This window comes from Pleurodeles waltl, chromosome 6, assembly GCF_031143425.1.
Source record: "Pleurodeles waltl isolate 20211129_DDA chromosome 6, aPleWal1.hap1.20221129, whole genome shotgun sequence".
Taxonomy (NCBI): domain Eukaryota; kingdom Metazoa; phylum Chordata; class Amphibia; order Caudata; family Salamandridae; genus Pleurodeles; species Pleurodeles waltl.
Genome location: NC_090445.1, coordinates 266,500,209 through 266,572,297, shown reverse-complemented (window position 1 = coordinate 266,572,297; position 72,089 = coordinate 266,500,209).

The following is a 72,089-nucleotide window of genomic DNA, read 5'->3' as shown; positions in this document are numbered from 1 at the left end:
TCTTTTCCACCTGGCTTTGTGTGGCGGTGGTTCCCGCCTCGGATCTGGTGGCGGAATGGTGGTTCATAATTTGATGGGTGGGTTGGGCCTTCCCGACGGCCTATGGGTGGACTCTACCATTGTCAGCGGGACTCCTTTCCTGGTGGTGGGTGGTTCGCGGGATGCGTGTGTTTCGTTTGCTTCATTATTTGGCGGTCCGGCCCGCTCCTCTGTTGGCGGTTTCTACCGCCACCGCCGGCGGAGCGGAACGGACCGCCATGTTCATAATGAGGGCCTTTTTCTACTTTTCAGAAATGTTTAGCTTTCCAGGATCCAGCTCAGTGGGCAGAAGCAAAATGTGAATCACAGAACAATAGACCATGGATGTAGTAATCTGGCTTAAAGCCCCTTTAAGATTAAGTGGGACCTATAATGTTGATGAAAATAAAAATGGGCATAATGTGAAAGGATCTTTCTCCATGAGCCTCGAGGTCGTTGTTTGACTTTCCAGCCTGAGACCCATAACTAGATTGGTGGTCTTGTCAAGGGAAAGTTAGCAATTGTTGTCCAGAATAAATATATAACCCATAAATATGGCCTACTAGCCAAGTAGTAGTGAATGTGTCACCAGTTCTAAGGTTTACTAGGGTAGAGCTATCTGACGCTCTGAAGGTGTAAATACTTCTACTGAGGAAGTGAATACAAGTGTTTGGCAGAGTGAAAGCTCCAATGGTTTACCAAAGGACTCTTGCTCCACAATACTCTAAGGCCCGTATTTATACTTTTTGACGCTAAACTTCGCTAACGCAGTTTAGCGTCAAAATATTTTGCGCCGGCTAACGCCATTCTGAAGCGCCATGCGGGCGCCGTATTTATTGAATGGCGTTAGCCGGCGCAAACAGACCGCCGCTGCCTGGTGTGCGTGGAAAAAAACCACGTACACCAGGCAGCGCCGGCATAGGGAAAAATGGCGTTAGGGCGTCTTAAAAATGGCGCAAGTCAGGTTGACGCAAAAAAAACGTCTTAACCCGATTTGCGCCATTTTAAACGACGCCCAGACGCCATTTACATGACTCCTGTCTTAGTAAAGACAGGAGTCATGCCCCCTTGCCCAATGGCCATGCCCAGGGGACTTCTGTCCCCTGGGCATGGTCATTGGGCATTGTGGCATGTAGGGGGGCAAAAATCAGGCCCCCCTATGCCAAAAAAAAATTAAAAAAAATAAAAAATGTATACTTACCTGAACTTACCTGAATGTCCCTGGGATGGGTCCCTCCATCCTTGGTTGTCCTCCTGGGGTGGGCAAGGGTGGCAGGGGGGGTCCCTGGGGGCATGGGAGGGCAGCTGTGGGCTCATTTTGAGCCCACAGGTCCCTTAACGCCTGCCCTGACCCAGGCGTTAAAAAGTGGCGCAAATGCGGGGTTTTCTGCCCCGCCAACTCCCGGGCGTGATTTTTGCCCGGGAGTATAAATACGACGCATTTGCGTCGCAGTCATTTTTTTGGACGGGAACGCCTACCTTGCATCTCATTAACGCAAGGAAGGCGTTCACGCTAAAAAATGACGCTCTTTACTCATACTTTGGCGCTAGGCGCGTCTAGCGCCAAAGTATAAATATGGCGTTAGTTTTGCGCCGAATTTGCGTCGAAAAAAACGACGCAAATTCGGCGCAAACGGAGTATAAATATGCCCCTAAGAGTCTAAATGATGCCCTTTTTAAGGTTGTTTGGTCTACTTGAGATAAGAGAAACCAACAATCCTGTCCTTACCACTGGATTATCTCCGTATCACCAGTGAGGGGTACATTTACAATATTTTTGAGTGCCTGAAGAAGTAAATTACAGGGCTACCTCAGCAGTGGCAGTACGTTGTCATTTAGTGTCATTGCAAGCTCTTACAAAATCCGCTAAATAAACCAATACATCAGTATTTACATTTGATGATTGTAATGTGCTACTCAAACCAAGGTTTGTCTCACCAAGGTAATAGTAGAGGATACGTTTTTATCCAGAAAGATGTGGTAGCAATGTGAAGAGGTCACAAGAAGGCAACCACGCACCTCTAGGCCACAGTTATACAGCGAGTAACTTAAAAACAACCAAGCAGGAGACCTGAGTTTACTAATAAGTGCTCTGTGAAACAAAGCCCTTAGTTCCAACTCAGTAAAGTGATGGCAGTGTCTCAGTCTATGATCCTCTGGGTTCTGTTCAGGAGTGCTATTCTCCTCCTCGCCCATCTCCATCCACTGCCATGGTGCATCCCATACTGACCACCTCCACCCTTGCCAAGAAACACAATATTATTGTGTTTTAGGGAATCTGATTGATCGTGACTCTTTGGGAGGAATCTATTGAATAACGTATTCTATAAATTCTAATTAAAGAAACACGCCTGGAAATAGTCCTTCAAAATTCATGCAGTGGCTTATACAATGTGGACTTTAAAATCAAGAGAAAACAGGGGATTTCACTTAAAATTATATTGATATACATGAGGAGTTTAAGCGGATGAAACATCAGAGTTGTTGTACTTTCTCTAGTAGTACCTAGTCTAAATGGCTAGTTTGAAAAATGATGTACACAGTCATTGGCAGAATAATACAGACTTCAGTTCAGTTTTGTTCTGCTCTAAAATGTGTTTGCTAATTTCCTAAAAGCACAACCCTTTGTGCACAAGCTCCAGTAATGACAAAGATGTGACAGCAATTTCATGGTAATTGGTTTGAATTGTGCCTGTGTAGATTGTCATCGATTAGGGTCGATCAGCAGCCAGAGGAGAAAGGCACATATGAAATAAAATACCAGGGGAGGAGTCAGCATTTCAATTACTCATTCTGATTTTGGGCAAAGGTGGTGAGATCTTAGCGCCTGTTCAACCTTTTGTCCAGGATTCGCTCAGTAGATTTATCATTGCTGCCACTTTTACTTTCACCCCAAATAACCCCTACCGTTAGTCTTTTCGGCAGTGTTTATGAGGACCCTAATACCTAGGGACTTCTCATGCTGTTTATGTAGAGCTTCTCAGAGGCTTATTTTGGTCTGGCTGAGGAAAGTCTCTGCTTCCATAAGGGCAGTTTCCTGGCGTCACAGTGTAGACGGCTGGACCCTACGTCGGTCCCTTTTCCTGCACAACATATTTTGATAAAGGTGGTCCCCTTGTATCGAGTGAACCAAATATGCCTCTACTTTTTTGGGGAGGTCATAGGAATGAATAAGTAACCACTTCAGTGATCAAAGGGTAGATTATGTAATTTTACTAGGTCCTTACTGTGTTTCCTGATTCCAAACATAAATTGGTCTGCTCTAAGCGCGGACTGCCCACAATTGTTCATCTATACCAAAAATCCCTAAATGCTTTTGGTCTTGATGGGGAGGGAGGATTTTTTTATAACAACCCCTGCTGACCATGATGAACTGCTAGAACAATCGTCTTTGCTTCCAGAGAATGTTTACAACTGGTGTGTCCTGAAGCCTGCTAACCAGGCTTCGGGTTCCTTATACTCCATGAAATAGTGTTCCCTTGTCTTGCAGTCACTCTTAACGTAGGTATCGATGAACACTTTGGTTGATCAATAGGGTGGAACTTCATCTTCTCAAATCTTGGCAAATGAAATAAGTTATGAGACTCACAGCTTGTTACGTATTCCTCCCCATGAAAAATCCATTCATGAAAAATCCATTCAGTGTGGCGTGTGTGCCCAAGAGAAAGAGGCTGAGAGGCATTCACCTTAATAGCCACTTTTCCTAAATTAAATGTCTATTTGCTCTTCACTAGTGACGCCTAATTATATACGTTGGATTAAGAGTAACGATTAGTCTAAATCTCTGAAATAAGAATTATTTTTTGTTCCAAAATATGAGTGGCTGCTATGGTATCCTTTATCCAATGAGTGTGGTTTTATTCCACACGTGGAATGGAGACAGAAATGTATTAAATACTGCAGTTTAGCTTTAATGACTTCAAGTGAATTCCTAGACGATAGATGGGACTAATGGGAGGAAATTAAAGACACTGCTAGAAAACGTCAAATTACTTTTGAAGTGAAACTCACGTTCTGCCTTTGTACAAAAATGCATCCATTGGCCACTGTGAGTTCATCAGCCACTGGGCATGTGCCACTTTTCGTTATTCATGGTAGCTCAAGTGACAGGTTTACATTGAGAAGTAGGGTGTAGTTTTCCATAGCAGACCTATGCCATTTTAGTTTGGGCAGTATTTGACCTTTGGACGTTTATGAGTACGTTAAGATTCGCTAGTGTAGAAGATAAAGGACAGCTTTGCATTTGTTCATTTGTAAATAGCAGGATGTTTAACCTGGGCCTCCTGGTTGAGTTACTGTCAGTTTTGTGTCTCTGGTCTTATGTTGTCTGCATACGGCACTACTGCACGCCCCTAGGGTTTGAAAGTGCAAGGAAGATGAGGGGGCTCTAGGTAGAGGAGCCTGGTGTCCACTAGAAAAGTTTCTTTGTCTACTTGTCTGGAGAAATGTAAGAACATTGGGAAGAGTCTTATACATTTGTGATCAAAAGTATACAATTCGTAGATGGACTAGGATTATAGGAGATAGTCCTGAAGATTTGTAAGCAGCCATGCACTATTCTCAGATGGCATTTTTATTATATACAAAAAATTATTCTTATGGGCGTCCATCGTAAGATTGAATGCCACCCACAGCAAGTATTTAGAAAAAACATTAATATCTTTTCCTTTATCTTTCTTGGGCAAACATGTTTATCATGAAGAACAGACAATCAGAAGTTTCTTCTTTTGATGACATTTCATAGAGCCTCAATTATCAAATATTTTCTGGAATATATTTTATTAATTGGGCCATGCTCATGAAATAATTTACTCCATGCATCTTTGAAACTACCGCACCATATTCAGGCTTCTGGTTTAACCCACTGGACAGGTTTCCCCTACAAAACAGATTTTACATCCATGAGCCCAAAAAAGTCCACAAACACTGAGACTCAAACACTATACTCTGTTACATGCTACAACAACTGATCAGCCTGCCACCATCCAATCCCTCCAGCAAAACACGAAGAGTAGACAATGTTTTTTCAGGACATTACTCGAACCTGTCCTGACCTTCAATTCCCCACCCCAAGGCCCTACTCCAGGTTCTCAACTACCAATTTCTGCCTGCTCAGAACCGGTGGAACATCTCTGTAGTTTTCTCCCCAAACTAAAATACACCAACATACAAAAGGATTTGGTATCTCTGGGTCCTTGTGAACTAATGAATAATTGATTATGTTTGGTGCATCGATACGAGCCAGAATTAGGGTTTCCTGCTATCCAGTATCCCTGCACCAAAAAGGCAAGCTTATAATCATGAATTGTTGGAAATGACCTTTCTGCAGGGTCACCCCCAAACCTTTTGCCTTCCTCCTCCTCTTTTTCTGGCCTCATTTTTTGCTGACTTTAGCACTCTGGGCACTTTACCGCTGCTAATCAGAGCTAAAGTGCATATGCTCTCTCCCTAAAACATAATGACATTGTCTCATACCCAGTTGACATTTAATTTACTTGTAAGTCCCTAGTCAAGTGCAGTACATGTGCCCAGGGCCTGTAAATTGAATGCTACTAGTGGGCTGCAGCACTGGTTATGCCACCCACATAAGTAGCCCCCTAACCATGTCTCAGGCCTGCCCCTGCACTGCCTGTGTGTGTAGTTTCACTGCCACTTCGACTTGGCATTTAAAATTACTTGCCAGGCCTTAAACAGCCCTTTTTCTCCATATATGTCATCCCTAGGGTAGGTCCTAGGTAGCCCATAGGGCAGGGTGCTATGTAGGTAAAAGGCAGGACATGAACATGTGTGTTCTATATGCCTTGGTAGTGTAAAACTCCTAAATACGTTTTACACTGCTGTGAGGGCTGCTCCTTTCATAGGACAGCATTAGGGCTACCCTCATATACTGTTTGAGTGGTAGATCCTGATCTGAAAGGAATAGCCAGATCGTATTTAGTATGGCCAGAATGGTGATACAAAATTCTGCTCAATGGTGAAGTTGAATTTTATATTACTATTTTAGAAATGCTACTTTTTGAAAGTGAGCATTTCATTTCAGTTAAATCCTTCTGTGTCTTCCAATCCACATCTGGCTAGATTTAGTTAACAGCTCCCTTGTGCATTCACTTAGATAACCCCAAACACAGGATGCTCAGTCACACTTGCATACATCTGCATGTTGAAGGGGTCTTCCTGTGCTGGGAGGGTGGAGGGCTTGACACTCACATGTCAAACAACAGTAGCCTGCCCTAACATAAAGGACTGCCACACCCCCTACTGGAACTCGGGCAGACAGGATGGAACTGAAAGGGGACCTTGTGCATTTCTAAGCTTCTCTCTGAAGTCTCCCCCACTTCAAAGGCACACTTGGGTATTTAAGCAGGGTCTCTGACCCTACCAACGTAAAAAATTCTGAGGTAGACACTCAACTTCATCAAGACACTTCCTGGAGAAAAGAACCTGAACCAGAACCTGCAACTTGCCACGAAGAACTGCCTGGCTGCCCAAAGGACTCACCTGACTGCTTTCTGTAAAGGACTGCTGACTTGCTGTTGCCCTGCTGCCTTGCTGCTCTCTGGCTGTGCTGAGAAGTGCTCTCCAAGGGCTTGACTAGAGCTTGCCTCCTGTTCCCTGAAGTCTCAGGACCAAAATGACTTAATTCCTGCAAGAAGAACTCCCTGTGCGTCGGAAATCGATGCACAGCCTGCCAGAAACGAGGCACAGCCTGCATCGTAGTGAAAAATTCACTGCACGCCAAGCCGGAACGACACAGCCTGACTTCGCAACCTGAAGATCAATGACTTCCAGAGAGGAATCAACACAGCGCCTGCGGTGCGGTGGAAATTTCCACGCAAAGCCCACCGGATCGATGCAGCCCCTGTGAAATCGTCCTGCCAGTGCCGGAATTCAACGCATTGACCCCGGGGCATCCGAAAACCCCACAACCCGAAGAGGATCCAAGACCGAGCACCGGAAATCAATGCAAAGCCTTCCCTGCGTGAACAATAAACGACGCCTCACCGTGTGTGGCCTGGGCAATCAACGCACACCTCCATATTTTCCATGCATCTCCTCCTCTGCGGTTCCTTGTGGAGATTTTGAATGCAAACCAGGTACTTTGTGTTAGCAAGAGACATTTATTGCTTTTAAGAGACTAAAGACACTTTATATCATTTCTACAATGATATTTTCAACTAGCATTTTTATCGTTTTGACCTGCATCTCATCAGATAAATATTATATATTTTTCTAAACACTGTGTGGTGTATTTTTGTGGTGTTCTACTGTGTTATTGCATGATTATCGCACAAATAATTTACACTTTGCCTTCTAAGTTAAGCCTAACTGCTCAGTGCCAAGCTACCAGAGGGTGGGCACAGGATAATTTGGACTGTGTGTGACTTACCCCGGCTAGAGGGAGGGTCCTTGCTTGGAAAGGGGGTAACATGACTGCCAACAACAGACCCCATTTCTAACAGGAATGAAGTATTGGCAGGCTCAAGCCCTACTTTAATGTAATTACACTGAATTAATGACCAGCCTTATTGGTTGTGTTGTGTTGTGTTGTGTTAGTAAAGTTTATAAAGTTTTTTTCCCACAGGAAATGTGAGACTTGGTAGCCTTGAGACCGAAAGGCAAAGCATGGTCATTATGCCCCACTGATGCTACAAGATTACTTTGCTTCTTAGAGGATGTTTCGATTTATGTGAATTACCCTTTAGCCCCCAATATTGTTTTTTCTTGGAGCATATTCATCCTCATTGCTCAGTGATCAATGCTCATTGAGGCCAATGGACCTTTGGACCCTGCGACAGGGTGTGGTAGAATGATTCAATTCAATTTCAGTACACACCAATTAAATTAAACAGTTTGACCAATTTGGCCATGTAAGGAAAACTCCGGTCAGTAATAAAGTTAAGAATTTATTACAAACTCAAGCACAAAGTCATGTAAACTACTCTCAAAGCAAAGTTATAAAGATACAGTATCACCAAAGGTTGCCCAAGGTGACAAAATACATTCAGTTGAACTCACATTCCCAAAACTGGGCATTCAATAAGAAAAGCACAACACATCAATAATATCAGCTGAGATACAGAAAGTAAATGCTGCTCAGGTTTAGCAAGCATCACTCAGTTTCAAATCATTAAGATTATAATTTTGGCTGAGCAAAGGGAAAAACCTATCCATGGGCGACACCAGGGGAAGGCTAAGGGGGGTGCTTTATGTACAGCCTGGTGTGCAAGCTTACAGTGCAACATAACATTATGTCTGACGTAGTGTTACACTGCCTCAGGATGGATAACGTTAAAATTATGCCCCCTCTTGATAACATTCCTGCGGATACCCATGACCCTACCATCGCCAAATTAAGGATTAGCATGTGAGGACTGATAACATGCTGTCAAAAGACAAAAAAGGACAAAAAGGGAAAACATGATTTGGAAAAAGGAAATCTTGGGCAAAGTGGTACTAACTAAGGTGGACAAAAGATAGGTAAAAAGGGAAAGCATCAACATATCAGAAGCTCGGTCAAGAGCCATCTTAAAGGGGTTAGAGACTGTTGGACCTAGCCCTTTTTGCAGGGTCATCCTCAAACTTTTTGCCTCCTTCCTCCTATTTTGTCTGACCAGTTTTTGTTGGCTTTAGGACTCTGGGCACTTTACCACTGCTAACCAATGCTAAAGTGCATATGCTCTCTGCGTAAATTGTATTGTTGATTGGTTTATCCCTGATTGGCACATTTGATTTACTAGTAAGTCCTGAGTAAAGTGCACTAGAGGTGTTTATGGCCTGTAAATCAAATGCTACTAGTGGGCCTGCAGCACTGATTGTACCACCCACATGGGTAGTCCTATAAACATGTCTCAAACCTTCCACTACAGTATCTGTGTGTGCAGTCTTGCACTGACAATTCGACCTGGCAAGTGTACCCACTTGACAGGCCCAAACCTTCCCTTTTTAAACATGTAAGGCACCCCTAAGGTAGGCCCTAGGCCCTAGGTAGCCCCATGGGCAGGCTGCAGTGTATGTTACGGATGGGACATGTACTGATGTGTTTTACATGTCCCAACAGTGCAATACTACAAAATTTGTGTTTCACTGTTGCAAGGCCTATCTCTTTCAAAGGTTAAAATGGGGGCTGCCTCTAAATAACTTTGAAGTGCAGTTTCCCTTTAAAAGCATATAGAGATTAGGAGTTTGGTGTCTCTGAACTCACAATTTAAAATTACATATTTTGGTAAAGTTGTTTTTTATATTGTATGTTTGAAAATGCCACTTTTAGAAAGTGGGTATTTTCCTACTTAAACAATTCTGTGATTCTGCCAGCTGGGTATTCCCTGGCTGGGTCAGACTAACAGTTGGGCTGTTTGTAAATCTCGACTAGACAGTGACACAAAGGGAGCTGGGATGTATCCTGCATAGTCTGATGAGTCATCTGGGCTAGATAATTTCCTTTGAAGTTTGTCTACTTCAAAGGCAGAAAGGGTTATAATTAGTGGACCCAAGTCCCCAGATTTTTAGATTACTTCAAGATTTACTTCTGGAACCAAGAAGAACATCTGTTAAGGAGAAGAGCTGGACAGTTGAATGGGGAGTGTTGCCTATTTGCCTGTGACTGTGCTTTGCTTGGTTGGCCTGCAGTTGCTGCTTCAACCTGAAAGAGGACAAAGCCTGGACTTTGAAATATATTCCTGCTTGTGAAGTGTCTCCAAGGGCTTGGACTGAGCTTGCCTCCTGTTTTGAAGTCTCCGGGCCATCATAGACTTCCTCTGCCAGCGTTTGGACTCTCTGCCAAATGTTGCCCTAACCAGTACCTGGGCCCTTGAAAGGTGAAGCTGGTAGAATAAGGACTAAAAATCATGCACAGGGATCCATGCAGGGAAAATTTCAATGCATCACCTGCAACATAGCTGAAAAACGAAACACCACCTGTCTCACGGCTGATTTCAACACATCACCTGCATCGTGGCTGGAGAAATTATGTGACACCCGCTTGTGGCTGCTGAATATGATGCAAACACACTACGCAATGTGGTTTTCCATCACCGTGAATGCAAATTTCTCAAGCATCATCACTGGGCATCGAAATCATCATGAAATTGCCCAGATCTGCTGTGCCTTGTCCGGAAAACACCACATCGCTCACTTGGGGGTGAGGAAAATGATGCATCGCCTACCTGACTGAAGAAGAAATAACGCACAGCTTCACTTGCAAGGAAGGAATCAACGCATGTCTGACTTTTTCGACAAACTCTCACCCGTGCAGCTTTATTTTTAATGCAAACCAGGTACTTTGTGTAAAAACAACATTTCCATTGTTTTCTATGGAGAAAGACTCTTTTTACTCTACAAATTCATATCTTAACTTGTGTATGTTGCAGTTTTGTCATTTTTGTTTTAATCGATTTAGATAAATATTGCCTATTTTTCTTAACTGGTGTGGTGTCCATTTTGTAGTGTTTTTACTGTATTACTGTGTGTATTGGTACAAGAACTTTACACATTGCCTTTGAGATAAGCCTGACTGCCTGTGCCAAGCTACCAAGGGGATGAGCAGGGGTTATCTAAGTGTGTATCTCCATTGCCCTGACTAAAGTGAGGGTCTCTGCTTGGACAGAGTGCAAACTGACCGACAACCAGAGTCCCCATTTCTAACAGGGAGAAAATCTTTAAATCTCTGTGGGTCATCTCAAAGAGACAAGCAGAGAGGAAGATAGATCTCGATGGGGCTCAGCATGCGGGGTTCTTCATCAGCAAAGGTTCTAGTCACAGGGCATCTGGACCCTGCAAAGCATCTGACCAAAGTCCAACTGGTCGACAGTTTATTAAAGATCACAAAAAAAATTGATTTACTTAGAAAAGCAATCTATATTATGCTGAAGGGGCATCATCCAGTAGTAATTGGTCACCCAACTCTAGGTCGCAACATTTACTTCCATTTCCAGGTCTGGTCATGGGAACCTCATCTGTCCATGTAGTTTCACACATGATTGAAACATTTGTATAATTTATTAGTCTATCTATTCAGGATGTTCAGATTCCAAGGACACTGTTACAACGTCTCTCTATGATAAACCATAGAGTCTATGAACAAAGCTAGTCTACTCATGGGAACAAAGTCTGAAAGAAAGCTCATGTTATGAAAAAATGAATCAGCATTTCCTGCACAGTCAGAAAATACAAGCTTAACAGGCCTCACGTATGCTAACATAAGTGAATTAAAGCAATTTACTTAATCCATTTTAATAAACACACTTTTAATATGGAAACTTGAAAGTTCAACGTTAATAATGCTTCATTGATTATGGATTCCATTCACTTTTTTTTTTAAAAGAACTTTGCTAATTCATTGCAGTAAATGTGATAAAAAAGTACATTTCTTCGTTATTTGCACACAGTTTCATTAATCAATCAGAAGTTCAATATCATTTCAATATATTCTGTTATTCTAAGGCCTAAATCATAACATCATATCATTTAAATCTTGCAAACATTTGATTTACTTTAAATATCACATATGTCGAATTCTACACTGTAATTGGATACACATAAGTAAAGACGTGTCTATGAAATTTCTATGTTTAAATCATTAGTGCTTTGATTAAGACAATGCAATAGCTGTCACGTATTGATGACTTTTGTGACCTGTGGGACAGCACTAAAATTTAGGTACATCATTCTATTTATTGGGGCTTTTTGTTTAGAATTGCCAATCAACTTTAATTCACCCTGGCACAGGCCTTTAAATTCTTCATATGTATAAATGCCTAGCTATTTGTTGTTTTGCTACATCACACTCCCTATACATTTATCTCTAAAGGGTTGGCTTGCTATCCTGTCATAGCTAGTACAGATGAGCCAAAGTGTACATGTATACTCTGCACAGACACCTTATGAGCTGAGTAACAGCCTGCCACTGTGATAAGCTATGGTCCTGGACTGGATTCTATGTTGAGTTCCTTGGTGTTATAAATTTAAAATTGCATAGGTATTTCATCATCAACCTCAAGAAATCTTTATGTTGATTAAAAATAACCACAAACTACAATGTTATTTCCCATATCTTAATTCCATATTGGGCCTCCAAGTGGTATTAGGACAAAGATGAAAAGATTAATCAAAAGCAATGTAAGACTATGCAGAGTACCACAAACGGCTAACTACATATGTTTGAGGTGTCTGTGTAACAACAAATTTTCAATAAATTTCTTCCTTATGCACCATACAAAGCTTTAGGCCCTCATTACAAGTGCGGTGGTCTCAAGACAGCACATTCGCGATGGTGGTCGGACTTCCGCAGATGGGGCGGTCTGACCACCCCATTATGATTGTGGTGGAGCCGCCACAGTCAAACCACCAACACCGCCAGGCTGCAGCCAGCCTGCAGACTGGCGGTCCCGGCGGTTGTAATCCGCCAGGGGAGCGCTGCAAGCAGGCTGCCTGGGGATTACAAGTCCCCATCCACCAGCCCTTCCATGGTGGTAAACACTGCCATGGAAAGGCTGGTGGAATGGGGGCATTGGGGGTCCACTGCACTACCCCTGTTATTACGTGGGCAGTGCAGGGGTCCCCATGCACAGCCCCATTGCGCATTTCATTGCCCGAATTACGGGCAGTCAAATGCACAAAGGGTTGCTGTCGCACCCAAAGCACCCCAAGATTGCCACAGGCTCAATTATGAGCCGGCGTCAATGTTGTGGTGAGTGTTCAGCTAGGCCAGCGGGCGAAAACGCTGTTTTCATCCGGTGGCACAGTGGAATACTCCTAATATAGTGGGCAAAAGACTTCCAGGACTAGTGGTCTTTTGCCTGCAGCGGCTTTGGCGGTCCTAGCAAAGGACAGCCGAAGTCATGATGAGGCCCTAAATACTCAGCCTAACTATCAATCGTTCTTTTAGTGGTATCAGATTTGAATATCCTAAAAGCAACTTCATGCTGTGCTGTGCCTATAGCGCGACAAATCAGTAATATACTCTTCCTCCTTGAAGTTACATAGGCTTTACAGAAAAACAATAGATATGCAACTGAATCGTCTGCTTCATTACAAGCCTGGTTACGCCACTAAGGCAGAAACTATTTTGACGAATCTTGTAAATTTAATATACTATGATTTTGCTGCAGAGGTGATACTTCCACAACCCACAGCTCTCTTATCTTGACCTTGCATTCTCGATACACATGTGCAGCCAAGGTCAAGAAAATATTGAATAAGGATTTGGGTATCTATTTTCTGTAGCAATGCTACAAATAGGATGACAGTTTGCTTTAGAGCTAAAATCTATTGCCATTTATCAGATCTGTTCTCAGAATCATTTTGCCCTTAACTAACCTACTGATTCCATAGTTGCAAAGGCAGCTCTTTTTCAGCTTCAAAATATTTGCTATAAAGGAACGCTAAATGTGCAGTCATCCACATTAGATGAATATTGGGTTTGAAGGCTGAAAGACTGTTTTCTCTAGCCTGGCTGATGAAGGGTGATACCCTAAAACCGGTCCCAGGAATACTTGTTTCCGGTCCAGCGAGAACCTGGCCTGGCAGTTCGGGCTGGGCTGTTCCCATAGGGAACAGGGTCAAGACTGATTTGCATATAGCTGGGTCCAAACTAGGGTGACATGGTGAGCAAAAGAACAATGGAATAAACCCAGATCTGTGACTGGGGTTGAGTGGTTGAAAAGTTTCAGCACTCCATCCATCATCCTTTTGTGTTGCTAGTAGTCTGTTTTCTCAACATCACAAGTTTGATATGTCTGAAAGCTACATCTCACCATATGCTCTTAACAACACAATGGCTGCTATACACAGAGTATAATTAGTCTGATGTTGACAGCAACTTTTAGACTTTGAATTGTCAGAGAATTTCAGTACAGCTTCTAAAAAGCTTCGACCAGTGCAGCTTCCCAGGAGTACTCACATGTACACACATTCAAACTTGAATGCTGTTATAATCTGTTGTGTCTTTAAGGATAGAACATTAGGAGGTTGTTATGGGAACAGTGACATTCCGCCTGAGACGGTTATAGGAAGCTGGCTGAGGTGGAGGTCACATCTATCTCATGAGCTGAATAAACCAACTACTTATTTAACAACAGTGTTGGTGCTGTTCTTCACAACATTGTTTTGGCGATGAGGATGGAGCCAGCTTCTACTGTGAGGGAGTGGTGTGACCTTTGCCATGACAAAATTTGTGTGTGACCGCTGACTAGCACCGTGTAAAGATCGTGAAGGCCTGATCTGTACCAAGGACTTCACTGTGTCAACTGCTGCTGTACGACAGACATCGTGTTTGTGAGCAGTAAGAATCTAGGGATCGGACATGATACAGGCCAGAGACTTCACTGGATCAACTGCTGTCGGCTGACAGACATCGTGATCGTGAGCAGTAGGGACCGTGTAGGTGCAGGGTTAGCTGTTGCCGCCTGACAGCTTTACAGGTTGCAACTACAGAGAGCACGTCAGGGGCAAGTAGCCACACACCGTTAATTGAATCTGCTTTAGACGGATGTTTTGTGTGTCCATGCAAATTGGTTGCCGTTTAACTCTTCTCGTTTCAATGGCCTTGGTTTACGGGCGTGCGCAGTACAAACAGAAACACGAGTGGAACGTGTGCAGCGCATAATAAACAGAAGAGTGTGGAGCGCAGTGTCACCTTGACTAATCCTGCTGCCCTGCTCTTCGGATCTTCTGCATGCGTGGAACGTGTGTGGTGCACCGTAACTGGGAGTGCGTGGGAGCGCAACATCACCTGGTGTACTGCAAGTGTTTTACTCACTATATCTTCTTCCGGAACTGTTGGATGGAGAATTGTTTCCAGGTACGCGGTGATTGGAGGAAAAGTCCTTCTGCAGTAGAGACAAATATCTAAGATTGGCTACCATTGGCCATACTAGAACCGGAACTCATACGGAGTCGAAGGAACGTGTTGTGTACAGTTTTCCTTTAATTGGCTGCTGTGAATGATTGTATTGCACTGCAGCTGTGAACAACATTCGGTACTGAGTCGGGACAGTGAGCTGGTGGGAGGTAAATGTCGCACATTTTTTGACGCACATTCAGCGCAAACAGAGTATAAATATGCCTCTTAATGCTTTGGGTAAGGAAGGACAACACATTTTTAAGTATTTACCTGCTTTATCCATTCTGGAAGGTCAACCGTATGTTGATGTTTATACTGATGCTCGTAAAAGATTAGAAATCCGATTCGCAAAAGGTCGCAACATAGTAATAAGGCAACATAAATTTTATACCCAGCCACAACGTCCTGGAGAGTCAATTGATGATTTTGTTACCAGGTTGAGAGAGTTATCGTTAAAATGTCAGTTTGGTTCGATGACTGAGGAAATGATACGTGACCAACTAAAAGTACAGTGCAAAAGTTGTAAAATACAAGAGAGGTTGTGGGCTGCGAAGAATCCTACTTTAAGGGATGCCATTGAGATTGCTAAAGTGATAGAGGAATCTGAGTACTGCATGATGGTGATGGATAAGAGAGAAGAGATAACTAGTGTGACAGTTATTGGACAGCATGTAGACAGTGAGAGTGTTTGTAGCAAATATGGGACAAGTGTGTATAAACGTAGTAAAGGTGCTCAGAATGTAAGAGGAACCAATAGGGGATGCAACAATTGTGGCACCTTTAATCACAGTATGGGGGCGTGAAATTGCTTTGTGAAAAGAAAGGACTGTAGGAAGTGTGGTCTAAAAGGACATTTTGCAAGGATGTGTCAAGGTATAGCAAAAACAAAAGTGGCTGTATTGTCAGAAGAATCAGATGAGGCTTTGGGTCTGTGTGCAGATCGGGTGCTGATAGTAGGGCATCAGGACAATAGGAGACAAAGACCAACAGCTGAGTTTCTGGTAAAGGGGAAAGGGACTCATCTAATGGTTGATTCCGGGTCTTTATATACAATCATACCAAAGAAACTGTTCACAAATAACTGGCCTGATGTCAGATTATTGCCGAAAGATATCAACACGGGTGGTTAGCAGGGTGAGGAAATCAACATCATAGGTTATATGGTTGCTGGCATCACATTTGGAGAAAGGAAAGTTAGGAGTAAAGTATATGTGGCAGAGGCCGGTCCGCCGATCCTTGGGAGGGCCCATCAATATGATTTACACATTGTCTTAAATCCACGTGCTCAGAATCCTGTTATGGTGGTACAGGAAGTGACGATGGAGGATATTCTTTAGGGTGCGGATAAGGTGTTTCGTGACGAAATGGGTGAGCTCAAAGGTTATTCGCACAAAATTAAGTTGAAACCAGGGGCAATGCCAACTCAGCATAAGGTTAGAAGGATACCTATTATGGTTAGAGAGGAGGTCAAAAAGTTGTTGTGAGAGATGTTAGAAAATGGAATAATGGAGCCAATAGAGATGTCAGATTGGATTTCTCCGGTAGTGATTACTCGTAAGGCCGATAACAAGTTGAGGTTTTGTGTGGACTTGAGGAGTCTGAATCAGTGTGTTATCGCAGACAATTTTCCACTCCCCAACATAAATGAGCTTTTAACTCTATTGAAGGGTGGGAAATTTTTCACGAAATTGGATTTGAAACATGCATATCACCAAGTAAAGTTGCATAATGATTCCAAACTTCCCACAGCTTTTATAACCACGGAGGGCACGTTTCAATTTACCAGAATGCCTTTTGGGTTATGTTCGGTTGCCAGCGTTTTTCAGAGAGTAATGACTGATGACTTCCGAGATTTGGAAAATGTCATTTATTTCCAGGATGACATTTTGATTTTTGGGGACACAGTGGAGAATCACAACTTCATTTTGAAGCAGGTGTTGGACAGAATTTCAAATGCTGGGTTGACATTGAAGAAGAAGAAATGTGTATTTTTAGTCCGAGAGATAGAATATCTTGGGCATACTTTGTCAGCGGAAGGTATCAAACCTAAGAATAACTTGCTAGATGCCATTAGACTAGCCCCACCACCTCAGGACAAAGATCAACTGAGGTCCTTTTTAGGAATGATTAAGTACTATTCAAAATCTGTGAAGAACTTTGCCTCCAAGACAGAGAAACTTAAGGTTTTGATGAGGAAGGGTGTAAGATTCTTGTGGTCCAGCGTGCAACAAGAGTGTTTTGAGAACATTAAGGAGGAGGTGTGTGGTGCTGGCATACTAACCCCTTTTGATATGGGAAGAAGATCTGTAATTACGGTGAATGCGAGTGCATGTGGCATAGGAGCTGTGTTTGCGCAGATTCATCCAACAGGTGAAAAGACAGTTGTGTTTGCTTTGCGTTCCTTAACGAATACAGAGCGCAATTATTCTGTTATCGAGAGAGAAGCGTTAGCTTTAGCATGGGGTATGAAGTACTTTAGAGTTTACGTATGGGGAACTCGAGTGATGTTACGTTCTGATCACAAGCTGTTGATGAAAATTTTATCTTCGGGTGGGGCTGGCAAAGGTTCAGCAAGAGTAGGTCGACTAGCGGCAAGGTTGCAGGAATATAATTATGTTCTGGAATATATACCGGATTGAAAGAATGTTCAGGCAGATTGCCTATCACGTCTACCTTTAGATTGGAAGTCAGTTGATGAAGAGGCTGTATTAAGGTATGAGAGCGAAGGAGCAGTTGCAAGTGTGGGTGATGTGGTTCACTGGACCTTAGGGGCCGTGAGTAAAGAGGAATGGGAAGATGCGATGTCACATGATGAAGTGTTGAAAGGGGTAGTCAAGATGATTGTGGAAGGAGGGAGAAGAGAGAGTATGTTACCCACAGCTCTTAGGCCATTTGGGAAGGTATTGGATGAATTGTCTATTTTGGGCAACAGAGTTTTGGTACGGGGAGACAGGTTGATACTACCGGTGGGTGTCAGGAAAAAATTATTTGAAATTGCTCACGAAGGACATGTCCAAGAAACGTCTTAGAGCCAAATTTTGGAGGCCTGGAATGGACAATGATGTAGTAAACTGGGTAGAAAGGTGTTCTGAGTGCATTCAAAGTGAGAAAAGGTTGAAGGTGGGCAAGCAAACCTTGCGTGGGACCATGCAGGATCCAGGCATAGCTTGGCACACAGTCTGTGGTGACTTTATTGGTCCGATTGCAGGTGTGAATTATAATCAGAGATTTGTTTTTGTTTTGGTCGATGTCAATACCAAGTGGTTGGTCGTGAAGTGCATGGCGGAAGTGACGACTGTATCCAAGATAAAGATCTTGTCTGAAATCTTTTGTGTGGAAGGATACCCAGATTGTCTCATCACCGACAATGGTACTCAACTTACGTCACATAGGATGAGACAATTTTTATGCAGGTGTGGAGTGAAACATTCACACACTTCTCTTTACAATTCCCAAGGGAATGGTGTTGTGGAAAGTGCTAACAGAATGGTTAAGGGAGCCATTCAACTGGCCTTGGCAAATAGGGTATGTGTGGGAAAAGTTGTGAGTGATTTAGTTTGGGTGTATCGGACTACAGAGAACAACACACGCTTGGCTTCACCTTTTGAGTTGATGCATGGTTGAAAGCTTAGTACTAAGTTAACACCGTTTTGGTTGAAAGCTTTGTTAGGAGGAGAGGGGAGTGTGCAGGAATGTCAAGAGGAGACAGTGAAACACAATTACAAGATTGTGCCCGGTGATTGGGTAAAAATAAAATCTGGAAGAAGTGCTGGAGGGTCAAACAATGTTTCGAGGACCTTTCCAAGTAAAAGGAATAGGTACATGGCACGTTGTGATGTGAAATGGTGAGAGGTGGAATTTTATAAGGGTAGCTAAACTTGGTATGCAGGACTCTAGGTCCGGTATTCAGAGGAATGAATGTGATGAGTTTGTGATGGTTGAGGATGAAGGTGTGGTTTCAGACTATCAGACTCCTAGAGAAGAGGTTGTGTCAGCCTCTCGAACATCTGATGTTGAGACAGCGCGATCTGATGTTGAGACAGCGTGATCTGATGTTGAGACAGCGCGATCCATTGCTGGAGCTTCTCAAAATTTAGATAAGAGTGTGGTTTCAACCCCTCAGAGTTCTGAAGATGAAGTTGTGTCAGCCTCTCAAACATCTGAGGTTGAACCTCTTAGAACCATTCCTAGGGCCAATCAGAACTTGGATGAGGGTTGCTTGCCAGCAATGGGGCAAAAGCAAAGGCGTCCACCCTTGTATTTACGAGATTATGTAAAATAGTTGTGTTTATTGTTTATACGAAATTCTAATCTAATTTGGTTATGTTCAATATAATTGTTATATTTTTTATGTTAAGAATCTTGAGTGTATGTGTGGTTATTGTATAAAGAAGGAGGATATGTTATAATGTGTTGTGTCTTTAAGGATAGAACATTAGGAGGTTGTTATGGGAACTGTGATATTCCGCCTGAGACGGTTGTAGGAATCTGGCTGAGGTGGAGGTCACATCTATCTCATGAGCTGAATAAACCAACTACTTGTTTAACAACTGTGTCGGTGCCGTTCTTCACAACAAATGCATTATTGCATTTGCTAAAAAATATTTATTTTTTCTCTAAAGTGTAAGAAATTTTACCTCTCTGTTTCATGATCTTCAGTGTAGCAAAGCTTTTTAAGATATTGTTCACGACCCACTGGCATGAACAATTCCCCCTACCTCTGGAACATCCACTGGAGTGCCAAGCTAAGGATCAAGTGGATCGAATAATGGGTCTCACCAACCAGCAAAGTATAAATGTTAGCTCTGGTATTGTTTTTTGTGATTGTTTGTGTGTGTGTAATTTATTTGTATGTGAGTGTGTTGTCTGTATTTAATCAATCAATCAGGGATTTGTAAAGCACACTCCTCACCTGTTAGCGTCTCAAGGTGCTGAGGAGGGGAGGGAGGAGAAGGTGAGGGTGGAAGGTGCTGCTACTGCCTGAACAGCCAGGTCTTGAGAAGCTTCCTGGAGGTAAGGAGGTATTTGGTCTGGCGCAGGTGGGTGGAAAGATTGTTCCATGTTTTGGCGGCGAGGTGCAAGAATGATCTTGCGCCGGTTGCAGTTCGGCGGCCGCGTGGGACGGTTGCGAGGGCAAGGTCGGTTGAGCGGAGATGATTGGTCGGGGTGCAGAAGGAGAGTCGTCTGTTGAGGTATTCTGGTCCGGTGTTGTGCAGTGCTTTGTAAGCGTGGGTGAGGAGTTTTAAGTTGATTCTCTTGTTGACTGGGAGCCAGTGCATGGTCTGTGATGTGGCAGTGGTGGGGAATGTCCAGGATGAGGTGTGCGGAGGCGTTCTGGATGCTTTGCAGCCTCTTCTGGAGTTTGGCCGTGGTTCCTGCGTAGAGGGCATTGACGTAGTCCAGTTTGCTGCTTACGAGGGCAAGGGTGACTGTTATTCTGGTTTCGGTGGGTATCCAATTGTAGATCTTATTTTTGTGAGAGTGTGAGTCAATTCATATTTTTTTAAAGTGCTTCTCTGTATGTGTATTTGATTGGAGTGCCAGGGACAGAGGCTCTCTGTAGAACAAGACAGAAGTATAAGTTAGGATGTAGGTGACCTCAAGCACATCTTTGAATTAAATGACACAACTTGCCTACAATCAACATATCAGTTTTTTAGGACTTGAGCACATTTTTCTCTCTGCCTAACCTTGCATTTTCATACAGGGACACATGGGAAGGGTGAAAGTAAGGTAAATTGGTACAGAGATTACAGATCCATTACTCTGCTTGACTGTGTGCAACAGAAATAATGAACATGTACATGCTGAATGAAACATCCATTTTGGACAAATGGTGTTTGGGCCTAAATTGAGGCCTTGTTAATAAAACCCAGAAAAACACACATCACCATGCCATAGGAAATTTGTTTCAAGTGCAACAGCATCAGGACAGTGTGTACATATTAAGGTCAAATTCAAGTTCTAGAGAGTTTGATAGACTTCTTTCCAGAGCTATAGAATAGTAACAAGGAGAGGTGGCAGTTGATTTCCCAAATGTAAATGGCAGCAGAAGTGACAGCAGGCTACCTTTGATCCCTAACACTTCGTACGGTTGACACATGTCCACCCTACGTCGCCTGAGTGGCCTCAATTGCAGGTGACCCGGAAAAGTTAGGTATGTATAGTAACTCCTGTTTAGGCCCATGTTAAATTTGTGTTGCACTAGAGAAATTCCTGAAATTACACTATTATGCCACATTGCATAATTGTGCGCCATTTGCAGTAAAGATTTACAGTGAACGCACAGGAACAAAGCAGAACAACAGATCGTGAGTGGGTGTTGTTCACAGGGTTTTTCCATTTGTACTTTCTTTTTAGAGAAAATGCATCCTTGCTCCAAAGTGGATGCAGGGATGGCTTTCACGCTACACTACACCACCAAATAGTTCTGCATTTTTCATAATTACACTTAATGTCACATAATTCTTTTCATAAATTCTAATAATTTCAAAAAATAACTTTTTTTGCTATGCATATCAGAATCAGAAGTCTTGCAGAAAATACAGCATCCTGACAACTTTTCACAAGTACATTTTGGTAAGTCATAACAGTTGATATATACGGATGGAAGAATGATTAGTCAATACAGACATGTGCCGATTTTGGTTCGAAAAGCACCAGCTTCTGCATGCCCTTTTGGTTTAGTAAAGCTCAGAAAGGCCTTAATTGCACACAATAAATGTATAACATCTTGGTGTTGGAGCACAGGACACCGGGGTACTCAAAACTGAAGCAAAAGTGTCTTAGATGCTGGTGAATCTTACTGTGGCAAATCACAAATTTAAACAGTGCTTTTAGAATAGTTGTTTACCCTTTGTTCCTAATGATATCATCATGCTTTCTAAGATTTAGGGTAAAAGATGTGATCAAGGGAACTATCAGCTGTGATCGCTGAATACCCTAAGGAATATCCATGCAGGGATACTCAAAAATTGACTGAGCAGTAGGCTTTACATACGTATCAAATTTAAAGTCTGAGTTGAAAACTAGTTCTCTTTGGCGATGAATTTGTATATGTTTACTCCTCACCTTGGTCATGACAAATTCATTTATTTTAATATGACTTACTGGTTGGAAGACTTCCATTCTGCAATGTAGGTTTTGACTACTTGTTACAAAGCCATCCTTTATTGACAATTAGATATACTATTTTATTTACCATTGTTTCCAGGTACTTGCATATTTGTAAGCTTTTTTTATTCCAAGGGACTCCACTCTTTCCTTGAATAATAGCAACTTATGGTCATTGAAAATCATCCTGAGCTACTAACCATATTATCCCCCAGAGCTACCTCTTCAAAAATTATAAATCAGTTCCATCACACATTTTAGTATTCCAAAGTATTATGTGTCAATAGTCCAAGTATTCCAAAAGACTTGTATTCGTCATCTTCAGATTCGATACAAAGGCATCCAAGTGTGACAAGTATTTCCTTATAAATCACATGCTCCTTAACGTCATACAGATCATGTAGCCTACACGTGTTTTGTTGTAATGGCAACTATAATGAAGACTTCATCAGGGCATTGACTCTGTAATATCAGTAAATTCTATCAGAATCCATAATCCTAAACTGATGCCATGTACGGCTTCAAAAGTCACAGCCTTTCGAATTCAGAATAAATTCCAACTCTATCCAGCATAGTAACCACATGCCTCATGTCTCCAGTAAAAAGACCTCATACGTAAATGAAGAAAGTAGAGTAATCCTACTCCATAGTGTCAAGTCGACGTGTGGTTACTATGCTGGATAGAGTTGGAATTTATTACGAATTCGTAAACCTGTGACTTTCTAAGCCGTACACAGCATCAGTTTATGATTTGGGATTCTGAGAGATTTTACTGATATTACCAAGGAATTGACCTGACAAAGTTGTCAGCATAGTTGCCATCACAACGAAACATGTTCTATATGAAGTTAAGGAGCACATGATCTATATGTATATATTTGTAACACTTGGATGCCTTTGGGTCAAATTTAAATCTGAAGGCGACAAATGAAAGTCTTTTGGAATACTTGGACTATTAACACATATTACTTTGGAATACTAAGGTTTGTGATTGAACTCATTGATAACTTTGGAAATGGTAGCTCAGAGAATAATTTTTTACAATATTGATGCGTAGTGTATGGTGGCTCTCATCCCCTCCCTTGAGCTCCAGGCATTTTGTATAAATTAGTAAGGTCGAAATAATCTTTTGGCACATGCAGGATGGCACCATTTAGACCTAGCCACCAAGCTGAGTGATTCTACTGATCATATTAGTGTTGTAAAGTGCCCACATCAAACAGAATAAATTAGTGGCCAAACCATGCAGGAATATCACCTTTGATCACATCAGTGCATGAAACAGGGTAACCAGCAGCATGGTAAAAAAACCTGTCCATATGGAATAACTCTTCATGAGTAATACATAACAGCCATAGCTGCAATGTTACATGCAACAAGGTAATGATATTAGCAATACGTTTCCCCAATGCCACATGGTAGATCTTTCAAATATCAGCTTTAAATCTATTTTTGAAATTCAAAATTTTTTCTCCAATCATCAGTGTAAGATTTCTGAAAATACATGCATTGTAATCTCAAATGCTGACTTTTCAATTTTGACACACATATATTTATTCAACCATGCAAAAGCTCCTAATTTAGTAGTCCGGACTGCACACAGGAGGGCTACTTATACAAGCTACTTTGTTGGAGAAGCCTGTTTTATAGCAACTGCTCCCCACGTTGTGTAGTATAGTGGTCTTGTAAATAACAGGTATTGATATTGGCAGAGACTATTGGCCGCACAGAAGCATTGACATATATTTTGTTCACAGTGCATGTCATTTCCTGCATGCGGTGTGTAACTTGCTTTAGTGTAAATACACACCATTTTGAGCAAATTACTTAAAATTACATATAACTAAAGTAAATCCAGCATTCAGTGCTATATTTACTGTCTAATGCATCATTGCCTCAATTTATGAGATTAGAATATGTTTCATATTAACAAAAGAGCAAAAAACACAATTGTTTTAAACAACAGCCACGTTCTGGTTGTTGTGTACGTTATTTGTTGCAGAAAACCTGTGGGGTAAATATGCAATGTGATGTAATTGTGTAATTTTGAGAATTTTGCATAGGAACATAATAAAAAATTTACTCTGGTCAAAATATTACTAAACAGAACACTTTCCTTTTTGTGAACCTTGGATGAATGAATTACCAAATCGTCCTCACAGTGATGATAATCTATTGTTTGGAGCTGGCACACACATTGCTGTAGGATGCAGAAATCCAGAGTTGAAATATTCATGAAGAAAATGGCCCTTACATTAGACGCTACTGAGGAATTACTGAGGCACTCTCAGTTGCCACTCAATACATCTCTTTTTCTCATCTAGGTACGATATCAAAATTGATGTGGGTGAAAACAATAATTAACATTTTTAAATCAATGTTAGGGCATGGCTATAATTGCTGCAACAGGTTCAGTGGCACACTTGCCCAGTGTGATGTACTCACTCAACTCTAATCAAGGCTGCTTTCATCCAAAGTAATTGTGTCACATTATCCTTTCTTGCATGAAGGCCTGCATCAGCCTTACTATGCCAAGTGGATAGCTATCAATGTTTATCAGATTTACTGGCATCAGGCCCAGGGTTGTGAAAGTCCCATTGCACCCTGTTGGAAATTTGCCCTTTCTGCAGGATCACACTAGATTTGTGCCTTCTGTTGCGGAACTATTTTTTTTGGCCATAGAACTCTGTGCGCTTTACCCCTCCTAAAAAGTGGTAAAGTGCTTCTGCCCTCCCTTTCAAACATGTTATGATTGTTATACCCCTCATTGACACTTTTAACTTACTTATAAATCCTGCGAGTGTATGGTACAACCTATAACCAGGGACAATAAATAAATACTACCAGTCGGTTGCAGAATTCATTGTGTGACCCACAAAAGTAACACTGTAAAACATGTCTCTAGGTATGAAACTACAGCCGGGTATGTAGTTTTAAAACTTCCATTTTGACCTGGCAAAGCCACCTTTTGCAGGCCCAAACCTCCCTTTTTAATACTAGTCACCCCAAATTAAGCCCTAAATTCCCATAGGGGAGGATTCATGGTATCTAAAAAGTAGGGCTTGTATTTTTAACGTGTTGCATGTCCTGGCAGTGAAAAGCCTCCAAAGTGTTTTTTCCCTGTGACATGGGTAGCTCTAACATTACTATTAGACTGTAACAATTTATTGTGCTTAGTTCCCTTTTAGGAAAAATGATTCAAGGATTGATTTTTAATAGAAACTTAAAATCCACCCTACGAGTCAACTCATATTTTATATTGCTATTTTGGAAATTACACTTTTAGAAAGTTGTCATTTTAAAGTCTAAATTAAAACAGCTTTCTTGAAAGTGTTCAACTTTCAGTTGACCTCAGATGGCTCCCCTGTTGTGTGACATGTATTGCTCCCAGAAAGTGAATAAGGGGCTATTTTGTGGGGTGGGGGACTCCTCCCATAACAGTATGGCCTGGGGGGGAGGTCTGCCCAGCCCCTTCGTCATCATCACTGCAGGAAAAGCTCACACCTGGGACTGTATTTCTTTCATCTCTCTAATCAGGCTGGCAGCAAACCCAGTGAGGGTGGAGGAACTAACAAGAACTAGTTTAGCTGATTGACAAATGCTTGCCATCCACTCACAGTCTGACAATGAGCATACAAGTAGACCCACAGACCTCTTCTCAGAACACTCCTGCACCTGTGAAGAATCAGAAGAAGGACAGCCTGCTGTCTGAAACCTGAGGGAAGACTAGACTTGCCTTGAACCCATAATTGACTCCGAGGGTCATTTGGCTGACCTCCTACCTTAGTTACAGGGACACAACAAGCTTACAGAGGCTTCTCTCTGCAGCTGTCCGTCTGACCAGTTCCAACTGGAACTGCCCTAAGCTGGCCTCTGTTGGAGTTAGTCCTAACCTCCAGGTTTCGCAGCTCAGGTTCTGGACCCTTATCTCGTATTAGTGTGTACTCACCCTGTCCACAAAAAGCAAGAACTGGGACTTAGGCAGTATTTGACAGCATTTGGCCTGAAAAATAAATGGAGATTGGGATCGCCATCAAAACACTGTTGACACTTGTTAGAAACTGGGTCTATGTTTGGCAGTCAGGTTACCCCCTGTCCAAGCATGGGCGCTCACTCTAGTCAGGGTAAAGAAGAATCACATTCAGTTAACCCCCGCTCACCCCCTTGGTAGCTTGGCATGAGCCGGTAGGCTTAACTTCGGAAGCAATGTGAAAGGTATTTGTACCCACACACACAGTAATAAAGTGAAACACTACAAAATGGACACACCAGTTTAGAAGAATAAGCAATATTTATCTAAATCAAACAAGACCAAAACGACAAATATCCAACATACACAAGCCAAGATATTCATTTTCAAAAGAATAAGAGTCTACTTCCATAGAAAACAATGAAAACATTGATTTTGCACAAAGCACCTGGTTAACGTAAAAAAAAAAGCTTCAGGGGGGAACATGCGTCAAGAATGGGGGGCTGTGCATTGTTTCTTCTCCGGTCGAGTCGGTCGATATGTAGTTTTTGTCCCTAACAAGAGAACGATGTGTCGATTTTAGGATGGGACACCTCGAATCCGCGCAGAGTCGGGTTGACTTTGATGCCCAGGCACGATGCGTGGAAAATCCGATTGCACAGTATTAGAAAACAGCGATGTGTGGATTTGAGTTGTTATCAGCAGCCACAAGCAGTTGTTGGGCGTCGTTTTTCCAGCTGCGATGCATCGATCTCCCAGCTGTGATGCAGGTGGAGCGTCAATTTCAGCTGCAAAGCCAGCAGTGCATTGTTTATCTGTCACGTGCATATGGTACTTTCAAAATTTCCCTACACAGTGTTCTGTGTGTGGATTTCCAGCTCTTGCTCTGCCAACTTCACCTTTCAAGGGCCCAGGGACTAGATAAGGCACCATGTGGCAGGGCAGAGTCTCAGCAGACACTCCAGGTGCAGGCAGAGGAAGTCTTTGATGGCCTGAGACTTCAAAACAGGAGGCAAGCTAGTTCAAGCCCTTGGAGATTCTTCACAAACAGAAATATATCACAAACTCCAGCCTTCGTCCCCTTTCGCAGGCAGAAGCAGCAACTGCAGGGTAGCCCAACAAACATGGTCTCAGGCAGGGGCAGCACTCCTCAGCGCTTCAGCTCTTCTGCTTGGCAGAGGTTCCTCTTGAATACAAAAGTGATCTAATCTTTAGGGGTTTTTGGTCCAATACTTATACCCGTTTCTGCCTTTGAAGTAGGCAAATTTCAAAGGAAAGTCTCTGTTGTTTACAGGACCCTGCCTTGCTCAGTCCTGGCACCAGATACATATCAGGGGGTTGGAGACTGCATTGTGAGAGGGCAGGCACAGCCCATTCAGGTGTAAGTGACTATTCCTCCCTCTACTCTAGCACGGATGGCCCATCAGGATTTGCAGGCTACACACCAGCTTTCTTTGTCTCACAGTCTAGAGGGGATTCACAAAAAGCCCAACTGTTAAACTGACCAAGATTGGGAATCCACAAACAGGCAGAGTGGAAATGCCTACTTTCTAAAAGTGGCATTTTCAAACTAACAATCCAAAAATCAGCTTCACTAAAAGATGTATTTTTAAATTGTGAGTTCAGAGACCCCAAACTCCAGATTTCGATCTGCTCTCAAAGGGAATCCACACATTAATACTATTTGTAGGAGGCTGGACTGGCTTGTAGTGAGTACCAAGGGGTACTTACACCTTGCACCAGGCCCAGGTATCCCTTATTAGTGTATAGGGGTGTCTAGCAGCTTAGGCTGATAGAAAATGGTAGCTTAGCAGAGCAGCTTAGGCTGAACTAGGGGACGAGTGAAGCTCCTACAGTACCACCAGTGTCATATGCACAATATCATAAGGAAACACAATACACAGATATACTAAAAATAAAGGTACTTTATTTTTATGACAATATGCCAAAGTATCTCAGTGAGTACCCTCAGTATGAGGATAGCAAATATACACAAGATATATGTACACAATACCAAAATATGCAGTAATAGCAATAGAAAACAGTGCAAACATTGTATAGTCACAATAGAATGCAATGGGGGCACATAGGGATAGGGGCAACACAAACCATATACTCTAGAAGTGGAATGCGAACCACGAATGGACCCCAACCCTATGTGACCTTGTAGAGGGTCGCTGGGACTGTAAGAAAACAGTGAGGGTTAGAAAAATAGCCCAACCCAAGATCCCCAAAGAGCACAGAAGTCGTGATAGGGGAATTCTGCAGGAAAGACCAACACCAGCAATGCAACAACGATGGATTTCCAGACAAGAGTACCTGTGGAACAAGGGGACCAAGTCCAAAAGTCACGATCAAGACGAGAGTGGGCAGATGCCCAGGAAATGCCAGCTATGGGTGCAAAGAAGCTGCCACTGGATGGTAGAAGCTAAGGATTCTGCAAGAACGACAAGGGCTAGAAACTTCCCCTTTGGAGGATGGATGTCCCACGTCGTGAAGAGTTGTGCAGAAAGACTGTAAACAAGCCTTGCTAGCTGCAAAGCTTGTGGTTAGGATTTTTGGGTGCTGCTGTGGCCCAGGAGGGACCAGGATGTCACCAATTGCGTGAGGGGACAGAGGGGGCATCCAGCAAGACAAAGAGCCCCCTCAGAAGCAAGCAGCACCCGCAGAAGTGCTGGAACAGGCACTACAAAGTGGAGTGAAATGGTGCTCACCCGAAGTTACACAAGAGAGTCCCACGCCGCCGGAGGACAACTCAGGAGGTTGTGCAATGCAGGTTAGAGTGCGGTGGACCCAGGCTTGGCTGCGCCCAAAGGAAATCTTTGTGGAGTGCACAGGAGCCGGAGTAGCTGTAAAACACGCGGTTCCCAGCAATGCAGTCTAGCGTGGGGAGGCAAGGACTTACCTCCACCAAACTTGGACTGAAGAGTCACTGGACTGTGGGAGTCACTTGGACAGAGTTGCTGAGTTCAGGGGACCTCGCTCGTCGTGCTGAGAGGAGACCCAGAGGACTGGTGATGCAGTTCTTTGGTGCCTGCGGTTGCAGGGGGAAGATTCCGTCGACCCACTGGAGATTTCTTCGGAGCTTCTAGTGCAGAGAGGAGGTAGACTACCCCACATCATGCACCACCAGGAAAACAGTCGAGAAGGCGGCAGGATCAGCGTTACAAGGTTGTAGTAGTCGTCTTTGCTACCTTGTTGCAGTTTTGCAGGCTTCCAGCGCGGTCAGCAGTCGATTCCTTGGCAGAAGGTGAAGAGAGAGATGCAGAGGAACTCTGATGAGCTCTTGCATTCGTTATCTAAGGAATTCCCCAAAGCAGAGACCCTAAATAGCCAGAAAAGAGGGTTTGGCTACTTAGGAGAGAGGATAGGCTAGCAACACCTGAAGGAGCCTATCAGAAGGAGTATCTGACGTCACCTGCTGGCACTGGCCACTCAGAGCAGTCCAGTGTGCCAGCAGCACCTCTGTTTCCAAGATGGCAGAAGTCTGGAGCACACTGGAGGAGCTCTGGGCACCTCCCATTGGTGGTGCAGGTCAGGGAAGTGGTCACTCCCCTTTCTTTTGTCCAGTTTCGCGCCAGAGCAGGGCTGAGGGATCCCTGAACCGGTGCAGACTGGCTTATGCAGAGATGGGCACCATCTGTGCCCATCAAAGCATTTCCAGAGGCTGGGGGAGGCTACTCCTCCCCAGCCCTGACACCTTTTTCCAAAGGGAGAGGGTGTAACACCCTCTCTCTGAGGAAGTCCTTTGTTCTGCCTTCCTGGGCCATGCCTGGCTGGACCCCAGGAGGGCAGAAACTTGTTTGAGGGGTTGCAGCAGCTGCAGTGAAACCCCGGGAAAGGTAGTTTGGCAGTACCCGATTCTGTGCTAGAGACCCGGGGGATCATGGGATTGTGCCAACAATGCCAGGGTGGCATTGAGGGGGCAATTCCATGATCATAGACATGTTACATGGCCATATTCAGAGTTACCATTGCGAAGCTATACATAGGTATTGACCTATGTATAGTGCACGCGTGTAATGGTGTCCCGCACTCACAAAGTCCAGGGAATTTGCCCTGAACAATGTGGGAGCATCTTGGCTAGTGCCAGGGTGCCCACACACTAAGTAACTGAGCACCCAACCTTTCCCAGGCAAAGGTTAGACATATAGGTGACTTATAAGTTACTTAAGTGCAGTGAAAAATGGCTGTGAAATAATGTGGGCATTATTTCACTGAGGCTGCAGTGGCATGCCTTTGTAAGAATTGTCAGAGCTCCCTATGGGTGGCATAAGAAATGTTGCAGCCCATAGGGATCTCTTGGAACCCCAATACCCTGGGTACCTTAGTACCATATACTAGGGAATTATAAGGGTGTTCCAGTATGCCAATGTAAATTAGTGAAATTGGTCACTAGCCTGTTAGTGACAATTTGGAAAGAAATGAGAGAGCATAACCACTGAGGTTCTGAATAGCAGAGCCTCAGTGAGACAGTATGTCAGAACACAGGTAACACATACAGGGCAAACTTATGAGCACTGGGGCCCTGGCTGGCAGGGTCCCAGTGACACATACAACTAAAACAACATATATACAGTGAAATATGGGGGTAACATGCCAGGCAAGATGGTACTTTCCTACACAACACCCCCCCAAACGAAGGACAATAAGACTAGCCATGACCTGATGAGTCTTCATTGTCTAAGTGGAAATATCTGGAGAGTCCATCTGCATTGGAGTGGGTACTCCCAGGTCTATGTTCCACTGTATAGTCCATTCCCTGTAGGGATATGGACCACCTCAACAATTTAGGGTTTTCACCTTTCATTTGTTTTAACCAAAGTAGAGGTTTGTGGTCTGTCTGAACAATGAAGTGAGTGCCAAACAGGTATGGCCTCAACTTCTTCAGTGCCCAGACCACAGCAAAGGCCTCCCTCTCTATGGCAGACCAACGCTTTTCTCTAGGGGTCAACCTCCTGCTGATAAAAGCAACAGGTTGATCCTGGCCCTCAGAATTAAGTTGTGATAAGACTGCCCCTACCCCTAATTCAGATGCATCAGTTTGGACAATGATTTTTTTGGAGTAACAGGGGCTTTTCAGGACAGGTGCAGAGCACATGGCCTGCTTCAGCTCCTCAAAAGCTTTCTGACAGTTTGCTGTCCATAATACCTTCTCAGGCATTTTTTTAGCTGTGAGGTCATTAAGAGGGGCTGCAATGGAGCCATAGTTCTTTATGAACCTCCTATAGTACCCAGTGAGGCCTAAAAAGGCTCTCACCTGAGTCTGAGTTTTAGGGGGAACCCAACCTATAATAGTTTGGATTTTCCCCTGAAGTGGTGCAATCTGTTCTCCACCTACCAGGTGTCCCAGATAAACCACCTTCGCCTGCCCTATCTGGCACTTTGAAGCCTTGATAGTGAGGCCTGCCATCTGCAGGGACTCTAAAACTTTCCATAGGTGGACCAGGTGATCATCCCAGCTGGAGCTAAAGACAGCTATATCATCTAGATATTGTGGTTCTAAAAATTCTGGACCCATGTAATTTACTTTGCCACAGCAGTACGATTTTAGTATCAAAAGACCGATAATGACTAGAACACTAAGCATGAGCATTTTCGCTCAATTCCAGCAGCGTTTTCACCTCGAAATCGCCATTTTCGTCCTGCACTCGTGGCTCCCATTTTATACACGGCAGCCATTTTTCATAGTTGCCCTCACAGAGGCTTATAATACAGTCAGATTTGATTCCAAGGACACGTACACCTTGATTGACTTTTCTCTGACCTGGGCAAGCTGGAACCATTGCCTCAGGCCAAACCTGTTTGGTCAGTCCCTCTCCCAGTGGCCGAATCAGATAGCATCAAGGCACACCATGCCATAAAACCCTTATTATCGCTCACACACCCTGCCTAATCTTGCTCACACCTGCACCTGCTCTTTTCTTCTTCTTACTTTACGAGGGGGAGGTGCCCGTTTTTATTGGGGGTCCACACTTATCTGATGTAAAATACTAGGCCTTGCTGGGTAATTTATTATGGGTTGAATGACATGAAATATGAGGTTTCATCATGACACTGTTTTTTCCTTTGTAGTGAAAACATGTGAATGACCAACCAAAATGTCAAGAATGTTTGCCTGAAGCTTAAAAAACTGTATATAAGGAAACCTGACTTTGCATTGAAACACAGTCTCCTGAGAACATACAAACCGTGCTGTTGTACTTCTAGGACGCTTGTCACTTGGTTGCCGCCAATAAATTTGATCTTTGACTTCACCTAGAAGACTCTGAGTTTCTGTGGTCTGAATCAGGAAAGTACCCGAGGTCTTTGGGTGTACCCTGGCACCGCTGGGTTACCGGATCAGTACCGGTTCTGAAAAACCCAGTACCTCAATATGCTGCACTAAAAGCTTCCAGCCCTTGCAGGACTGTGTTCACCAACCTTTGAAAAGTGTCAGGTGCATTTTTCAATCCAAAAGGCATTACTTTGAATTGGTAATGTCCTCCAATGGTTGAATATGCAGTTTTTGCTTTTGCATCTTCTGATAACTTGATCTGCCAATACCCTGCAGTCAAATCAAAAGTGCTTAGATACTTGGCAGATGCCAGTGTATCTATTAGCTCATCTGCCCTGGGTATAGGGTGAGCATCAGTTTTGGTTACCTGGTTGAGACCTCTGTAGTCAACACAAAATCTCATTTCCCTTTTACCATCTTTGAAATGAGGTTTTGGTACAAGTACCACAGGAGAGGCCCATGGACTTTCAGAGTGCTCAACCACTCCCAGTTCAAGCATTTTCTGCACCTCTTGCTTTATGCAGTCTCTGACATGGTCAGGATGCCTATAGATCTTACTTTTGACAGGCCAGCTGTCTCCAGTATCTATAGTGTGCTCACACCAAGAAGTGGTACCTGGCACAGTAGAGAAGAGTTCAGAAAACTGACCCAGGAGATTTATTCAGTGGTCTTTCTGCTCAGCAGTAAGACAATCTGCTAGTACTACACCTTCCACTAGAGCATCTTGTTCTATGGAAGAGAAGAGATCAGGGAGAGGGTCACTCTCTTCTTCCTGTCCCTCATCTGTTGCCATGAGCAGGGTGAGATCAGCCCTGTCATAGTAGGGTTTCAGGCAATTGATATGGAGCACCCTAAGGGGACTCCTGGCAGTGCCTAAGTCAACTAAGTAGGTGACTTCACCCTTCTTTTCAACAATTATGTGGGGTCCAAGCCATTTGTCTTGGAGTGTTCTTGGGGCCACAGGCTCCAAGACCCACACTTTCTGCCCTGGTTGGTACTGAACCAAAACAGCCTTCTGATCATGCCATTGCTTTTGGAGCTCTTGGCTGGCCTGAAGGTTTTTACTGGCCTTTTTCATGTACTCAGCCATTCTAGATCTTAGGCCAAGTACATAGTCCACTGTGTCTTGCTTTGGAGCTTTTAAAGGTTGTTCCCAACCCACCCTAACAAGTGTTAGAGGACCTCTTACAGGGTGTCCAAATAGGAGTTCAAAGGGGCTGAAGCCCACTCCTTTTTGGGGTACCTCCCTGTAAGCAAAAAGGAGGCAAGGTAACAGGATATCCCATCTCCTGCAGAGTTTTTCAGGGAGTCCCATTATCATACCTTTGAGAGTTTTGTTAAATCTCTCCACCAGTCCATTTGTTTGTGGATGATAGGGTGTGGTGAACTTGTATGTCACACCACATTTCTTCCACATGGCCTTTAAGTAAGCAGACATGAAATTGCTTCCCCTGTCTGATACCACCTCTTTTGGGAAGCCCACCCTGGAAAGGATTCCCAGGAGGGCCTTTGCCACTGCAGGAGCTTTAGTGGTCCTTAGAGGAATTGCTTCAGGAACTACCACCAAGATAAACCTATTGCCTGAAGCAGTAGGAGGGTCAAAGGGGCCAACTATGTCAACCCCTACCCTTTCAAAGGGAACCCCAACCACAGGCAGTGGAATAAGGGGTGCCTTTGGGGTGTCACCTGTCTTGCCACTGGCTTGACAGGTTTCACAGGACTTACAAAATTCCTTTGTGTCCTCTGACATTCTAGGCCAATGAAACAAGGGAACAAGCCTGTCCCAAGTTTTCATTTGCCCCAAATGTCCAGCTAAGGGAATGTCATGGGCTAGAGTTAGGAGGAACTTTCTGTACTCCTGAGGAATCACCAATCTCCTGGCAGTTCCAGGTTTTGGATCCCTTGCTTCAGTGTATAAGAGGTTGTCCTCCCAGTACACTCTGTGAGAGTCACTGACATCCCCATTTGCTTGTTTGACAGCTTGCTGCCTTAGACCCTTTAGTGCGGGACAGGTATGCTGTGCCACACTCAGCTCCTCCCTGGCAGGCCCCCTTCACCCAAAAGCTCAGCAGTGTCTGCTTCCAGCTCCTCGGGTGTAGGTTCTGCACAGGGTGGAAATTCTTCTTCCTCAGAAGAAGAATCTACTGTAGAGGGAGGGATAGTAGGTAGTGTTTTACCTTTACTAACCTTAGCTTTAGGGAGCACTTGGTCCATTCTTCCAGGATCCAAGTCAACCTGTCCTTTTTGCTTTTTGGCCTGAGCCCTGGTCAAAGCAAAAATATGCCCTGGAATGCCCAGCATTGCTGCATGAGCCTCCAACTCCACTTCTGCCCAAGCTGATGTCTCTAAATCATTCCCTAGTAGACAGTCTACAGGTAAATCTGAGGCAACCACATCTTTCTTTGGACCAGTAACCCCCCCCCAGTTGAGATTCACAACAGCCATGGGGTGGCTAAGAGTGTTGTTATGAGCATCGGTTACTTGGTACTGGTGACCAAGTAGGTGTTGTTCAGGGTGGACCAGTTTCTCTATTACCATTGTAACACTGGCACCTGTGTCCCTGTAGGCCTGAACCTCAACACCATTTATTAGGGGTAGTTGCTTGTACTTATCCATGTTAAGGGGACAAGCAACCAAGGTGGCTAAATCAATAGCCCCCTCAGAGACTAACACAGCCTCTGTGGTCTCCCTAATCAGACCAACCCCAACTAAATTTCCAAAAGTGAGCCCAGCTACTCCCTTGGATTGGCTATTAGTAGGTTTGCTCCCACCACCACTGCTATTACTAGGGGCACTAGGTGTAGCAGCAGGGGTTGTAGTGGTAGGAGGCTTGGTGCTTTTCTTTGGACAACTGGGATCTGTTGTCCAATGGCCTTTTATTTTACATAAATAGCACCATGGTTTATATTCTTTGTTTTGATTTGAAGAGGATTTGGGCCCACCACCCCCACCAGAGTGTTTTTGTGGGCCTGATGAAGACTCATTTTTAGATTTGTCCCCACCCTTGTCAGAAGACTTACCATCCTTCTTCTTGCCATCCTTGTCACCCCCTGTATGAACTTTTCTGTTCACCCTTGTTCTGACCCATTTGTCTGCCTTCTTTCCCAATTCTCGGGGAGAGGTCAGATCAGAGTCTACCAGGTACTGGTGTAACAAATCAGACACGCAATTATTAAGAATATGCTCTCTCAGGATTAAGTTATACAGGCTTTCATAGTCAGAAACTTTACTGCCATGTAACCACCCCTCCAAGGCCTTCAATGAATGGTCAACAAAGTCTACCCAGTCTTGTAAAGACTCCTTTTTGGTTTCTCTGAACTTCATCCTGTACTGTTCAGTGGTTAAGCCATAACCATCAAGGAGTGCATTCTTAAGAACTGCAAAATTATTGGCATCACTTTCTTTCACAGTAAGGAGCCTATCCCTACCCTTTCCACTGAAAGATAGCCATAGGATAGCAGCCCACTGCCTTTGAGGGACATCCTGTACAACACAGGCCCTCTCAAGTGCAGCAAACCACTTGTTAATGTCATCCCCCTCCTTGTAAGGGGGAAATATCGTATGCAGAATCCTAGAATCATGCTCTTTTGCAGGATGACTATTAGAAATACTGCTGCTGCCACCATGGGATTCAAATCCCAATTTCTGTCTTTCTCTTTCTATCTCCAATGACTGCCTATCTAAATCCAGCTGTTGCTTCTTGAGCTTCAGTCTGGATTGTTCCACTCTCAATCTATTGAGCTCCCTTTCTAACACTCTGTCATCAGGGTGGGTGGGTGAGGCATGTCTAGAAACAGAAGTATGCTGAGAATGAACAGAAGGAGACCTGGCCCTAACAGATGGCACTCTAACAACCTGGCTAACAGAATGAATACTCATACTATGATGAGAAGGAACACTTTTACTGTGATGTGAGGTAAACTATTACTGTGGTGTGAATTCACATCTGTGCCAGCTATGCTAGGTGGCTTGCTAGGGGGCAGGTTGGCAAGATTCCCTCCCAAATCTTTTGCTAGGGGTACCCCAGAATCAGAGTGGGAACCATCAGCTAATTTCTCACCAGAAGTGCCACCTAAGGTCTTATCTTGTTCAATGAGCATATTAACCAACAGTTGTCTTGAGGGATTCTTCCCTACCCCTAAACCTCTATCTATGCAGAGACTCCTTGCTTCCTTCCAGCTAAGGTTGTCATAAGCTATGTTGGACAGATCAAGAGTGAGGCCTGTACCAGACATGATAGAAAGTGTTTAAGGGACAGAAAAAGTGAGAAAAAAGTTTTCAGAACTTTTTAAAGAACAGAAAAAAACTTTTAAAGAACTTTTTAGAAAGTTTAGAGGTACTTTTCAGCACTTAGTAAAGAAGTGATAGGAGAAAAGCAAAACTTTTTGGTTAGGTGTACATACACTGAACTTGTTTTGTATATTTTTCTCTTATGAAAAGTACAATGACAAAAGTGGTAAGTAGTTGCAAAGTACTTATCCCACCACTGCACAACCAATGTAGGAGGCTGGACTGGCTTGTAGTGAGTACCAAGGGGTACTTACACCTTGCACCAGGCCCAGGTATCCCTTATTAGTGTATAGGGGTGTCTAGCAGCTTAGGCTGATAGAAAATGGTAGCTTAGCAGAGCAGCTTAGGCTGAACTAGGAGACGAGTGAAGCTCCTACAGTACCACTAGTGTCATATGCACAATATCATAAGAAAACACATTACACAGATATACTAAAAATAAAGGTACTTTATTTTTATGACAATATGCCAAAGTATCTCAGTGAGTACCCTCAGTATGAGGATAGCAAATATACACAAGCTATATGTACACAATACCAAAATATGCAGTAATAGAAATAGAAAACAGTGCAAACAATGTATAGTCACAATAGAATGCAATGGGGGCACATAGGGATGGGGTAACACAAACCATATACTATAGAAGTGGAATGCGAACCACGAATGGACCCCAAACCTATGTGACCTTATAGAGGGTCGCAGGTACTGTAAGAAAACAGTGAGGGTTAGAAAAATAGCCCACCCCAAGACCCTGAAAAGTGGGTGCAAAGTGCACCTAAGTTCCCCAAAGAGCACAGAAGTCGTGATAGGGGAATTCTGCAGGAAAGACCAACACCAGCAATGCAACAACAATGAATTTCCAGACGAGAGTACCTGTGGAACAAGGGGACCAAGTCCAAAAGTCACGATCAAGTCGAGAGTGGGCAGATGCCCAGGAAATACCAGCTGTGGGTGCAAAGAAGCCACCACTGGATGGTAGAAGCTAAGGATTCTGCAAGAACAACAAGGGCTAGAAACTTTCCCTTTAGAGGATGGATGTTCCACGTCGTGAAGAGTCGTGCAGAAGTATTTTCCTGCGGAAAGACCGTAAACAAGCCTTGCTAGCTGCAAAGCTTGCAGTTAGGGTTTTTGGGTGCTGCTGTGGCCCAGGAGGGACCAGGATGTCACCAATTGCGTGAGGGGACAGAGGGTGCGTCCAGCAAGACAAAGAGCCCACTCAGAAGCACGCAGCACCCGCAGAAGTGCCAGAACAGGCACTACGAAGTGGAGTGAAACAGTGCTCACCCGAAGTTACACAAGAGAGTCCCACGCCGCCGGAGGACAACTCAGGAGGTTGTGCAATGCAGTTTAGAGTGCCGTGGACCCAGGCTTGGCTGTTCACAAAGGAAATCTTCGTGGAGTGCACAGGAGCCGGAGTAGCTGCAAAACACGCGGTTCCCAGCAATGCAGTCTAGCGTGGGGAGGCAAGGACTTACCTCCACCAAACTTGGACTGAAGAGTCACTGGACTATGGGAGTCACTTGGACAGAGTTTCTGAGTTCAGGGGACCTCGCTCGTCATGCTGAGAGGAGACCCAGAAGACCGGTGATGCAGTTCTTTGGTGCCTGCGGTTGCAGGGGGAAGATTCCGTCGACCCACGGGAGATTTCTTCGGAGCTTCTAGTGCAGAGAGGAGGTAGACTACCCCCACAGCATGCACCACCAGGAAAACAGTCGAGAAGGCAGCAGGATCAGTGTTACAAGGTTGCAGTAGTCGTCTTTGCTACTTTGTTGCAGTTTTGCAGGCTTCCAGCGCGGTCAGCAGTCGATTCCTTGGCAGAAGGTGAAGAGAGAGATGCAGAGGAACTCTGATGAGCTCTTGCATTCGTTATCTAACGAATTCCCCAAAGCAGTGACCCTAAATAGCCAGAAAAGAGGGTTTGGCTACTTAGGAGAGAGGATAGGCTAGCAACACCTGAAGGAGCCTATCAGAAGGAGTCTCTGACGTCACCTGCTGGCACTGGCCACTCAGAGCATTCCAGTGTGCCAGCAGCACCTCTGTTTCCAAGATGGCAGAGGTCTGGAGCACACTGGAGGAGCTCTGGGCACCTCCCATGGGAGGTGCAGGTCAGGGGAGTGGTCACTCCCCTTTCCTTTGTCCAGTTTCGCGCCAGAGCAGGGCTGAGGGATCCCTGAACCGGTGCAGACTGGCTTATGCAGAGATGGGCACCATCTGTGCCCATCAAAGCATTTACAGAGGCTGGGGGAGGCTACTCCTCCCCAGCCCTGACACCTTTTTCCAAAGGGAGAGGGTGTAACACCCTCTCTCTGAGGAAGTCCTTTGTTCTGCCTTCCTGAGCCATGCCTGGCTGGACCCCAGGAGGGCAGAAACCTGTCTGAGGGGTTGGCAGCAGCAGCAGCTGCAGTGAAACCCCGGGAAAGGTAGTTTGGCAGTACCCGGGTCTGTGCTAGAGACCCGGGGGATCATGGGATTGTGCCAACAATGCCAGGATGGCATTGAGGGGGCAATTCCATGATCATAGACATGTTACATGGCCATATTCGGAGTTACCATTGTGAAGCTATACATAGGTATTGACCTATGTATAGTGCACGCGTGTAATGGTGTCCCCGCACTCTCAAAGTCCGGGGAATTTGCCCTGAACATTGTGGGAGCACCTTGGCTACTGCCAGGGTGCCCACACACTAAGTAACTTAGCACCCAACCTTTACCAGGTAAAGGTTAGACATTAAGGTGACTTATAAGTTACTTAAGTGCAGTGAAAATGGCTGTGAAATAATGTGGGCATTATTTCACTCAGGCTGCAGTGGCATGCCTGTGTAAGAATTGTCAGAGCTCCCTATGGGTGGCATAAGAAATGCTGCAGCCCATAGGGATCTCTTGGAACCCCAATACCCTGTGTACCTTAGTACCATATACTAGGGAATTATAAGGGTGTTCCAGTATGCCAATGTAAATTGGTGAAATTGGTCACTAGCCTGTTAGTGACAATTTGGAAAGAAATGAGAGAGCATAACCACTGAGGTTCTGAATAGCAGAGCCTCAGTGAGACAGTTAGTCATAACCCAGGTAACACATACAGGGCACACTTATGAGCACTGGGGCCCTGGCTGGCAGGGTCCCAGTGACACATACAACTAAAACAACATGTATACAGTGAAATATGGGGGTAACATGCCAGGCAAGACGGTACTTTCCTACACTATTTAAAGGCAGCACCCATGGAAACCTATGGGAGATATAGGCCTTGCAACAGTAAAACTGAATTTAGCAGTATTTTACTGTTAGAACATGTAAAACACATCAGTACATGTCCACTCTTTAACATACACTGCACCATGCCCATGGAACTACCTAGGACCTACTGTTGGGGTGCCTTATATGTATAAAAAGGGATGGTTTGAGCCTGGCAAGTGGGTACACTTGCCAAGTCCAATTGGTGGTGCAAGACTGCACACACAGACACTGTAGTGGCAGGTATGAGACAAGCTTACAGGGCTACTCATGTGGGTGGCACAATCATTGCTGCAGGCCCACTAGCAGCATTTGGTTTACAGGCTCTATGCACCTCAAGTGCACTTTACTAGGGACTTACTAGTAAACAAAATGTGCCAATTATGGATAAACTAATCAACAATACAATTTAAACACACAGCATATGCACTTTAGCATTAGTTAGCAGTGGTAAAGTGCCCAGAGTCCTAAAGCCAAAAAATCAGGTCAGAAAAAATAGGAAGAAGGAGGCAAAGGTTTTGGGGATGACCCTGCAAAAAGGGCCATTTCCAACAACACTGAATCATCAGTCGCCCTCAACATTGTGGCTTGCCCCACTGAAGGATTTCTGACTTTAAGAAAAGTTTCTAAGTCCGAACGTAAGGGGCTTCATCCAGACCAAGTGCCAGCAGCAGCCAGCCAATGACAAGGCCTTCCTGACCATAGGTTTAGGACTGGGTTGCTCAGAGCATTCCCGTCTTTATCATTGACTGCACCGGGACCCTGCTCTTCAGCAACCCACCCTCATCAAGCCTTGCTTTGGATCCAGCTTCCCCCACCACCTAATTGTCAATGACCACTCTTTGTCCATAAAAGTTTCCAGGTTAGAAGCTAAATGCTGGGACACAATTAGGGACCCGTTTATAAGGCCTGTGGCGCTGGGCAGCACAGCAAGTGTCTTGATGTGCTGCCCTGTGCCACTGAGAAAGGGCAGAAATGCACCATATCTATAAGATATGACGCATTTCTGTCCTCTCCCCCTGCGTTGACACATAAATTGCTGCCTAGCACCAGTGAATGCATCCTTGCACCTTGGTGCAAGGATGCCTTTGTTGCAGGGATGATTGTTTTTGTGCAGAAAGCGACTCCTTCCTGCACAAAAAACAATCACAAGAGATGTTTTTCTCTTTCTGTGTGTGCTGCTGAAAAATCTCTTTAAAAACATTCTTTAGGACGAGCCATGCCAGAACTTTGTGTTCTACAACAGAGGCCAGGCTACATAATGAACCAACACGGGCACTGAACGCAAGCCTGGCTGCAGTGTGCACAGATGAACTGTCATTAGATTTATCGGTCTAATTTCCACAGCCTTGAGCATTCAGAGGGTGAAAACAAAAAAGCGGAGATGTTTTGTTTATTCTTCCTGAATAGTAAGAGCGCGTTATATCGATTGCTAGGATGTGCGTTTCATGGTCAAAGTTTCTTCTGTGGGCTCACCGTGGGCACCTGACCTGCCACCTCCCACTCAACGTCTGCTGAGCGCAGGCCTTCCCCTCAGCACAGGCGCCTGCGGCTCACGGACATTAAAGATTTATCGTCATAACCCGTGATTTTAAATATTCCTTCGCTAATAGCCGTTGCCTTCCACTAACTACAGACGAGATGTTTTTAGTGGACTGGATTAAGCAGTGGATTCAGCTGATACTGCTATTTCGTAAACAAGACACTAAAAGAATCATTCATCACACGATTCTCTTCTCATCTTTAAAAAGAACAAAACGCCCCGTTACTCAAAGCATTGAGACGACTCTATACCCATATTTATACTTTTTTAGCGCCGTTTTTGCGCCGCTTTTTGACGCAAAAACGGCGCAAACTTACAAAATGCAATTGTATTTTGTAAATTTGCGCTGCTTTTGCGTCAAAAAGTGGCGCAAATGCGGCGCTAAAAAAGTATAAATATGATGTATGATAACTAGACATGAAGATCCATTGATCCTGCTGCGTGAATGTAGAATGCTTTTGATGTCACCGGAAGAAGAATTTGTTCAGTTTTTTGTTGTTGTTGTTGTTATTTCGAACATCGAGCGTGATGCTTGAGCCCTAAAAGAGAATGTTGATTTCCCTGGTAGCGAAAAGAGCGACTAATTGGGATGAAGTGGGTTCTTCATAGATTTCTCTGCACCTGCTGCATTATGGCCTAATCCCAGATGCTTTAATTCCAGCCCGAGTATTCCAACACTGGATGTGCAGTGATTTCGGGACACAGTTTTACCACACCTCTGCATCCTTTCTGCTAGTGAAAGGGGAGTTACTGCAGAAAAACTTTTTCCACAGTGACTTCCAAGTATATATATTCGCCATGATTTGATACTACCTATCTCAGAATACCGATTTGAGCGGAAACTCCGGTTTCTGATGTACTGATAATCAGAATGAAGGTTCCCATTGGAAACGAGGGATATAGGGCAGAATCGGTGTTACTATACCCATATTTTGGACATTTGTAGTCTTTTTATGTCTTTGCTCATGTAAATTTCAGTTTGTGTTGCTTGGAGAAACTTACATGGTGAAGTCAGGATTCCAGCAAACGCATCTTATTTGCCTCGGTCACGACCTGTTGGAACGGATGTTTCCAAGATGTCCTCAGTAAACCTAGATTTGCTGGAAGGAATATGACCATTGTAATTAACCAAGTGCTCAATCCAACATTAAATGTGGTCTAATCATAAAAGCTTCAAGTTCAAATAGTTCTCTGAAGAGCTCCTCTTCAAGCAAGGTCAAGGGAGCTGATCAGAGAGATATCAGAAGTGAAAGCACCGTCACATTAGCACAACATGGTCCAGATTTATAAGAAAGTGCCACATCAGCTGTAATGCGCCACGTTTTCTTGTGCCCCCTAATAACAGCATCTAATAATACTACGGGGTGGTTTTTGCGGAATCCAGGGCTCACCTTCCTATTAGTAAGATAGAAACTCAACACATAGGGCCTCATTCTGACCCTGGCGGACGGCGGAGGCCGTCCGCCAGGGTACCGCCGCTGAATGACCGCACCGCGGTCAAAAGACCGCGGCGGCCATTCAGACATTTCCTCTGGGCCGGCGGGCGCTCTCCAAAAGAGCGCCCGCCGGCCCAGAGGAAATGCCCCTGCAACGAGGACGCCGGCTCAGAATTGAGCCGGCGTAGTTGCAGGGGTGCGACGGGTGCAGTTGCACCCGTCGCGTATTTCAGTGTCTGCTTAGCAGACACTGAAATACTTTTCGGGGCCCTCTTACGGGGGCCCCTGCCGTGCCCATGCCGTTGGCATGGGCACGGCAGGGGCCCCCAGGGGCCCCGCGGCACCCCCTACCGCCATCCTGTTCCTGGCGGGCGAACCGCCAGGAACAGGATGGTGGTAGGGGGTGTCAGAATCCCCCATGGCGGCGCAGCAAGCTGCGCCGCCATGGGGGATTCTAAGGGCAGCGGTAAACCGGCGGGAGACCGCCGGTTTGCCTCTTCTGACTGCGGCCGAACCGCCGCGGTCAGAATGCCCTGCGGGGCACCGCCGGCCTGTAGGCGGTGCTCCCGCCGACCCTGGCCCCGGCGGTCTTAGACCGTCGGGGTCAGAATGACCCCCATACTCTTATTTTAATCCGACGGTGCTTAAACTAATGAAAAAAAAAACAACCAAAACTTAACGATGATAACATCTAGGATGTTATCCTCAAATCTAATCACAATAAGCACTCGTCAAATTCCTTATTTCAATGGTAGGTCATCACTCAATACGTATTCAAGAGTCATCAGTTAAATCAGATAGAATCCAATATTTGGCATATATTCTTCTTAATAAATTTTGTTCCAATTTTGTTCCAGCCAAGCCAACACGTGTTTCGTCTGGGGATTACCCCTCGATTTATGCAGGGCTTTCTCTAACAATAAACAACATACATCATACAGTCTTAAGTATACATCCATCATTCATGTAGCTTTCTGTCTCCCATTCTCATGCAGTGTGATATAATAGTTTAAATACATACAAAAAAAGAGGAAACCTTATTTCTAAACGACAAAATTGTTTATCATCACTCGTGATTATTTTATTCCTATATTTATCACCTATTATTTAATGACCATAGTGATTGTCTTACTAATATTTAATCGTGTTATCTTTCCGTCATGCTTACACCAATGAAATAACATTTCCCTACTTGGAGAATAATGTAATTTTGTTTTGTGTCCCATTTATAATACAATATGGAATCTATACCTGTCTCTTGTTATTTTACTCAAATCTGACCTCCTGTATTAGATTTGTCGTTTCAATTATCTCTGCTTTTGTTTATATTAGTGGTACCAGTCATAATATGTGTAGTGAGACCAATGTTCATTCAGTATTTTATATAAATCCTTCATCTGTTTTAAAGTATTGTCTTAACAGTACTCCGTTCCGCTTACCTGACAGTTTGCTTGTTAATACTAATGTCTACGATGCCCCAATCTAATCGCAGTGCGAAGCGTATCCTGCAAATAAATTAGTTATCAATATTAAAATTACGTTTACCCCTAAAATAACCTCCTAATCATCAAAGCATATCTTTGAGTCTACCGCGTACCTGCAATCAACTTTGTTTCCTCCCCAGCGAGTACACCAAAAATGTCCAAATGGAGTCCGTTCTCTGTTTCCTTACTTTTATACCTGCTCTCCTCAAACATAGAGAAAGGACTAGTACATCCTAATAACAGCATGTGTGCACCATATTTACAATACGGTGCAGCATGGCGCACGTTAGGACAATAGCATCAGAATATATTATGCTTTTGTGGTACTTTTCAAGATTAGTGCCATGAATTGTGGTGCCAATCCTTTTAAGTAAAAGGAGTCCCATTGAAAGTAATGGGTGTAGGAAGTTGGCTCTGTATGTACAATTTCAAAGTAAGAAATAGCATGCACAGAGTCCAAGGGTTCCCCTTAGAGGTAAGATAGTGGCAAAAAGATATAATTCTAATGCTCTATTTTGTGGTAGTGTGGTCGAGCAGTAGGCTTATCAGAGGGTAGTGTTAAGCATTTGTTGTACACACACAGGCAATAAATGAGGAACACACACTCAAAGACAATTACAGGCCAATAGGTTTTTATATAGAAAAATATATTTTCGTAGTTTATTTTAAGAACCACAGGTTCAAGATTTACAATCAATACTTAAAATGAAAGGTACTTCACTCAGGTATCATAGGAAGTTTGAATCAGCAAAATAGCATGTACAGTTTTGGCAAAAATGGCAATAAGCTATTTTAAAACTAGACACAGTGCAAATTTCAACAGTTCCTGGGGGAGGTTAGTATTTGTTAGTTTTGCAGGTAAGTAAAACACCTACAGGGTTGAAAGTTGGGTCCAAAGTAGCCCACCGTTAGGGGTTCAAGGCAACCCCAAAGTTACCACACCAGCAGCTCAGGGCTGGTCAGGTGCAGAGGTCAAAGTGGTGCCCAAAATGCATAGGCTTCAATGGAGAAGGGGGTGCCCGGGTTCCAGTCTGCCAGCAGGTAAGTACCTGCGACTTCGGAGGGCAGACCAGGGGGGTTCTGTAGGGCACTGGGGGGGACACAAGTCAGCACAGAAAGTACACCCTCAGCAGCACGGGGTCGGCCGGTGGAGAGTGCAAACAGGCGTCAGGTTTGCAATAGGTTTCAAAGGGAGACCCAGAGGTCTCTTCAGCGAAGCAGGCAGGCAAGGGGGTGGTCCTCGGGGTAGCCACCACCTGGGCAAGGGAGAGGGCCACCTGGGGGTCGCTTCTGCACTGGAGCTCGGATCCTTCAGGTCCTGGGGGCTGCGGGTGCAGTGTCTTTACCAAGCGTCGGGTTCTTGGCAGGCAAGCAGTCGCGGTCAGGGTGAGCCTCTGGATTCCCTCTGCAGGCATCGCTGTGGGGGCTCAGGAGGGTCAACTCTGGCTACTCACGGGCTCGCCGTCGCCGGAGAGTCCTCCCTGTAGTGTTGTTTCTCCGTAGGTCGAGCCGGGGGCGCCGGGTGCAGAGTGGAAAGTCTCACGCTTCCGGCGGGAAACGTGGAGTCCTTTAAAAGTTGTTTCTTTGTTGCAAGTTTTGATTTCTTTGGAACAGAGCCGCTGTCCTCAGGAGTTCTTGGTCCTTTTAGATGCAGGGTAGTCCTCTGAGGCTTCAGAGGTCGCTGGACCCTGGGGAGCGCATCGCTGTTGCAGTTTCTCTTGAAGTTGGGAGACAGGCCGGTAGGGCTGGAGCCAAAGCAGTTGGTGTCTCCTTCTTCTCTGCAGGGCTTCAGATCAGCAGTCCTTCTTCATCTTAGGTTGCACAAATCTGATTTCTTAGGTTCTGGGGAGCCCCTAAATACTGAATTTAGGGGTGTGTTTAGGTCTCCGAGGGCAGTAGCCAATGGCTACTGTTTTTGAGAGTGGCTACACCCTCTTTGTGCCTTCTCCCTGAGGGGAGGGGGGCACATCCCTAATCCTATTGGGGGAATCCTACAAGATCAAGATGGAGGATTTCTAAAGGCAGGGGTCACCTCAGCTCAGGACACCTTAGGGGCTGTCCTGACTGGTGGGTGACTCCTCCTTGCTTTTCTCATTATCTCCGCTGGACCTGCCGCCAAAAGTGGGGGCTGTGTCCAGGGGGCGGGCATCTCCACTAGTTGGAGTGCCCTGGGGCATTGTAACACGAAGCCTGAGCCTTTGAGGCTCACTGCTAGGTGTTACAGTTCCTGCAGGGGGGAGGTGTGAAGCACCCCCACCCAGAGCAGGCTTTTGTTTCTGTCCTCAGAGAGCACAAAGGCCCTCACCACATGGGGTCAGAAACTCATCTCTCAGCAGCAGGCTGGCACAGACCAGTCAGTCCTGCAATGAACAATTGGGTAAAATACAAGGGGCATCTCTAAGATGCCCTCTGTGTGCATTTTTTAATAAATCCAACACTGGCATCAGCGTGGGTTTATTATTCTGAGAAGTTTGATACCAAACTTCCCAGTATTCAGTGTAGCCATTATGGAGCTGTGGAGTTCGTTTTTTACAAACTCCCAGACCATATACTTAACAATGTCTAAGAATAGACTTAGACACTGTAGGGGCATATTGCTCATGCAGCTATGCCCTGACCTGTGGTATAGTGCACCCTGCCTTAGGGCTGTAAGGCCCGCCAGAGGGGTGACTTACCTATGCCACAGGCAGTATTTTGTGTGCATGGCATCCTAAGGGGGATGCCATGTCAACTTTGTCTTTTTCTCCCCACCAACACACACAATCTGCAATGGCAGTGTGCATGTGTTAGGTGAGGGGTCCCTTAGGGTGGCACAACATATGCTGCAGCCCTTCAGGGACCTTCTCTGGTCACAGGGCCCTTGGTACCACTGGTACCTTTTACAAGGGACTTATCTGTGTGCCAGGGGTGTGCCAATTGTGGAAACAATGGTACATTTTAGGTGAAAGAACACTGGTGCTGGGGCCTGGTTAGCAGGGTCCCAACACACTTCTCAGTCAAGTCAGAATCAGTATTAGGCAAAAGGTGGGGGGTAACTGCAACAGGGAGCCATTTCCTTACAATGGGCACGTCATTTTAATACCTGATCTGAGAAGGTGCTGAAAATGACACTAAAAATGGTGCAGTGAAATGTTGTAAATTTAATTTTGCCATTTTACGGGCCTCCCTATTAGTGGAACATCCCCCTTGCATATATTATGCCTGGTGCAGGCATAATGTGGCACCAGGTGGCATGAAGGGGCGCAATGCAAGAATATGGCAAAGGGGAATGGCTTCCTTAATTCCACATTAGAGTAAAACCAATAACACTAGTGTGGCGCTAAGAGGTGCTAGGGCCTTGTAAATCTGGCCCCATATCTTTTGCATTATACCAATAATCAAATATCTTCTTCATCAATCTTAGGTATTTGAGGCTGACTACCTGGCAAAAAGAGCTCTTTAAAGCATTGCATGAGGCTTCTGCCCTTCAGCTGTCATAAAACCTGCAATCATTGTGAGAACCTGAACTGTTCTCATAAACAACAAGAGTGTGATGTGAACAAATACAGGAGATCTGAGAAAAATCAGCATGTTCTCATGCATATACCCAAATGGATATGGTTCTAAAATGTCAAACTGCAAGTAAAGCAAACAAGAAAATTGGTGGGAAGGTACATCAAGAGGGAATATAAGGAGGGTGAGGATATCAAGGAATAGGCACGCATGTTTCAGATGCAGTACTGCACAGGATGAGCAGCAAAAAAAACAAGAGGGCATAGATAAATGCATCAGATACTGTTAGAAATGGGGTCTTTTGATGGCAGTCAGGTTACCCCTGTCCAAGCAAGGACCCTCACTCTAGTCAGGGTAAAGGAGAATCACCCTCAGTGAACCCCCGCTCACCCACTTGGTAGCTTGGTACAAGCAGGCATGCTTAACTTCAGAGTCCAGGTGTAAAGTATTTGTACCAACACACAAAGTAACTCAGTGAAAACACTACAAAATGAAACTACACAGGTTTAGAAAAATAGATAATATTTATCTAAACAAAACAAGACCAAAACAACAAAAACCCACCATACATAAGTCAAGTTATGAATTAAAAAGCAAAAAGAGTCCTAAATCTTTAGAAAACAATGCTAATGCTGTTAGCATGAAAAAGTACCTGGGTTGTGTCAAAATAACACTGCACGTGATAGTGTGGGTCGGAAAAGGGCAAAGATGCGTCAATTTCTCACTTGCAAGCGAGACTCTGTGTTTTTACTCCTCCGGTTGGGTCGGCATGCGTTGTTTTTCCTCTCCTCAGGAGAGCGATGCGTCGATCCGGACAGGCACCTCAGGTCCAGGCAGGCTTTGCTCTGTTTTTCCGAGCCCAGCGAGGTTTGCGTAGAAAATCCTGCCGCACGGTATCAGCAAAACGCACTATGTGGGTTGCGACATTATCAGCCTCCGTCAGCGGGTGTTGCGCGTCGTTTCTCCAGCCGCGTGCATCAATCTTCCAGCTGCAATACAGGTGGAACGTAGATTTCAGCTGCAAGGCCGGCAGTGCGTCATTTCTCAGTTGCGTCTCGGAGGGTGTATCAAAAATTTCCCTGCATGGCGGTCTGTGCGTGGATTTTCAGTCTTGGTCTGCCAGCTTCACCTTTCAAGGCCCCAGGAACTGGATAGGGCACCACTTGGCAGGGCAGGAGTCTCAGCAGAGAGTCAAGGTGCTGGCAGGGGAAGTCTTTTATGGTCCTGAGACTTCAACAACAGGAGGCAAGCCAGGACAAGCCTTTCTTCACAAGTAGGAATGCACAACAAAGTCCAGTCTTTGTCCTCTTGCACAGGCAGAAGCAGCAACTGCAGGATAGCTCCACAAAGCACAGTCACAGGCAGGGCAGCACTTCTCCTCAGTTCTTCAGCTTTTCTCCAGGCAGAGGTTCCTCTTGATTTCCAGAAGTGATCTGATTTTCAGGGGTTTGGGGTCCCTTCTTATACCCAGTTCTGCCTTTGAAGTAGGCCTACTTCAAAGGAAAGTCTCTCTTGTTTGGGAAATCCTTCCTTACCCAGGCCAGGCCCCAGAACCAAACCAGGGGGTTGGAGACTACACTGTGTGAGGGCAGGCACAGCCCTTTCAGGTATAAGTGACCACTCCTCCCCTCCCTCCTAGCACAGATGGCTCATCAGGATATGCAGGCTACACCCCAGCACCCTTTGTGTCACTGTCTAGAGAGAGGTGCAAACAGCCCAACTGTCAAACTGACCCAGACAGGGAATCCACAAACAGGCAGAGTCACAGAATGGTTTAAGCAAGAAAATGCCCACTTTCTAAAAGTGGCACTTTCAAACACACAATCTCAAAACCAACACCACTAAAAGATATATTTTTAAATTGTGAGCTCAGAGATCCCAAACTCCAAATGTCGATCTGCTCCCAAAGGGAATCTGCACTTTAATCATATTTAAAGGTAACCCCCATGGTAACCTATGAGAGAGATAGGCCTTGCAACAGTGAAAAACAAATTTGGCAGTATTTCACTGTCAGGACATATAAAGCACATTGGTATATATTCTACCTTAAACAAACACTGCACCCTGCCCATGGGGCTACCTAGGGCCTACCTTAGGGGTGTCTTACATGTATGAAAAGGAAAGGTTTAGGTCTGGCAAGTGGGTGCACTTATGGCTAGAGTTTGTTAAGAGGGCCCTAGTTAATGTAGGGGGTATGGTGGCTGACGTGTGCCGGGATGTCAGTTTGACGTTGTGGCCTTCCCTCCTGGCCTGGATTTCCCTTTGCTCCATCGTTGGCATGACAGCATGCCCCCATGGGACTGTTGTTGGTGTAGTGTAATGGTGTGCCCCAGCTTCTGTTTGTGCAGGCCATGCCCCCATGCCATGCCCCTTTACCCATGCCACTCCATGTATATGATGACTTCCATGCATTTTGTGGTCGGTATCCCCCTCTGCTCACAGTTGACATTATTGCATTTTAATTCCCCATGCGACTTACCCTGCATGTGCGTTGTCTCCTGGTAGTCTGCGCTGTCCTGTCCTTGAATCCCTGTGACAGGGATGACGGCTGCGACCATCTCCTCCATGTGGTCCAGGGCCTCCTGGTGTGCTGGACTCCCCCCTCTAGTCTGCAGTGCTGCCTTCCTGTTCCTGGCCATCTCTTCCTTTGTCCTGCGCTTGCAGTCATGCCAGCGTTTCTTGCACTTGATGACTGTTCTGCGTACTTCTGCCACACTGTTAATCTTGTTGACAATTTGTTGCCATATAGCCTCTCTCCTACTGATTGGCAACTTTGAGGTGACAAACAGTTGGTGCTGGTGTTCCGTCACCTCTTTAACCAGAATTTCCTGCTCCTCTGCACTGAAGGGACACTTTCTTTTCTTCTTATAAGTGTCCTGGTTCTTGTGTGGGTCCTCCTGGCTGGTTCCTGGTCTGTTGTCATCTTCCTGGGGTCTGTAGTGGCATCTGGGATCCATTTTGGCTCTCCTCTGGTGAAATGGCAGTGTTTGCAGGTTTTTTTGACGCTATTGCGTCAAAAAACGGCGCATATCCGATTTGCGGTGTCGTAGATCGACCCACAGTCATTTCCACCGTGTTAACGCCGTTTTGCTTTATGACTTGACGGTGAGGTGTGCGTCAAAAATAATGACTCCCACCTGTGATTTGCACCGCCATGCGCAAAGTATAAATTTGACGCCCGCACAGCGCACCAAAATGGTGTTAGCCGGCAGTAATATTTTTGACGCAAAACTGCTCCGGCGCAGTTTTGCGTCAAAAAGTATAAATATGGCCCTTAGTCGTTTTTTGAGATGAAAATCTTTCGACCGGGGAAAACCTGAATCTTGACCTGACGTCTTTGGAGCCCTCTTCGGATACACTGCCTGGGAGGTCCCGGTCAACTTTCTACGTTCAGACTTAGTCACTTTTTCTGAGATTTTCTTCACTGAGACAAACCTGCAAGTCAGTCCGGGTCGCGATCGAGGCAAGCCGGCTAAAGTTGCCACGATGGGTCAGTTCCTTTATAGAGCTTTTTTCAAAACTTTATTCAAACTTCTCCTAAATTCTGGATCTTCTCCCAGATGTTCTCTTAAGGTTCTTTTGAGGTCCACAGCTCATCCCAAAGTTCCAGAAGCTCTGAGATGCTCCTTGAGGGTTCAGACTACAACTCCTAGAATGCACCTGGCACAAACTCCAATTTGGCCACTGGACAGTGGTCACTGGGTCAGTTTCTTTAGGAGTTGGTGCAGGGGATTCTGGTTAGCAGTTTTTCACCTGTAGCAAACAGGGTGTCCTTCCTTAAAGCATTGGAGGCCAGGAAAAGTCCTTCTTCTGGTGAAGCCCAAGTGTGCAGCTAGTGCAGTGTCCAGGTGCATGTCGGGGGTCCAGCAGGGCAGTCCTTCTTTTTCTGGTGTTCTTCCTTGTAGGGATCTGAGGTGTGGGTGCAGCTCTGCCATATTTATCCTTGCTCCTGTGTGAAAAACAGGGAGGCCTTGGTTCTCCAGTCAGATGCATGGTCCTTCCTGGGAAGTGTGGAAAAAATAAATCCCAGGGAGCAACATTCTTCAAAAATCCATCATGGCTGAAACAGATTTTTAGAGGTTACATCTGGCTGAGCCCACCCACTGATGTGGCTAAAAATCCTAAACATACCCCTCTCCGGCTCTCTCCTCATCTAATCAAGGGGGCACCTAATTGTTTGGGATTGCAGGATCTGAGGGAGGTGCTAGGTTGCTCCAAATGCCCTACCCTGCCTTTGAAGACCAGTTTGGCACCCCTACCTTCTTACTGCTTCTCCATCTGCTGAGGGAAGTTCTCCTCCCCCAGGCACATCTCTTTGTGTTCAGCCCAGGTTCTTCACAACTCATCCTGCAGCCTGGCCAGGCTGCCAGAGGCTGGCAAATCAGAGCAGAGCATTATAGGGTTGAAGTTGGCAACTTTTTAGGTAGAGTTTAAAACTCTTTAACTGAACAAGTTATATTTATTCCAACAATGGTAAGTTGTGAGATTTATTATAACAATTAATTTGATACCAAACTTGACATATCTGACAGTTAAGGGGACTTTATAAATTAAAATAAAGTTTCCCCATTCTAGCCTATGGAGGCCATTCACTACAATGAGGGAAAAACTAATTTGGCTGTTTCACCTCACGAGGGCTTATAAAACACTTTTTATAAGGTCCCTGTTTATAGTTACATGACACTCAAACCTAGGGGCACACAGGACACACCTTAGGGGTGACCTGTATGTAAAAATGAGGTCATTTAAGACTTTGAACGTACTTTGAATTCCAAAGTCGAATTTGCATGCAACTTTAGTTTAAAAGCATCCAGCAAGGCAGGCCTGCCTTTAAAATGACACTGGTCACTTCAGCAGTGCACCTATGGGTGCACTACCTATGATGGGGTCCCTAAACCTACATGCCCTATCATATACTAGGGACTTATAGGTAGGTTAAAATTGCCAATTATAAATAGCCTCATTTGCATATCCACTTTACACAGAGCACTGGGCCAGGGACTGGTAAGCACTACTTAGGGCACAGCCAAGAGTCAGAAACTACCAGTATCTGTCCAAAACGTTTGGGGGTGACCAGGGCAAAAATGAGGACTTTCCTACAGTCAGTTTTTGACAGGCTGGCTAGGCTGCCTTGCTGAGGTGCGAAGTGGCCTGGGTGAGACAAAGAACCACCTGGTGGCAGGAGAACTGCAGCAGCAGATGCCAGAGCAGTAAGGGTGGGTGCCAAAATGGTCTCCAAAGGGGTAAAGACAGCTGGGACAGAAACCAGACCTCCCCATTTCCTACCTCCCCAGCCAAATGGAAGCCCCTGTAATTAGATTAAGAGAGGGGCTGGAAGCGGATTGGAGGGAAAAGTTATCCACACCTGTGGGTGGGCTTAGCCAGACCTGAACCTCAGGAGAGCTTTTTCCATCTTAAATTTTTGAGAAGCAGTGCTTTCTGCGACAAAAACTGTGCACACTTTGGAGGAAGTAGTCACAACAGAGGGTGGAACCTTACACCCCATAGGTCAGTGGTGCACCCTGTAGGAGGCTGGCCTGGCTTATATTGGATACCTGATCGTACTTACACCTTGTGCCAGGTCCAGTTATCCCTTATTAGTAGATTAGTAGTGTTCTAGCAGCTTGCTATAGCAGAGCAGCTTAGGCTGAACTAGGAGACATGCAAAGCTCCTACTATACCACTGATATCATATAGCACTATATCATAAGAACCACAATACTCAGAGTTACTAAAAATAAAGGTACTTTATTTTAGTGACAATGTGCCAAAAAATATCTCAGAGGATACACTCTCTTAGGAGGTAAGTAAAATACACAAAATATACATACAAACCAAAATCAGGTAAGTAAACAGTTAGAAAAGTAGTGAAAACACTGTAGAACACAATAGGATGCAATAGGCCTAGGGGCAACACAAACCATATATTTTAAAAGTGGAATGCAAACCACAAATGGACCCCAGGCCTAGTGTAGTGTGTAGAGGGTCGCTGGGAGTGTAAGAAAACACTAAGGGTGTCCAAGATACCCCACCCCAAGACCCTGAAAAGTAGGAGTAAAGTTACCCTACTTCCCCAGAAACACACTAAAGTTGTGATAGGAGATTCTGCAAAGGCAACAACTGACTGCAAAGCACTGAAGACAAATTCCTGGACCTGAGGACCAGTAAAGGAAGGGGACCAAGTCCACTAATCACAAAAGTGTCCAGGGGGGCAGGAGCCCACTAAACCCCGGATGAAGGTGCAAAAGGGCTGCCTCCGGGTGGAAGAAGCTGAAGATTCTGCAACAACGGAAGAAGCCAGAAACCTCTCCTTTGCACAGAAGATTTCCCACACTGCGCTGGAGGATGCAGAGTTGTTTTCACGCAGAAAGACCGCAAACAAGCCTTGCTAGCTGCAAAGGTCATGGTTGAAGGAAATGGGTACTGCCTGAGCCCAGGAAGTACCAGGAGGTCGCCCATTGGAGGAGGAGACAGAGGGGGCACTCAGCAGCACAGAGAGCCCACGCAGAAGCAGGCATCACCCGTAGAAGCACTTGAACAGGCATTCAAGAAATCTGAGCATGGTGGTCATCTCAACACTACAAAGGAGAGTCCCACAAATCCGGTGGTCAACTCAGCGAGTTGAGAAATGCAGGACGGAGTGCTGGGGACCTGGGCTATGCTGTGCATGAAGGATTCCTTGCAAATGTGCACAGAAGCCCTAGCAGCTGCAGTTCACAAAGTACACAGGACTACTGTCTGGCATGGGGAGGCAAGGCGCTACAATGTTGCTGGTAGTCTTCTTGCTACTTTGTTGCAGTTTTGCAAGCATCCTGGAGCAGTCAGCGGTCGATCCTTGGCTGAAGTTGAAGAGAGAGATGCAGAGGAACTCTGGTGAGCTCTTACATTCGTTATCTGAAGAGAAACCCACAGGAGAGACCCTAAAGAGCCCTCAGAGGAGGATTGGCCATCTAACCAGGTGAGCATATATCAGGAGGGGTCTCTGACGTCACCTGCTGGCACTGGCCACTCAGAGGCCTCCATTGTGCCCTCACACCTCTGCATTCAAGATGGCAGAGGTCTGGGACACACTGAAGGAGCTCTGGCCACCACCCCTGGGGTGGTGATGGACAAGAGAGTGGTCACTTCCCTTTCCTTTGTCCAGTTTCGCACCAGAGCAGGGGCTGGGGGATCCCTGAACCGGTGTAGACTGGCTTATGCAAGGAGAGCACCATCGGGGCCCTTCAAAGCATTTCCAGAGGATGGGGTAGGCTACTCCTCCCCAGCCCTTAACACCTATTTCCAAAGGGAGAGGGTGTAACACCCTGCTCTCAGAGGAAAATGCTTTGCTCTGTGTTTCTGGGACTGGGCTGCCCAGACCCCAGGAGTGTAGAACCCTGTCTGTGAGGTGCCAGCAGCTGTAGCTGCAGTGAAAACCCCAGAGAGCTAGTTTGGCAGTACCTGGGGTCTATGCTGGAGCCCCGGGGATGCATGGGATTGGCACCCCAATACCAGATTTGGCATGGGAGGACAATTCCATGATCTTAGACATGATACATGGCCATATTCGGAGTTACCATTGTGAAGCTACATATAGGTATTGACCTATATGTAGTGCACGCGTGTAATGGTGTCCCCGCACTCAAGTCCGGGGAAATTGCCCTGAACAATATGGGAGCACCTTGGCTAATGGCAGGGTGCCCTCACACTTAGTAATTTTGCACCTAACCGTCACTAGGTGAGGGTTAGACATATAGGTGACTTATAAGTTACTTAAGTGCAGTGTAAAATGGCTGTGAAATAACGTGGACGTTATTTCACTCAGGCTGCAGTGGCAGTCCTGTATAATATTGGTCTGAAGCTCCCTATGGGTGGCAAAAGAAATGCTGCAGCCCATAGGGATCTCCTGGAACCCCAATAGCCTGGGTACCTAGGTACCATATACTAGGGAATTATAATGGTGTTCCAGTGTGACAATCAGAATTGGTGAGTATGGTCACTAGCCTGCAGTGATAATTTTAAAGGCAGAGAGAGCATAAGCACAGTTAGGCACTACACAGGCATACACATTAGGCCATAATTTATGAGCACTGGGGTCCTGACCAGCAGTATCCTAGTGAGACAGGCAAAACACACTGACATATAGGTTTTTATCTATGAGCAATGGGGTCCTGGCTAGCAGGATCCCGGTGACACAGTAAAAACACACTGACAAACACTCACAAACAGGCCAAAAGTGGGAGTAACCATACTAGAAAGAGGCTACTTTCCTACATGCAGCACTACGACAAAAGCGCAAATGCCACTGGAGAACAACTCAGGAAGCTGTGCATCACAGGACAGAGTGCTGAGGGCCGGAGCTTCAAGATGCTTAAAGGGCTTGGATGAAGGATGCCAACAAGCCTTGGCAGCTGCAAAACACGAGGTGCATGAGGGTACTGTCTTGCGTGGGGAGGCAAGCTCTTACCTCCACCAAAGTTGGAAATTTGGAAGAGAGGACCATTGGAACCACTTCAGTCCACAACCCGTGATGCAGAATCCATGCTGCTCAGCAGGAGAGGGAAACCACACAGCCGGTAGTCGTTGCAGTTGGTGCCTGCAGAAGCAGAGGAGTGACTCCTTAACCCCAAGGTAGATTCCTTTGGGCTTTTGATGTAGGCTGAAGATGGGCTGTCTTCAGAGGATGCACGACCGGGAAACAGTTGCAGTTGCTGGCAGAAGCCAGAGATACAGTGTTGCAGAAGGCGTCTTGCTTCTTTGTTGCAGCTTGTAGAGTTCCTGGAGGGTCCAGATGCAGTTTCTTTAGTGAGAAGTCGAAGTGGAGGATGAGGAGGATTCTTGCTGGAGTCTTGCAATCCGAATCTGAGGAACCACCCAAAGGAGAAACCTTAAATACCCCTAAAAGGGGGATTGGTCACCTAACCAGGTAGGCACCTATCAGGGAAGGGCTCTGACGTCACCTGCTGGCACAGGCGACTCAGATGCTCCCAGAGAATCCCAGATGAATCCAAGATGGCAAAACCCAGGGACCCTCTGGAGGAGCTTTGAGCACCACAGCTAGGGTGGTGATGGACAGGAGAGTTGTCACTCCCCTTTCCTTTGTCCAGTTTCACCCCCAGAGCAGGGACTGGGGGTCCCTAAACCAGTGTAGACTGGTTTATGCAATGAGGGCACTAAATGTGCACTAAATGTGCCTTTCTAAGCATTTCCAGTGGCTTGGGGAGACTACCCCTCCTGAGTCTGTAACACCTATTTCCAAATAGAGAAAGGGTCTGACACCCCTCTCCCAAAGGAAATCCTTTGTTCTGCCTTCCTGAGCTCAAGCATTTCAAGCGACAGGAGGGCACGAACATGTCTATGAAGTGGCAGCAGCTGGAGCTGCCTGATAAACCTCAGAAGGCTGAAATGGCAATACTGGGGTTCCTCTAAGGAGCCCCAGAGTGCATAGAATCTTACAACCAATGCTTTAAAAAAGCCTTGGGGGTGTGATTCCAAAATGTTTGATACCAAACATGCCTATGTACAGAGTTACCATTATGTAGCTGGACATAGGTAGTGACCTATGTCCAGTAAATGCGTAGAATGGCGTCCCTGCACTCATGAAGTCCAGAAAAATGGCCCTGGAGGTCATGGAGGCACCTCTGCCAGTGCCCTCACACACAGGCACTTTGCACCCTGCCCTCAGGGTGGAGGGCCTGCTATAGGGGTGACTTATAAGTTACCTGGTGCAGTAAAAATTGCAGTGAAAAGGTGCTTTCTTCTTTTCACGCAGGCTGCAATTGCAATTCTGCAGATGCCTTTGCCTGGGCTCCCTATGGGTGGCAAAATATATGCTGCAGCCCATAGAAATTCTATGGAACCCCATTGCCCTGGGTACCTACGTACCATATACTAGGAACCTTTAAGGGGGCATCAGTATGCCAATTATGAGTGAAATACAGAGTTTGGGGAGAAAGAGCATAATCACTGGGGTCCTGGTTAGCAGGATCCCAGTGAATACTGTCAAGCACACTGGCATCAGGAAAACATGCGGATAACCATGCCAAGCAAGAGAGTACTTTCCTACACTGCCTAAAACTCAACAGAGACAAAATGGAAGTGCTGATCCTTGGGAACAACACCTTCCTGTGGAAAGCCTCCTGGTGGCCTACCGAACTAGGACCAGCACCCACTCCAACAGACCATGCTCGCAACCTTGGCATCCTGGACAGCAAGCTCACCATGAAAAACTAGATTGACATATTCTCTTCTGCCTGCTTCTTCACTCTTTGTATGCTCCATAACATTGTCAAATGGCTTCCCATCAACAACAAATGAACCATCACACAAGCCCTATTCACCAGCCGGCTAGACTACGGCAACACACTTTATATAAGAATCCCCATGCACCTCCTGAAGAGTCTACAGAACATACAGAATTCAGTAGTCAGACTAATCCTAAACCTCCCCAAAAGGCCCACACTACCGCCACCTCAAGAAGCCTCACTGGCTCCCCATTTCAAAGAGTTATCAATTTAATGTGCTGATCCACATCTACAAGGCTCTTTACAATCAAGGACCAGTGTTAGAAATGGGGTCTTTGATTGGCAGACAGGTTACCCCGTCCAAGCAAGGACCCTCACTTTAGTCAGGGTAAAGGAGAATCACCCTCAGTTAACCCCCGCTCACCTCCTTGGTAGCTTGTCACAAGCAGGCAGGCTTAACTTCAGAGTCTAGGTGTGAGGTATTTGAACCAACACATACAGTAACTCAGTGAAAACACTGCAAAATGACAAAACACATGTTTAGAAAAAAAAGAAATATTTATCCAAACAAAACAAGACCAAAACAACAAAAAACCAACAAACACATGTCAAGTTAATAACTTTAAAAGCAAAAGAGTCTTAACCCCAGTCTTAAACAGTAAAAACACTGTTAGCATTGAAAAGTACCTGGGTAGCGTCAAAATAACATGCACGGGCGAGTGTGCGTCTAAAAAGGTTAGTAATGTGTCGATTTCTCCCCAGCAAGGGAGACCGTGCGTCATTTCTCCTTCTCCGGTCAGGTCGGCATGCATATTTTTTCCTCTCCGCAGGGCAATCCGGGCAAGCACTTGGGTCCGGGCAGGCTTTGCATTGTTTTTCCACACCCAGCAAGGTTTGCGTAGGAAAATATTGCCTCACGGTATCAGCAAAACTGCGCTATGTGGGTTGGGACGTAATCAGCCTCCGTCAGTGGGTGTTGCGCGTTGTTTCTCCAGCTACGTATGTTGATCTTCCAGTGGTGATGCCGGTGGATCGTCGATTTCTGCTGCGAAGCGCGTTGTATTTCAGCCGCATCTCGGAAGGTGTATCGATATTTTCCCTGCACAGCGGTTTGTAAGTGGATTTTCAGCCTTGGTCTGCCAGCTTCGCCTTCCAAGGCCCCAGGAACTGGATAGGGCACCACTTGGCAGGGTAGGAGTCTTAGCAGAGACTACAGGTGCTGGCATGAGAAGTCTTTGATGGCCCTGAGACTTCAACAACAGGAGGCAAGCTCAGGACACGCTCTTGGAGATTTCTTCACAAGCAGGAATGCACAACAAAGTCCAGTCTTTGTCCCCTGGCATAGACAGAATAACTCCACAAAGTAGTCACAGGCGGGGCAACACTTCTCCTCAGCTCTTCAGCTCTTCTCAGACAGAGCTTCCTCTTGATGTCCAGAAGTGATCTAAAGTCTGTGGTTTTGCGTGCCCTTCTTATACCCATTTTGGCCTTTGAAGTAGGCTTATTTCAAAGGAAAGTCTCTCTCGTTTGTGAAATCCTTCCTTGCCCAGGCCAGGCCCCTGACACACACCAGGGGGTTGAAGACTGCATTGTGTGAGGGCAGACACAGCCCTTTCAGGTGTAAGTGACCACACCTCCCCTCCCTCCTAGCACAGATGGCTCATCAGGATATGCAGGCTATACCCCAGCTCGCCTTTGTGTCACTGTCTAGAGAGAGGTGCAAACAGTCCAACTGTCAAACTGACCCAGACAGTGAGTCCACAGACAGGCAGCGTCACAGAACGGTTTAAGCAAGAAAATGCCCACTTTCTTAAAGTGACATTTTCAAACACACAATCTCAAAACCAACTTTACTAAAAGATGTATTTTTAAATTGTGAGCACAGAGGCCCACGTCTATCTGCTCCCAAAGGGAAACTACGCTTGAATCATTTTTAAAGGCAGCCCCGATGTTAACCTTTGAGAGAGACAGGCCTTGCAACAGTGAAAACCGAATTTGGCAGTATTTCACTGTCTGGACATATAAAACACATTAGTATATGTCCTACCTCAAACATACACTGCACCCTGCCCAAGGGGCTACCTAGAGCCTACCTTAGGGGTGTCTTACATGTAAGAAAAGGGAAGGTTTAGGCCTGGCAAGTGAGTACACTTGTCAAGTTGGATTGGCAGTTTAAAACTGCACACACAGACACTGCAGTAGCAGGTCTGAGCCATGTTTACAGGGCTACTAATGTGAATGGTACAACTAGTGCTGCAGGCCCACTAGTAGCATTTGAGTTCCAGGCCCTGGGCACCTCTAATGCACTGTACTAGGGAGTTACCAGTAAATCAAATATGGCAATCATGGAAAGCCAATTACATACATATTTTACATAGCAGCACTTGCACTTCAGCACTGGATAGCAGTGGTAAAGTGCACAGCAAAAACAGAGTCCAGCACACATGAACAACCTGGGAAACACAGGCAAAATGTTAGGGCAGACCACGCTAAGAATGCCAAGTCTAACAACCAACATACTTCAACCACAGCCTCCTGAACTTCCACTAACCCTACATGTACCTGTGCTTGCTCCACTCTGACCAACACCTCCGCATCCATTGAAGCAATGATGGAGGATGCTCCTTCTTCCTGAAAAGACATCCCCCTTCACCATGGATCTCATCCTTTCTTTCTGAAATTCATGAACGGACTCAAGACTTGGCTGTTCAACTGAACCGGTTAGCAGCTATGTTCCAAGCATCTGGATAGCCTCGCAAGTGATTATTCGTGCTCTGTAAATCCTGTTTGATTGATGAAGTGATATTCACTATATGCGCATGTGTAAAAAACTTTTAAAACCCAGGTGGTATTTGTAATTCTGCTAAAGAAAAGTTTTGCACTATTGTTCACATTGTTACAGATTGTGTGCATTACATTATCTCACTATATAGAAGGATAAAACCAAAGATTTTACACTACAGCAATACTTCTAGTAACATTTTTATTTTCTATGTCATTTATGGATATTGCCTGTGCACAGTGAAAATTTTTAGTGGTTTAATGGTGAATTTTGTAGACAGTAGAAAGTATTTTTTTTGAATTGCTGTATTGACTGCTTAAGAGACTTTGGTGTTAAATAAACAATGTTTGTAACTAACTAAAATAACTATAGTGAGTAATTCAGAGAATTTTACAGTGGGAAAATTGCAATCTGCTTACTAAGGACTCTGTTGCTAGTGCTTTCAATTGTGTAGATAATTACTTCATATTCCTTGTGGACTTAGGTGCAAATGACTGCCCCCACAGGTGATGGATTATAAATGTAAATTATGCTTTCTTAATCTCAAGAACAGCTAACAAAGTCAACTGAAACAGCATAAATAGGTTCCTGATTTCAGTTTAGTCCTTTTTCTATTTCTGTGATATAGTTATATACCAGAGGGGAAAATGAACTCCATATACCTTACTTTAGCTAGTATAAAATGAGGAGCCTACATCACTGCAGTACAATGGGACTGATTCTCAAGACCATCTACGACTACAGAAAGTAGTACTACAGGAGTACTCTGTTTCATACCCTTAAAGGGCTCTGTGAATTAGCCCTGAAATGTTGAACTCCTTATTAGTGAAAAAGCAAAGTGGCCACCAGCCTTTGTATTTGCATTTTTATTTCTTTTTTCTTATGACTTTATATGTTTTGGGGCCAATTCAAAAAGTTATGTTACTTTACGTACTTCTAACTCTTTATGATTAAGTAATCCACAATGTGTTTCCAGCTTTGTTGTGATGCTACCGCCTCCTGCTTTGCGGAGCTCTTTCCAAGGGAGTGAGAGATTTCCTTGCTCAATATATAAAAAATTACTCCCCTTTCTTCAGTCTTTACCAATAGCAGCACTATGGGCCAAGTGTGCTCATCAAATTGAGATATGGTGGCAAAACAAGCAACCAAAAAAACTTATTGATGAGTGATGGATACAACTACAGAGCTTTAGTGAGGCAAGCAGAATGAAAACAGATAAAGAAGAAACCGATTGACAGTGTTAAAAAAAATCTTCTCTGATTCCCAAGAAAGTGGACATATGAGGCAGTGTATTCTCACTAAAACACTACTCACATGAGTCATGTCGCCCTGTTGCTGGGCCCACTATTTGGTCTCTGGATTTTTGGGGTGGCTGTTAGGTATAGAATAAGCTGCAACACCAATTTTGTTAATCACAAGTTAATTCTAAGAGAGGCAAATAAGAGAGTGTGAAATAGTTTAAAATATTTACAGAGAGATGTGACACATTTAGCAGCACTACATATGGCCAGATTGATATTAGCCATACTATCCATCCACATAGAACTTAGAACCAAATCAAAAACATGGACTGACATACATCTATTTTGCGTAGCAGCTTAGGCTTCATTATTTAAACATGTGTTTTATCATTTACAATCCAAAGTATTCCTTCTAGATATTTTACTAATTCAAAATGAAATTGAGATAGAAATCCAATTTATTTTAAAGGTTTGGTTGCACAAATATATTGAGTGAGAGGCGGTTCCACTGCCAGCACCACCACACCAAAAGGACTCCTTCTGCTATATTACAAGACATAATACGGTGTGACGGTTCCTGCATGGCGGTGCAGCACTGGCGGTGGAAAAGCCGACACTCATCCCCTCACAGACGACCACCTCTCCCAGACAGGTAGGTGGACCATCCAAAAGGGGGGGCAAGGAGGGTGTTGTGTGCATGTTTGTGGTGTCTGCGTGTATCTGTATGTGTAGCGGTATGGAAGCAGAGGAGGGGGGGTCAGAGTGTGTGTGAGTAGGTGTGTGTATTGGGATGCATACAAGCAGGGGTCTTTGTATGGGTGCGCGTGAGCGAGTGAGGGGTAAGTCAGGGAGTGTATTGATGAGTAGGGGAGCATGTCTGAAGGTGTGTTGATGATTGGAGGTGCCTGTCTGAAGGTGTGAGGATGAGTGCAGGTGTATGTCAGGGAGTGTGTTGATGAGTGGGGGTGCATGTCTGAAGGTGTAAGGATGAGTGCTGGTGTATGTCAGAGAGTGTGTTGATGAGTAGGGGTGCGTGTCTGAAGGTGTGTTGATGAGTGGGGATGTGAGTCTAAAGGTGTGCACATGAGTGGGTGTGTATTGTCAGGGAGTGTGTTGATGAATGGGGTGTGTGTCTGAAGGAGTGTTGATGAGTGGATGTGCGTGTCTGAAGGTGTGCGGATGAGTGGGGGTGTATGTTAGGGAGTGTGTTGAGTGGGGCTGTCTGTCTGAAGGTGTGTCGATGAGTGGGGTGCATGTCTAAAGGTGTGTGGATGAGTGGGAGTGTATGTCAGGGAGTGTGTTTATGAGTTGATGTGCATGTCTGAAGGTGAGCTGATGAGTCGGGGTGCGTGTCTGAAGGTGTGCGGATGAGTAGGGGTGCGTGTACGTCAGTGTGAGAGTGCGTGGGGGTGTTTGTATGTATGCGTGTGGTCGTTGGGGGTGTTTGTATGGGTGCTGTCGTGTATGGGGTATGCCTGCAAGTGTATGGACATGTGGGGGAGCTTGTGCCAGTGACAGGAATAGGGATTCCTGTCACTGGGTGCATTACCACCAGGGATTTCGTGGAGGGGCAACTGCTGCGAAAAGCATGGCGGTTTGCTGCCTCTTAATATGGCTGGCCAGCTTAGGCCTGCTGCCAGTCCGGAGGAGCTCACCACCAGCCACGGCAGTCCAACTGGACCGGCGGGACTGGTAGCATTGCGGCAGTTTGGCTTCAGCCAAACCTCCAAACTCGAAATGCAGCGGTCTTTACAGCCGGGTCTGTGGCGGTAAGACTGCCACCACTAGTGTGGCGGTCTCAAGACCGCCACACTTGTATTGAGGGCCTTTGTACTTTGATGTGAACTTGCACTTACTGAAACTAAAGAAACAAGAGCTGAGTCTCTTAAATATATGTGCACAAATACTTCCCTCTCTGAGAAGGATAACTATTTAAAGCGTTGTCGCTATGCACGCTCAGTGGATGATAAGTTATATTTTCTACATAACTCTTGTGTCCCTTATGCGTTGACATATATACGTCGCAACTGGAACATAGTCCTGACTTAAGAATATTCCTGTTCCATCACATGAAAAACCTCAAGTGAAATGCGACAATCTTTTATCTTTGAAAAGTTCACATTAAATAATCCATAGTACATGTTTGTTTCTAGCCACACAACTTGACTTTCAGAATGCGTCTCTATATTTCCAGTATACTTCAAACAAATCTAAAGGAAGCAACTGTTTTTCACAATGGAAACTCTAAATCGATTTTGTACCCTGTTTTTAGTTATAGTTTAGTTATACTCAGATGAACAAGACGGCTGCTGTGTCTCCAATTTACGTCTCAGTTCCTCGGCTGCTAACAAACTGAACTTGTTGTTAGCACGCTGACATACACTGTACTCTCCATCCACATTAACCCTGACTCCAGACAGTGCTGACAATCTGCAAAGATTGATAGGAATGTCTTCCTTAAGAGAGACTTAGGCCCTCATTACAACCTTTGCGGTAAATCCCACTCACAGTGTGCTGACTGCTGTCAAGATACCGTGGCCACGGCGGAAATCCGCTACAGGTATTACGACCCACATCTCGTAATCCGCCACAATACAGACACCCACACAAGTCCGCCACATCAAAGGTCAGTGATAAACTGCCGATAGCAAAACCTACACCATCACGCCAACAGGAATACGGCCACACTATCACGACCCACAAATCAACGTGGCGGTCATTCAACCGCGGTAATCCATTGGCGGTACACACCACCACTCTCAAAATACACACACATTTACAAAACACAACCACATTGGACAATTCAAAATACACACACCTGATACACATACACACACCACACACTCACAACACTATAAAACACACACCCACATTAACCACAATCACCACAGCAATTTTTTTGCAAGAAGCAGAGAGAGAGAGAGAATAGCAAACATAACACCAGTATCCACAGGCACACAACACCATCACTTATACAACATCCACGCACCGCAAAGAACACACACCAAAAAAACACATCACACAGCACAACAAACATCACCTCACACATCACCCACACCACATTATGGCACCTCAAGACACACCAGGTTTTCTGAGGAGGAGCTCAGGGTCATGGTGGAGGAAATCATCCGGTTAGAGCCACAGCTATTCGGATCACAGGTGCAGCAGACATCCATTGCTAGGAAGATGGAACTATGGCGGAGAATTGTCGACAGGGTCAACGCAGTGGGACAGCATACAAAGCACAGGATGACATCAGGAAGAGGTGGATCGACCTACGGGGGAAGGTACATTCCGTGATATCCAGACACCAGGTAGCAGTACAGAAGACTGGTGGTGGACCCCCACAACCAACAACATGGGAGGAGCAAGTCTTGGCGATCATGCATCCTGAGGGCATCACAGGAGTAGCTGGAGGACTGGACTCTGGTAAGGCAAATATTTACTACTATATCCCCCACCCTAACTGCATGCTATCACAAACTCCTAACCCAACCCTCTCACCCATCACCCCAACACCACACAGATATCCCACTATCACAATCCACACATCACAAAACCAAGCCCTGCATGTTATACCAATGCATGGACATCCATCACCAAAGCATGCCCAGCACAGATACTCACCCAGGCCCCAAAATCACCAATCACATAAGGTCAAAGACAATAATGCAAGCACAGGAGTAGAGGGTAACTCACCCATTGCACAAGATGGCACACACAGATACAATAACTATGCATTTACACCCCAACAGGACCCCTGCCCAACGTCACCGGACAAGAGGTTCCAGACATATCCAGTCCCCCCACAGAAGAGGCCCACAGTGACGACAGCAGCTCTGCATACCTGGATCAAGATGACCAGCCCGGCCCATCAGGGACCTCTGGACAGTCGGTTCCCCTGCCACAGTCACAAACCACCACTGAACCGCCCCCCTCAGGAAACACCTCCATGCGGGCCCATGCCACTGTCCCCAGGACACGTCAATCAGCCGTGTGTCCACCACTACAGGGACCCCAGGCAAACCCAGTAACCCAAGACAATCAGGGACCTGGGGTCAGTGGTAGTGGGCACACTGTTCAGGGGAAAGAGGCACAGGATAACAGGGAAGCTGGGAGGACTGCTGTGCAACAGGGGGAGGACAGGCCAAGGGAACCCACTCTCCACGAGGTACTCTTCAATATCATGGGAGCATACCACCATTCCTAGGAAACCAAGGGCACGGTACTGGCCAAGTTTCAGGAGACTCAGCGGCTGCAGGAGGAATAGTACCTGGGGATCAGGGAGGACTTGAAGTCCATTAACACCACCCTGGTCACCATAGCAGGGGTGCTGGCAGACATGACCAACACCATGAGGGACACAGTGGTACACCAACGGGCCCCTGTCACTAGCCTGAACGAAGAACAGCCCTCCACCTCCGCCAGTGCTAGTGGACAGGAGGTCCGCCACAGGACCAACAGGCCACCAGCACCCCACCCCCTGCAGAAGGAGAACCATACCACAAACGGTCCCTGCGATCCAGACACAAGACAGATAATATTGCCAAGACCCCAGCCAGGAAATAAGACTCTCCTGGTTGTCACCCTTCTGTCCCACTATGTCACCCAGACAACCTTGAATTGCAATTACTCCACTTCCTAGACCCCCTTGGACAATGCAACTGTGATACCAATAAACTGAAGTCCACCATGGACATTCCTCCACCATCACCCCAGCTCATTGCTCAGCCCCCTCCACTTATTAGAACAGAAATAAACACCCTGGAATCACAAATTAATCTGGAGTCAGTCTGTACTTTCACAAATGTGTTTTTGCAACCTCTCTGAGAAATAGCAATACCAATGTTCATTTTCACATACCAATGTTCGACAGTTGTTGGGCAGCAGAAGGCAGAAAATGGTACCCAGATCTGTGAAATGGAAATCCAAAGTGAACTGTCAGGGTCCATACACAGAGGTTAAGAGGCATATTCATGCCATTTCCTACTGTTGTCTGATATGAGAGGAGCAGTGCCAGTCTCTTACCTGTGTCTCTCTGGAAGTATTGCATGATGATGTTGTTTCGGTTGTCTATATCTTCTTCTTCTGCCTCCTCTTCCTCGCTATCCACAGGCTCCACAGCTGCCACAAGACCAACATCAGGCCCATCTTCCTGCAGAAAAGGCACCTGGCGTCGCAAAGCCAGGTTGTGCAACATACAGCATGCCACGATGATTTGGCACACCTTCTTCAGTGAGTAGTATAGGGAGCCACCTATCAGATGGAGGCACCGGAACCTGGCCTTCAGGAGGCCAAAAGTGTTCTCTATTATCCTGCTAGTTTGCCCATGTGCCTCATTGTAGCATTCCTCTGCCCTTGTCCTGGGATTCCTCACTGGGGTCAGTAGCCATGAGAGGTTGGGGTAACCAGAGTCACCTGCAAATATCGAGGGGTATATGTTAGACACACAACAACCCTTAGTGACTCTCCCATACCCAGACACCTATTAGGATACTTGGCATTCACATGGGAGATGTACTGGTCTGCCAAACACACCATCAGCACATTCATGGAATGGTAGCTTTTGCGGTTTCTGTACACCTGTTCATTCCTGTGGGGTGGGTCAAATGCCACATGTGTACCATCAAAGGCACCAAAGATGTTGGGGATATGTCCCAGGGCATAGAAGTCACCTTTCACTGTGGGCAAATCCTCCACCTGGGTGAAAATGATGTAGCTGCACATGTGTTTCAGCAGGGCAGACAACACTCTGGACAACACGTCCAGACAACATTGGCTGTAACATCCCTGATGCCATTGCAACTGTTGTTTGAAAAGACCCACTGGCCAGAAAATGGAGTACAGACAGGACTTGCACTAGAGGGGGGATCCATTGATTTGCAGGCTCATTCCCACTCCAACCCCAAATGTGGTATTTGCCCTCTACACCTAGTCAGGTTCCCACGGGTTCTTGCTGTGCATGAAATGGGTCTAGACAGAGTCCCCCTTGGTCAAGTGCTTTTCCCCCACCCTGTCAGTGCATGGCTTAGTGCATAGGGCTGCTCCCTGTGTGTTGTGTCTGCCAATGGTAGTGGTGTTGCATGCATTGACCATGTGCCCCCTCTGTCCTCTCCCCCTTTTTGTTTTGTCCCCCTGTCCTTGCGTGCATTAGCATCATCTGGCGGAGGAGCAGTTGCACCAGAGAAGGAGGGAGCTGCATCCCACATAACCCTGGAGGGTGAAGTAACGGAGTCAGAAACACGTCTGTGGGATGGAGGGCGAGGGGAGCTCCACAACGGGGACAGGAGCAGACACCAGCGACAGCGACTCCTCCTCTGATGGGAGCTCCCTTGCGGTGGCGGGCACCACTGTGCCCACCGCATCTACAGGTACAGCCCCCACCCCCTCTACCAGCACCACCCTCCCAGCAGCCCCTCATTGAGTTTCCTGTGCCCGCTTACCTAGGAGGGTGGGCATCTCCTTCGCCCCAGGCACCTCAGGCCCTGCCCCAGTCAGCCCTGCTGCCCTCAGTGAGGAGGCTATTGACCTTCTGAGATCCCTCACTGTTGGGCAATCTACCATTTTGAATGCCATCCAGGGTGTTGAGAGGCATTTGCAGCAAAGAAATGCATACCTGGAGGGCATTCATTCTGGCCAGGTGGCCCAACAGAGAGCATTTCAGGCTCTGGCCTCAGCACTGATGGCAGCCATTTTCCCTGCGTCCAGCCTCCACCCTCCAACTTCCTCCACCCAGACCCAATCCCCTGTACCTCAGCCTATCCCAAGCACACCATCAGACCAGCATGCACACACATCAACACACAAGAGTGGACATGGCAAACATAAGCACCACACATCCCACCAGCACTCACACAAGCACCATCCCCATGCAGACACAGCAACATCCACTGCCTCCACTATGTCCGTCTCCTCCACGTCCTCCTCCTCCCTCCGTCTCGTCTCCACTCACACCTGCATGACCTACATCGTCAGCCACTACCTCCATCACTAGCACGTCCATCACCACACAGCGCTCACGTGCAATCACCACCCCCACTACCATTCACACATCCCCTATGTCCTCTCCCAGTGTATCTGTGAGCCCTCCTCCCAAACTACACAAACGCAGGCACACACCCACCCAAAAGCCATCCACCTCAAAACAACCTCCGGCCAATGCACCTTAACCCAAATTCAGCAAACGTACACCTCCTACAACCACTAACTCTTCCTCCACTCCCAAACCCCCTCCATCTTCCCGTCCCATTGTATCTAAGAAACTCTTCCTCGCAAACTTTGACCTCTTCCCTACACCTCTTCCCCCCGTACTTGCCTAGGGCCAGGAAGTCCATGTCCCAGCCCAGCACCTCAGCCACCAAATCTTCCAGCACAGTGGTCCCAGCAACTCCAGTTTCATCGCGGGCGGCACCCATCAGGGCTGTCAGTGTGCCACCTGGCAAGGCCAAGGAGCAGGCCATTCCGCCACCTGCCAAGGTGAAGAAGGTGCCCACATGCCAGAGGGAGAAGCCGCACCTACCAGCAAGCAAGGGCTCCTCCAAACCAAAAGGGGACAGTGGCAAGGCACCAGCAGCGACATCCAAGGTGGGGAAGGGACACAAGCCAAAGAGCAGGTCAGGACAGGGCACGGTGGCTTCGGATGAGGGACCAGAGTCACCCCTTCTGTCAACCACAACATCCACCTGCTCGTTCGAGGCTGCAGGAGACGTCCTGCTGTGTCCCTCAACAGGTGCAGAAACATGCACCACCCCCAGCACCTCCGCCACAGACACCACTGCAAGCCCCACCACCAGCCCCATGACATTCTCACACAGTGCCACCACAGCTGACATGGCAATCATCCCCAGAGGGCAGCCATCCAAGGCTGCAGGAGACGTACTGGACCCTGCCCAGTGTACATGAGGCATGACTCCCAGCACTGTTTGTACCTGCAGGTGGCAGGCGAAGTCGCAGCAGGATGGAGTGTGTCCCTGCCTCCATGGAGCATCAGGCTACCTGTTCCCAGGCAATCTCGTGGCACACACACCCAGGTGAGGGAATGGGACCTGCCACACTGCATGTGAAGCACTTTGGGCACAAAGCCCCCTCCAGATCCAGTGGAGAATCACATCCACTACCTCAGTCCTTGGCAGGATGAAGCACTCTGGGCACAAAGCCCCCTCCAGAACCAGTGGAGAATCACATCCACCACCTCAGTCCTTGGCAGGATGAAGCACTCCGGGCACAAAGCCCCCTCCAGAACCAGTGGAGAATCACATCCACTACCTCAGTCCGTGGCAGGATGAAGCACTATGGGCACAATGCCCCCTCCAGAACCAGTGGAGACTGTTATCCACTTGAGAGACTGTGGCTTTGCACTCCCCAGAATAAAGCAGTGGGCGAACCACCCACTGGAAAGACTTGTGAGACTGTGGCTTTGCACTCCCCAGGATAAAGCAGTGGGCAAACCACCCACTGGAAAAACTTGTGAGACTGTGGCTTTGCACTCCCCAGAATAAAGCGGTGGCGAACCACCCACTGGAAAGACTTGTGAGACTGTGGCTTTGCACTCCCCAGGATAAAGCAGTGGGCAAACCACCCACTGGAAAAACTTGTGAGACTGTGGCTTTGCACTCCCCAGGATAAAGCAGTGGGCAAACCACCCACTGTAAAGACTCGTGAAACTGTGGCTTTCCACTCTCCAGGATACAGCACTGGGCATGGAGACCCCTCATGGAGCAGTGGCATCGTCCGTTCATCCGGCTGAGGTGCCCCCCTCCCCAGAGGTGCCTGTTTATATTCCATCTGATGCCCCTGCAGTGTTCTCTCCTTTTCGAGTCAGGTATCTTGTGTGGGCTTTGCCCATGCATTTTGGGACACTGATCCACGGACAATGATTTAATTTATATCCAGACTTGTGCAGTTGGTTACATATTTGTATATACTAATTTTTGAATTTGGCCTATCGGATATTTCATAGATTACAATCGTTACAATCATATCCTTTTGTCCTCGCATTCTTCCAGGGGGTGACAAAGTGTATATGTAATGTTACAAGCAAAAACAAGCAGGAGAATCCACGCACAGACCCGGGACATCTGGTAATCCCCGCGACCCATAGAAAGAGACTGTCCGCGTGCCGGAAAACGACGCACGACTTCCCCGCATGAAAAATAACAACGCAAGTCCGTGTGTGCTGGGGAGAAATCGACGCACACACTATTTTTCCACGTATCTCTTCTTCTGCGGCCCTTTGCGGAGATTTTCCACTCCAAACCAGGTACTTTGTGCTTCAAAGAGACTTTGTTGACTTTTTGAAGACTTAAGACACTTTGGCCCTCATTCTGACCTCGGCGGTCTTTTCGCAAGACCGCCGAGTTACCGCGGCGGTGAAGACCGCCGACCGCGGCGGTATGCCGCTGTGCACATTCCGACCGCTGGGAGCGTTCCGCCGGGAAACCGCCGGCAGCCAGACTGGCGGTCGGCGGGAAAGTGGAGACTGGTCAACCTCCACCGCCACGCCAGCAGAACACCGCCCCCAGAATTACGACCCACATTTCTGTGTGGCGGTCTTCTGTTGGCGGTGTGCTGTCGGCGGTCACGTCCCTATGGCTCCCGTCGCCTCCCGGAGGACCAACGCACAAGGTAAGTTGATCGTCCGTGAGGGGAGGGGGTGGGGGGGTGTTGTGTGATGTGTGCGTGCATGGGGGTGTGCAGATGTGCATGTTGGGGTGCGTGCATGTCGGGGTGCGTGTATGTGCATTTCGGGGTGGGGTGGGGAGGGGGTTCGTACCACCTCTGGGGGGTGGCAGGGGGGTGGAGGGGGTGGGGGGAGGACTCGGGGGGGCAGTGGTGGGTGGGGGGGGACCCCTATCAGTGCCAGGGAAGGAATTCCCGGGCCCCGATAGTGCCTACCGCCATGGTTCGCATGGCGGTTCCCGACCGCCAGAAACCGCGGCGGTAAGCAGGGTCATGATACGGGTGGCGGTCTTGGGGCGACCGCCGGGCCGGAGTGCGCAAACTCCAGCCCGTCGGTCATGACCGCCGTGGCGGTCGGAGTGGGGAAGTGGCGGTCGATCGCGGCAGTGACCGCCGCGGTCAGAATGCCATTTTTTGGACCGCCGGTCTGTTCGCGGTCTGACCGCCGCCTCTCCGCCGACCGCCAAGG